This window comes from Salvelinus sp. IW2-2015, linkage group LG36, assembly GCF_002910315.2.
Source record: "Salvelinus sp. IW2-2015 linkage group LG36, ASM291031v2, whole genome shotgun sequence".
Lineage (NCBI taxonomy): Eukaryota > Metazoa > Chordata > Actinopteri > Salmoniformes > Salmonidae > Salvelinus > Salvelinus sp. IW2-2015.
The window spans coordinates 36492560-36564648 of record NC_036875.1 but is presented as its reverse complement, the minus strand read 5'-3'; the positions used below and the strand labels follow the sequence as shown (position 1 = coordinate 36564648).

General features: G+C 43.1%; 1 protein-coding gene across 3 annotated transcripts; it reads right to left on the bottom strand.

Annotated features, from left to right (window-relative positions):
• Nucleotides 1-11721: 11721 nt before the first annotated feature.
• LOC111959415 (R3H domain-containing protein 1) lies at nt 11722-70530 on the bottom strand. 3 transcript variants are annotated; one of them, XM_023980932.2, is made up of 26 exons: nt 70316-70529; nt 44358-44623; nt 41180-41383; nt 39565-39600; nt 38999-39091; nt 37677-37821; nt 37225-37303; nt 36916-36975; nt 36422-36562; nt 35905-36013; nt 35020-35115; nt 34837-34919; nt 34468-34685; nt 30279-30563; nt 27393-27559; nt 26166-26267; nt 24570-24785; nt 24093-24216; nt 19902-20101; nt 19552-19697; nt 18495-18604; nt 15939-16090; nt 15523-15667; nt 15163-15260; nt 14799-14892; nt 11722-13982 (listed from the first exon to the last, which is right to left on the bottom strand). In XM_023980932.2, exons 2-26 carry the CDS (start codon nt 44547-44549, stop codon nt 13951-13953), a joined length of 3327 nt encoding a protein of 1108 aa, XP_023836700.1. In that variant the 5' UTR covers nt 44550-44623; nt 70316-70529; the 3' UTR covers nt 11722-13950. The 3 variants fall into 3 exon arrangements, with proteins under 3 accessions (XP_023836700.1, XP_023836699.1, XP_023836701.1); XM_023980931.2 differs by having other exon boundaries at nt 11722-13978; nt 70316-70528; XM_023980933.2 differs by having other exon boundaries at nt 13887-13978; nt 14812-14892; nt 70316-70530.
• Between the last annotated feature and the right edge of the window lie 1559 nt (nt 70531-72089).

The window sequence follows — 72089 nt, the reverse complement described above, 5'->3', positions numbered from 1 at the left end:
TGAAAAAATGTAAAGTGGGATGCATGCCAGCAAAGCCACTACACAACACTAAACAATACATTAATTGCACTATAACGGTGACAAACGGTGCCCACAAACTGTTAGGGCCTACATAAAGCTGTCCCAACACCTTACCACTGCTACACCTGGCTATCAGCGGAGCCTTGTCTGGCAGCAAAACAGTTCATTCAGCCTTGTTTACTGCCTTTAAAAAAAACAAAGCTGATATGGCTGACTTGCTTAAACAAATGTGGTTTCTAATGAAAATTGAGATGTACAAAATATGGCATGGGATACGACAAGCGGATGAGAGGCAATCCGTAATTTCAATTAAGACAATGAGCGAGCTAGGATGGACATAGTCAATATAACTATTTGATTAGCACTTTGAAATGTACAGCGACAGAATTCAGAACATGGGCCGTTCTTAGTGTTCTCCCTGTACACCAAGTCAGAACCATAGGATAAATAAAAGGGGGCATATAGGCAGACAACAAAAGCTCTTACAATATTCAATGATTACATTTCTCTAAAACCGGTTATAGGCTACATGTGCACCACCAAGTCAGAACAGTAGGTGAAATTAAGAGGGGTAAATAGACCAAAATATTAGGTTGCTTTAGGTTAACTTACCCTAACGATGTAACTATAAAACGCTTATTGGATTTTCTCCGTCCGGGTACTACTACATTTGAAATAAAACTGCCCTTAAGGCCTGAAAATTCATTTTATTTTTTTCTTCCCATTATGAGAGGAGTTGCTGGATTTATTGAATAAACCTTTTTCCATAAAGTTAGAGTGAATTAAGATGGAATCTCGATGTAATTTATAACGGCGTACAAAGCCTAGGGTACCCATCAAACTAATTATCATTGTGTGACTCATGTGATGTAGTAAAGTAATTGAAATACGTTGCATGAGGAAACGATCTACTTTTATTAAGTAGTTTTCTTAACTTTACTTAAAAGTACTTTTACTACTTTTATTAAAAAGCACAGTCTTTGACTATTCTATTCATTTGGCGCATATGAGAATCTCACCAGAGAAACGCTTGGACCTTTAATTAGGGCTATTTTCTGGGAATTGTGTCATTATTATGTGCCTGATTTTACGACTACAGACAATTGTAAATTGGGTTATTTACAGGGTTTCTTCGTCATTTCAATAGCATTGGGTCTATGGTATTGACTAAAATCTGGGTTTCTGATTGTAATTCAACTATTGGTATGTTTTGCCTGGACAGATACGGCCGCCAGTGTTTGCTTCAGATATAAACTGAACGTTTTAACAGCTTGCTTAATTCAAATTGAAAAACTAATTTATTCAACATAAATAGCGAGGTTTTGGATTGAAGTTCACACCTTCAGTGATGTGTAGGAGTGTATGGAGTGATGTGTGAAGGAGTGTATTGTTGTGTTGTTTGTTCTGTTCCCAATGGGTTATAGGTTTAACTTCCTGATCCTGTGGCTCTGCAATGAAGTTGACAGTGTGATGGGAAGTATCAGCCAATTTGAAAGAATAGTTTCAATAGAATGTGTTGTTATTCTCTTTGATATATGTTTAGACATTTGTATTAGGAATAATTGGTAAAAGTAATACTTTATCATATAGTTAATGAACTGAACTAAAAACTGTTGTTCTGATCTGTCCTCTCGAGGTTATCATGAAAAGTGACATCAGACGGTATCTTAATGCATGGAAGAGATAATTGGACCGAACAGTGTGTGTACCTCAAACCCCCCTCTAACTGGCTGAAGAAGTGCGACAAAGGCGATCAATATGGCCCTGTCCGCACCACTTCTACCGAGAGAAATTAGTTCGAGCCAGCAACCGGTGTACAGCATCCGATCTAAGCTATCAACTGCTGTTCTCTCATGTCTTTTCTCAGGAGTGTGATAGGAGTCCATGTGGAGTGAGCATGGAGAGAAATCTGTTCTAAACTTCTCTTATGTTGCTGGTATACTGGTTGACGAATGGACAAGACATAACGGGTGGTAAAGGTGATCGCGGCTCAGGTGAGACATTGAAATTGGGACATTATCATGGGCCATCCACTTTGAACTGCAAAGCTATCTGAAGAAGACGATAGGGATGCTAGAATAATCAGTGCCTGTGTGGGGGGGGGGGGGGTGCTCAACTTTGCCCAAAATTGATTTAGACTTTTGGGGTATCAGGTTGATTGTAGGGGTCTACACACTACATAAAATTAAAGTTATTTAGATTAGGAATGCATTGAGATACTGATCTGTATTATAATCGTGATTTAAAAAAAGTTTATAGTAGAATTACGGGATAATTATACTGGATGTTAATATAAAATGTACGTTCTGCCAATGTTGATGTGTGTTAAATTGAGGGTTTTTTGACTGAGTAATAGGACCAATTTGAATCACTGAGCAATGTCACTCTAAATTTTGGTTGGATAATTAATTGGGGTTTTAATTATGATTTGGAAACTGAATGATTTTTAAAACTGAAGGATTGATTTGAGTTTAGTATGTTAATAACTATATGAGTGAAGCAATGAATGTATTAGGGATTGATTGTTTTGATTGTTATGAACTAAAGATGTTGACACTATTCTCAGCGTGCCCTAGTGAATGGAGGGGGTGAACTCTGATCTGGAGAGTGAAACTGATCCTAATCTATTTGATCTATTGGCATTGCCTTATAAATAGTGGAATCATGATGCTTATCTTGGGTCATGTTCATTAGGCACCAATGGAATACATTTTACTTTAACCAGGAGTCACTACCTCGATTTGTCCAACAAGATATGCTAATTTTAGTTTCTGGGATGGAAATAGATGTTTCCACCATGCTGATCCATTGGAGTGTGATAGATAACTAAAGCATATTTTATTAAACTCCATTGTTGCATGCACTGCATTATGCATTACATATGTGCTTTTCACTGTCTATGAAGATATAGCTTTGAATCTCATAAACTTTAGGCATCTTTTGTTTTTCTTCATGGGTTCGTGCAGGTGACTGTATCATAACCTCCCCAGACAAATTGCTAGAGTGCTTAGAATATGTGTTGGTGGTTGAAATGGGAGACAGTGCTGAGTTCCTTGTAAGGAGGCTGAGCCAGTGCTATAGCAGCCGGTCACGCACAGGAACCCATGCAATGAGTTGTTGCTTTTATGCTTCTTGGTTCATGTAGAATGTATGCATTTTCTACATGTGAATGAATGTTCTTAAATCTTGTAATTTTCTTTTAAGTTGAGAGGATTCTCAAAATGGGGGATTATAGTGGAAAATTGCATCAAATGGTTGTTTTATTCAACAGAATAGAGTATTCTTATAACTATTGTGTGTTCTGGGGATGGGCCTCTGGGAGATAACTGACAGGAGATTTACGATGTCTTTTGGGTGATAAAACCTAAAAGGAACGCATTCCAGAGCATGAGTTAATGTTTCTGTCTATATGGTACTAGGGACAGCTGACCCCAGGGCCAGACCCTGGTCTGTACACAAAGATGACTGTTGTTACAGCAGATACTGTCTGCTGTGAATTATAGGCATCTTTCATACAAATCTTAACCTTGTGACCCATTCTATATATCGGTTGTTCATCATGTAGGTTGAAAGGGGTCTATCTTGGCTATAAAAGACCTTTGTACTTTTGTCTCTGGGCTCTCAACGAATCATCTGAGGGCGATTCGTCGACCAGCCATCGCAAAGCTCTCACTAATAAAGATATAGTTTAAGTATAACTCTGACGTGTGTGATAACTTTGTCTCTCCTCATTTGATAGTAAAGAAATTAACCCCCACAACCTTTGCCCCAGTCTGAGGTCTTGTGCGCTCTGAAGCATTTTTTTTAATCAAGGATCTCTCTGTACTTTGCTCCGTTCATCTTTCCCTCGATCCTGACTAGTCGCCCAGTCTCTGCCGCTGAAAAACATCCGCACAGCATGATGCTGCCACAACCATGCTTCAACGTGGGAATGGTGTCAGGTTTCCTCAAGACGTGACGCTTGGCATTCAGGCCAAAGTGTTCAATCTTAGTTTCCTCAGACCAGAGAATCTTGTTTCTCATGGTCTGAGAGTCTTTAGGTGCCTTTTGGCAAACTCCAAGCGGGCTGTCATGTGCCTTTTACTGAGGAGTGGCTTCCGTCTGACCATTCCACCATTAAGGCCTGGTTGGTGGAGTGCTGCAGAGATATTTGTCCTTCTGGATGGTTCTCACATCTCCACAGAGGAAGTCTGGAGCTCTGTCAAAGTGACCATCGGGTTCTTTGTCACCTCCCTGACCAAGACCCTTCTCCCCTGATTGCTCAGTTTGTCCGGACGGCTAGATTTAGTAAGAGTCTTGGTGGTTCCAAACTTCTTCCATTTAAGAATAATGGAGGCCATTGTGTTCTTGGGGATCTTCAATGCTGCAGACATTTGTTAGTACCCTTCCCCAGATCTGTGCCGAGACACAATCCTGTCTCGGAGCTCTACAGACAATTCCTTCGACCTCATGGCTTGGTTTTTGCTCTGATATGCACTGTCAACTGTGGGACCTTATATAGACAAGTGTGTGCCTTTACAAATCATGTGGACTCCAAACAAATTGTAGAAACATCTTAAGAATGATCAATGGAAACAGGATGCACCTGAGCTCAATTTCGAGTCTCATAGCAAAGGGTCTGAATACTAATGTAAATAATCTGTTTTAAAAATTAAAAATGTTAAAACCTGTTTTCACTTTGTCTTTAGGGGGCACTGTGTGTAGATTAATGAGGGAAAAAATGTATTTCATACATTTTAGAATAAGGCTGTAAACTAACAAAATGTGGAAAAAGTCAAGGGATCTGAATACTCTCCAAATGCACTGTAAGTATTATACACATATACTGACTATACCAAACATTGGGAACAACTTCCTAATATTGAGTTGCACCCCCCTTTTTGTCCCCAGAACATTCTCAATTCGTCAAGGCATGGACTCCTCAATGTGTTGAAAGCGTTCCACAGGGATGCTTCTGCAGGTTGTGTCAAGTTGGCTGGATGTCCTTTGGGTGGTGGACCATTCTTGATACACACAGGAACATTTGGGGTGTGAAAACAGTGTTTGCAGTTCTTGGCACAAACCGGTGCGCATGCACCTACCATACCCCGTTCAAAGACATCTTTTGACTTGCCCATTCACCCTCTAAATGGCTCAGATACACAATCAATGTCTCAATTGTCTGAAGTCTTAAAAATTATTCTTTAACCTGTCTCCTCCCCTTCATCTACACTGATTGAAGTGGATTTAACAAGTGACATCAATAAGGGTTCATAGCTTTCACCTAGATTCAAGTGGTCAGTCTGTCATGGAAAGAGCTGGTGTTCTTAATGTTTTGTCCACTTAGTGTATAAGGTAGAAATGTCACATGACAACGGCCAATTCTTGTATATTTCAACATACAAAAGTATGTGGACACCTCTTCAAATGAATGGATTCGGCTATTTCAGCCACAACCATTGCTGACAGGTGTATAAAAATCGAGCAGACAGCCATGCAATCTCCAAAGACAAACATTGGCAGTAGAATGGCCTTACTGAAGAGCTCAGTGACTTAACGTGGCACCGTCATAGGATGGCACCTTTCCAACAAGTCAGTTCGTCAAATTTCTGCCCTGCTAGAGATGCTCCAGTCAAATATAAGTGGTATTATTGGGAAATGGAAACGTCTAGGAGCAACAACGGCTCAGCCACAAAGTGGTAGGCCACACAAGCTCACAGAACGGGACCGCCGAGTGCTGAAACGCGTAGTGATAAAAATTGTCTGTCCTCGGTTGCAACACCCACTACCGAGTTCCAAACTGCCTCTGGAAGCAACTGTTCGTTGGGAGCTTCACGAAATGGGTTTCCATGGCAGAGCAGCCACACAAAAGCCTCAGATCATCATGCGCAATGCCAAGTCTCGGTTGGAGTGGTGTAAAGCTTGCCGCCATTGGACTCGGGAAACGCGTTCTCTGGAGTGATGAATCACGCTTCACCATCTGGCAGGAGAACACTACCTGCCCGAATTCATACTGCCAACTGTAAAGTTTGGTGGAGGAGGAAAAATGGTCTGGGGCTGTTATAACAACAAAAGGGGGGACCAACTAGATATTAATGCCTATGATTTTGGAATGAGATGCTTGACAAGCAGGTGTCCACATACTTTCTGCCATGTAGTGTACATGTGTGGACGCAAAAGTATTCATCCCCCTTGGCGTTTTTCCTATTTTGTTACATTACAACCTGTAATTTAAATGGATTTTTATTTGGATTTCATGTAATGGACATACACAAAATAGTACAAATTGGTTTAGTGAAATGAAAAAAATTACTTGTTTAAAAAAAAAAAGAAAAAAAAAGTGGTGCATGCTTGTCTTCACCCCCTTTGCTATGAAGCCCCTAAATAAGATCTGGTGCAACCAATTAACTTCAGAAGTCACATAATTAGTTAAATAAAGTCCACCTGTGTGCAATATAAGTTTCACATGATCTCAGTATACATACACCTGTTCTGAAAGGCCCCAGAGTCTGCAACACCACCAAGCAAGCGGCAACATGAAGACCAAGGACCTCTCCAAACAGGTCAGGTACAAAGTTGTGGAGAAGTACAGATCAGGGTTGGCTTATAAAAAAAATATATCAGAAACTTTGAACATCCCATTGAGCACCATTTAAATCCATTATTAAAGAATGGAAAGAATATGGCACCACAACAAACTTGACAAGAGGGCCGCCCACCAAAACTCACAGACCAGGCAAGGAGTGCATTAATCAGAGGCAACAAAGAGACCAAAGATAACCCTGAAGGAGCTGCAAAGCTTCACAGTAGAGATTGGAGTATCTGTCCATAGGAGCATTTTAAGTCGTACACTCCACAGAGCTGGGCTTTACAGAAGAGTGGCCAGAAAATAAACCATTGCTTAAAGAAAAAAATAAGCAAACACGTTTGGTGTTCGGCAAAAGGCATGTGGGAGATTCCCCAAACATATGGAATAAGGTACTCTGGTCAGATGAGACTAAAATGTAGCTTTTTGGCCATCAAGGAAAACGCTATGTCTGGGGCATACCCAACACCTCACCCCGAGAACACCATCCCCACAGTGAAGAATGTCTTGCTACCAATGACCCTAAGCGTACTGCTAAAGCAACACTTGAGTGGTTTAAGGGGAAACATTTAAATGTCTTGGAATGGCCTAGTCACAGCCCAGACCTCAATCCAATTGAGAATCTGTGGTATGACTTAAATATTGCTGTACACCAGTGGAACCCATCCAACTTGAAGGAGCTGGAGCAGTTTTGCCTTGAAGAATGGGCAACAATACCAGTGGCTAGATGTGCTACGCTTATAGCGACATACCCCAAGAGACTGTAATTGCTGCAAAAGGTGCCTCTACAAAGAATTGATTTTGGGGGGGTGAATAGCTATGCACGCTCAACTTCTGTTTTTTTGGTCTTATTTCTTGTCTGTTTCACAATGAAAAATATTTTGCACCTTCAAAATGGTAGGCATGTTGTGTAAATCAAATGATACAAACCCCCCAACAATCTATTTTAATTCCAGGTTGTAAGGCAACAAAATTGGAAAAATGTCAAGGGGGTGAATTACTTTTGCAAGCCACCGTATACAGTGCCTTCAGAAAGTATTCACACCCATTTACTTTTTTCACATTGTGTCACAGCCAGAATTTAAAATAGATTCATTTGAGATTGTGTCACTGATTTACACCATAATGTCAAAGTGGAATTTTGTTTGTAGAGAAATTTAGAAATGAATAAAGAAATTAAAGCTGAAATGTCTTGAGTCAATGAACCCCTTTGTTATGGCAAGCCTAAAGTTAATGAGTAGAAATGTGCTTAAAAAAATATTTGCATAATAACTTGAATGGGCTCAATCCATGTTTAATAATAGCGGTTAACATGATTTTTGAATAACTACCTCATCTCTGTAATCCACACATACAATTATCTGTTAGGTCCCTCAATCCCGTAGTGAATTTTAAGCACAGATTCAAGCACAAAGACCAGGGAGGTTTTTCAATGCCTTGCAAAGGTGGCCACCAATTGGTAGAAAAATAAAGATGCAAAATATCCCTGAGCTTGGTGACGTTATTAATTAGGCTTTGGATGGCGTATCAATACACCCAATCACTACAAACATACAGGCTTCATTCCTAACTCAGTTGCTGGAGAGGAAGGAAACTGCTCAAGGATTTCACCATGAGGCCAATGGTGATTTTAAACCAGTTACAGAGTTTAATGGTTGTCATATAAGAAAATTGAGGAAGGATCAACAACTTTGTAGTTTCTCTACAATACTAACCTAAATGACAGAGTGAATAGAAGGAAGCCTGTACAGAATACAAATATTCCAAAACAGGCATCCTGTTTGCAACAAGGAACTAAAGTAATACTGCAAAAACAAATTGCAAAGAAATTCATATTTTTGTACTGAATAAAGTGTTATGTTTGGGGTAAATGCAACTCAACACGTCAGTACCACTCTTCATATTTTCAAGCATGTTATGGGTAAGCTTGTCAATGGCAAGGGAGTTTTTTAGGATAAACATTTACAGAATAGAGCTCAGCACAGGCAAAATCCTAAAGGAAAACCTGGTTCAGTCTTATTTCCAACAGACACTAGGAGATACATTTACCTTTCAGCAGGACAATAATTTAAAACAAGGCCAAATCTACACCGGAGTTGCTTACCAAGATGACATTGAATGTTCCTGAGTGGCCTAGTTACAGCTATGACTTAAATCGGCTTGAAAATCTATGGCAGGACTTGAAAATGGCTGTCTAACAATGATCAACAATCAACTTGACAGAGCTTGACACATTTTTTAATATTGTACAATCCAGGTGTGCAAAAACCTTAGACTTACCCAAAAAGACTCACAGTTGTAATCGCTGTCGAAGGTGATTCTAACATGTATTGACTCAGGGGTGTGAATACTTACAGTATCAGTCAAAAGTTTAGACACCTACTCAGGGGTTTTCTTTATTTTTACTATTTTATACAATGTAGAATAATAGACGACATCACAACTATGGAATCATATAGTAACCAACAAAAAAAAAGTGTTAAATGCAAATAGATTTTATATTTGAGATTCTTCAAAGTAGCCAATCTTTGCCTTGATGACAGCTTTGCATACTCTTGGCATTCCCTCAACCAGCTTCATCTGAAAGGCTTTTCCAACAGTCTTGAAGGAGTTCCCACATATACTGAGCACTTGTTGGCTGCTTTTCCTTCACTCTGCGGTCCAACTCATCCCAAACCATCTCAATTGGGTTGAGGTCGGGTGATTGTGGAGGCCAGGTTATCTAATGAAGCACATCACTCTCCTTCCTGGTCAAATAGCACTTACACAGCCTGGAGGTCTGTTGGGTCATTGTCCTGTTCAAAAACAAATGATAGTCCCACTAAGCGCAAACCAGATGGGATGGAGTATTGCTGCAGAATGCTGTGGTAGCGCCATGCTGGTTAAGTGTGCCTTGAGTTCTATATAAAATCACTAACAGAGTCACCAGCAAAGCACCCCCACACCTCCTCCTCCATGCTTCCATGGTGGGAACCACTCATGCGGAGATCATCCGTTCACCTAATCTGAGTCTCACAAAGACACAGCGATTGGAACGAAAAATCACACATTTGGACTCATCAGACCAAAGCACAGATTTTCACCGGTCTAATGTCAATCAATCAATCAAATGTATTAATAAAGCCCTTCTTACATCAGCTGATGTCACAAAGTGATGTACAGAAACCCAGCCTAAAACCACAAAAAGCAAGAAATGCAGGTGTAGAAGCACGGTGGCTAGGAAAAACTCCATAGAAAGGCCGGAACCTAGGAAGAAACCTAGAGAGGAACCAGGCTATGAGGGGTGGCCAGTCCTCTTCTGGCTGTGCCGGGTGGAGATTATAACAGAACATGGACAAGATGTTCAAATGTTCATAGATGACCAGCATGGTCAAATAATAATAATAACAGTGGTTGTAGAGGGCGCAACAGGTCAGCACCTCAGGAGTAAATGTCATTTGGCTTTTCAAAGCTGATCATTCAGAGTATCTCAACCGCTCCTGCTGTCTCTAAAGAGTTGAAAACAGCAGGTCTGGGACAGGTAGGACGTCTGGTGAACAGGTCAGAGTTCCATAGCCACACGCAGAAGTTGAAACTGGAGCAGCAGCACGACCAGGTGGACTGGGGACAGCAAGGAGTCATCAGGCCAAGTAGTCCTGAGGCATGGTCCTAGGGCTCAGGTCCTCAGAGAGAGAATTAGAGCGAGCATACTTACATTCACACAGGACACCGGATAAGCCAGGAGAAATACTCCAGATAAATACAGACTGACCCTAGCCCCCCGACACACAAACTACTGCAGCATAAATACTGGAGGCTGAGACAGGAGGGGGTCGGGAGACACAATGGCCCTGTCCGACGATACCCCCAGACAGGGCCAAACAGCCATTGCTTGTGTTCCTTGGCCCAAGCAAGTCTCTTATCGGTGTCCTTAGTAGTGGTTTCTTTGCAGCAATTTGACCATGAAGGCCTGATTCACAGTCTCCTCTGAACAGTAGATGTTGAGATGTGTCTGTTACTTGAACTCTGTGAAGCATTTATTTGTGCTGCAATTTCTGAGGCTGGTTAAGCTAATGAACTTATCCTCTGCAGCAAAGGTAACTCTGGGTCTTCCTTCCTGTGGCGGTCCTCATGAACGCCAGTTTCATCATAGCGCTTGGTCTTTGCGATTGCACTTGAAGAAACTTTCAAAATTCTTGAAATGTTCCGTATTGACTGACCATGTCTTAAAGTAATGGACGGTCCTTACTCTTTGCTTATTTGAGCCGTTCTTGACATTATATGGACTTGGTCTTTTACCAAATAGGGGTGGTATACAGAATATAGCCCTATCTTGTCACAACATAACGGCTTGGCTCAAACGCATTAAGGAAGAAAGAAATTCCACAAATTAACTTAAAGCACACCTGTTAATTGAAATGCATTCCAGGTGACTACCTCATGAAGCTGGTTGAGAGAATGCCAAGTGTGCAAAACTATCAAAGCAAAGGGTTGCTACTTTGAAGAATAGCAAATATATATTGATTTATTTAACACTTTTTTGGTTACTACATGTTTCCATTTGTGTTATTTCATAGTTCTGATGTCTTTACTATTAATCTACAATGTAGAAAATAGTACAAAATAAAGAAAACCCTTGAATGGCGCGGTGTCCGAACTTTTGACTGGTACTGTATGCAATGAGATATCTGTATTTCATTTTCAAGAAATTCACAAAAATGTCTAAAAACATATTTTAATTTGTCATTATGGATGGGGTATTGTGTGTAGACGGGTGAGAGAAAAAAACCATTTAATCAATTTTGAATTCAGGCTGCAATACAAAATGGGGGTATGAAAACATTTAAGGCACATTGCCATAACTAACTTTTCTGTATGGGTCTCCCTTGTGTGGCAACTTTCGTTCAATGATTTATGCACGTCTAGGACTATACTGGGGGTGATACTGAGTACAACTTTGTTTTTTTCAATTGGTTTAGTACTTACCATCAATCCTCCATGGTCTTCGGTGTCTATAAATTATAGAGCAAGATGAATGAAAAATATTACATTTGCTGCTTTAAACCTGACAATGCATAAATATGCCGAATACCACCCCCTTGTGCTAGACAGGAATCATTGGGGGGGGGTATACAAGAGGGGACAAACAGTGTAAATGATAATCATAACAAAACAACCCAAGGGTCATTTATTGCTGAGAGAATTTCCTCAATTACAAAAGCGCCATTTCACCAACCTTGGCTGCAACACAGAGCTAAGTACTCTAGATGTTGGTTCAATTATCCGTTAATAAATCTCAGAATCAGAATGGAGAACCTTAATGCCACGACAAAACAGACTTCACATGAAGGATAAGACAGAGCGATGAATGGTGTGTTCAAGACAACTGGAAAGTTCGAGCTCCAGAAAGTTGGTTGACCGTTCATTATTTTTCTTCTTCCCTCAGTCCAAATGTTTCTTATTTCCCAGTTGTCTTGAACACAGCAGAAGCCATCCATTCTAAACTGTTTCTGGCAACTATGACGGTGGAAGAGGGAACTGTGAGGCATTGGAAGAGATGAGGTTGGTGGGAGGTTAATGTAGCAGACAAATGACCCTATAAAATTTGGATTGAGATGAACAGCACCAACCAAAGACCAAATTAGATAAGACCAAGTATAAAACCCACATGCCCATCCATAGCAAAACAAACCACTCTCTATGCTTACACTGACATCTGAAGTAGGACTATACCTAGTGTTGATAAAAAAAAATACATTTTAATCGTCAGTTTAAACATCATGAAAGAGGACATCCAAAGCCATATGGAGATTCTGGACAGATAGAAAGCAAGAGTACCCATCCATTTCAAAGGACTTCCTGTGATCTGAAAAAACCCCCACATATTTTGGTGTAAACATTTATTGGTTTCAAAATGAAATAAAAATGACTTGCACCAGCATTGAACAGCCTTTCAGAATCCACACATTTGTTTTATTTTTGAGAGAAATTAAAGGAAAAATAGATCATTTTTATATATTCAGTTGTATAAATGTGCAAACTGTTTTTTCTTCCAGTGACCCAGTAAGTATATCATTTAAAAAGACCTAATGAAAGATTTGACACTGTAGGCCTTGTAGAAGAGGAGAGGGAGGACAGTGTGGTGGAGAGAGAGGAGGCCATCCAAGCAGATGATTGCTAAAATATGCCGTTGCGGTGGAGGAGTGTCATTTTAAATGAAGTTAAAAACCAGGGGTTTCAAACAAGCCTTTTTCCCCCGCTGCTCTCATCTGTGCCTGCCTGTGAACAACACACATACAGAACGTTCACTGTGAAAAAGAGAACTGATTGAATTATTTAGCTACTATATAAATTATTTACAAGGTGCAGGTCTTTTCATTTAACAATAGACTCTGACTGGGGTGTCTTCATTTTGAGTTTCTTGGAGAATAAAGCAGTAGACTTGAGAGAAAGGCACAACTAGAGACCATTGTGTAGCCGAGGGCAACTTCATCATGTACCGGCCACAATATGGGGCAAGTGGGTGGTGGCAGGCTGGCCGATAGTAAGCTACCCTGGGGTTTGGTTGAGTTAAACTGAACCAGGCCAGACACTGCAACTGGGCTGGGTGAGTAATAATGGAGAGCTGAGCTTTGGGTCTGACTCAAGATTTCAACAACTATAAAACAAATGAACAAATAAAATAAAAACACAGGCTTTTGATATGTTCCGGCCTGTTCTCAAAACAGAGAGCAGACAGGTTATTAATATTTGGAACTTCAATAATTGTGGTTTTTGGATGTTCAGTTACATTTTGTTCTTTTTCGTCAAACCGCTAGTAAGAACATAACAAAGTACAACACATTCCCCCCAAACAAGTCTCTACAAATCAAGTGGAAAAACAACCCTTTACATCAAGCCAACTTAGTGAGTGAAGAGGGAGGGGGAAAGGAGGGGCTGGGGGGAGTGATGGCAACAGGAAGTGACTGGCGGTGCTGGTGAGGGGTCAGGGTTTAAAAGGCGAGCCAGGGGTCCTTAACGCCCTCTACTGTGAGCTGGCCCTCTCGGGGAGTGTCTGTGGCCGTAACCTCGGGCCGTGGCACCTGTTCGTGGTAAGTCTGATGGAGGCTCGTGGGCCATTGTGGCAGAGGAGGGCATCTGCACAGCGTATCTGAAGGGGAACGTGGCCAGGATGGTTTAGGTGGAGGCTGGGTTGACAGGGGTTTGACCGTGGGGGTGGGTGGGGGGGTTTGGCATGGTGGTGGTGGTCACCGTTAGCCATTGACTGCCAGACCCCGCGGCTGTGATGGTAGTGGTGCTCTCGGAGCCATCAGACCACGGCCCTGGCTCTGGAGAGCTCACCTAGCAGAGAGTCCGCCTCGGTCCGGCTGATCCCCTCCGGCAGCTCAGTCACCTCCAGGACCCGCCCACTCACTGCCTCCGAGAGAGGAGAGAGAGAACTGTCAGACCCAACTTGAAGACAGCCTTTAGCCTATGACCTCATTAGTTAAAGCAGTACAGACTAACCCTATGCTTCCTTTGTCATAATCCTACTAAATACCTACCCGGACTATCTACTGTCTAGTATCCATCCTGTTGTGTAGTCACTTTACCCCTACCTACAGTATAGTGCTGCTACTGTCTAGTATCCTATCCTGGTTGTGCAGTCACTTTACCCTACCTACAGATATAGTGCTAGTACTCTCAGTATCTATCCTGTGGCAGTCACTTTACCCCTACCCTCAGTATACTGCTGCTACTGTCTAGTATCTATCCTGTTGTGCAGTCACTTTACCCTACCTACAGTTATACTGCTGCTACTGTTCATTATCTATCCTGTTGTCTAGTCACTTTACCCTACCTACAGTATAAGTGCTGCTACTGTCTAGTATCTATCCGGTTGTGCAGGCACTTGTACGCCTAAGCTATATGTTAGGCATATCCATCTCAATTACCTCATACCCATGCACAGACTTTGTAGCCAGTCCCATGGCCAATTATCGTAGTCATTGTGGATATTATTCATCGTGTTATACTGTTTCTAAATTTTTATTTCTAAATTATTAGGAAGGGTCCATAAGTAGCATTTCACTGTTGTTTACGAAGCATGTGAAAATAAGATATTGATCTAAAAACAACAAATATATCATGGTATAATGTTGTAATTAAGATATATCTAAGACAGTAAGATATTTATTTTATTAGAGGTCCACATCTCTGTCTACTAACAGACGGAGGTGTTCTCTACCATTACCTGGTTGACCTACACTGAGATCTGTAGACAGAGCTTTCCTCGGCTGCTTCCTCCCTCTGCCTACTCCACCGCTGTGCCGTATCCCCATAGGTACCTGGGAGCAGAAAGGAGGACGAGAGAACATTCCGTTTACCAGCTCGTAGTCTGCTGTTGCACTTTGTGGACTCCAGCTCAAGGTATCTCAATGCTTGATATGGATTACATTGGAAGAGAAATGAGGAACAGAAGAAGAAGCGGGGACCATTGTTTGACTTGATCTTTTGTTTTATTTGCACAGTACTAAAGAGAAGATGTCGCTAAGCATTTCTAAATGGTACATAGATATCCACACAGATATTTCCTCCTCTGTCTTGTGTAGACTCACCTGATGGTTGGGGGCCATGGGGGGAAAGTGGAGGAGAGGAGGACGGCTCTGGGGGTTGTACTGGAGGGATTGCCCTAGCAACGGGTACCGAGCATCTCCTGGGAAACACAAATGATGAGACACTAAATTGGGCTACATTTCTTTAGGGTTACCATTTGCCATAAAGATGGAGCAGCTGAGTAGCCTCAGGGACCCTCAGCATTCCACATATTTCTTTGAATTTAGTATTAGCACACCTAATTCAACTAATCAGCAAGCTATTGGAATATCATATATATAATTGGAATAGATTAAGTATGTGAAATGGCTGGTTGAAGTTCCCCCAGGACTGGGTAAAGGAACACTGGGTGTCTCCCTCACCTTGCCCTGGCACGAAGGGTCTGGAGAACTGTGGCATCATGGGTACGGGGGTGAGGCCAGGACGGTTGCTCTTCACATTGGTCAGGTGGGAGGGGGTTGGCGACTGGGCGGGGGAGGTGGAGGGACTGCCCAGCTGGGGACTGCTCTGTATGGACAGATAGAGGACAGGGTTAGATGGAGGACAGGGGAGGGTTAGTGGGTGAACACACCCGACACCAGGAAAACCACTGGTTCAAAAAAAATAAAAAAAGTATATTCTCAAGGCTACTCTCTTACAACATTACAGACCACAACACCAAACCCCAATACTATATTTACACCAAGTGTGATACTTTAGAAATACTTGCAAAACATTTTTTCTTCAAATCTGTATGTTCTCTTTAGGCTGTATGGGGAGCGGAGCAAGGGACTCTCACCTGTGAGGTGTCTATAACTGAGAGCTCTGTGGACTTCTGTCCTCTGGTGTGATCCAGACTGTAGTACTTGCTGTGTTTCCACTGCGAGGGCGTGTGAGGCCTCGGCTGCTGGCCAGGGGACAACATCAGCTGCATCATCACCATTCCACCACCTGGAGGAGGGGCACAGAGGCAACAAGGACAGACATTACAATATTACATCAAATTCAATGAGAGTTTATATGCATCTCTTCAGGGGCAATGAAAGATGTGTAAAGATTTAGTCTTACAATTCAGATGCTAGAACCTGTTCCAATTAAGAATCACAGTATGTTTATTGTGTGTGTGTGTGTGTGTGTGAGACATTTGCCTTTTAAAAATATATGAATCACGTTTAATAGGATAAGTATGTCAGTTTGACTGTTTCGCATTTCATTAGTGTATTATGTAGGAAAACTAAATCATGTTCACTGACTTGCCGTTAAAATCCTTTGCCATCTAATTACATGTGATGTTAACCTCCACTTATTTGATATGTAATATGTTATTAGTAATTTAAAGTTCATTTTATTCTAGTCTAGTTGGGACCTTCTTCCAAGACAGCTCAGATCATTAATACTTTTAATTGTATCATCTCAAATGTTTTGTCGTCAAACATCCAATTAAATGTGTTTGCCCAACAAAGGGTTCGAGAACTTTCTGGGCCTGAACTTGACCTTATTAAAAGAAGACTTCTGACTGCCCTTAGCCTGTCTGTAATTATTTCTGCTGGGGGAGACTTCTGACTGCCCTTAGCCTGTCTGTAATTATTTCTGCTGAGGAAGACTTCTGACTGCCCTTAGCCTGTCTGTAATTATTTCTGCTGGGGGAGACTTCTGACTGCCCTTAGCCTGTCTGTAATTATTTATTCTGGGGATAAAAGTAACGAGCATCTATAACGCTCTTATCCTGACAGCCACATAATTCCCACCCTATCTCAAGGATGAAAACCTCCATTTATATTTTGTTTTCCATCTATTTTATTGTGACAATAAAAGGGAGGTCTACAAACAAAAGATAACCTGGACTCTATAGTACTACCAACCTTGGATTAAATCCATCACTAGCCTTGTCTTGGTGTAATACGCAGCAGTCTATTTGTATTTCATTGTGAATTAAAAAAGGTCACACAGAAAGGAAGTTGACCAAAGAACAGCATAATAACCAAAACACATTTCCCCCCCCMAAAAAAATATTTACATTTGTTTTCATTTGCTACAAAAGAGGTTTAAATGAAGGGAATGTATTTTTTTACGTGGTAATCCTTGCATGAAATGAAAACATTTCAACCACCTCAGTTCTGAAGAGAGAGAGAGAAATCTAATTTCAGGATTTGAAATAAGATTACCTTTTCCTCTAATTAGTTATTTAAAGAGAAAATAAAAGATGACAGAGCGAGCGCGACAGAGAGACAAAGAACTTCTGTGAGTGTAATGTTTACTGAAAATGTTTCACTTTTGCTTATTATCTACTTCACTTGTTAACATATGATTCCCATGCCAATACAGCCCTTAAATTGAAATGTAATTGTAAATTGAGAGACCGACCGAGATACGGGGAGACCGACGGCGGCTATACTGATCAAAGGAGCTTCACCACAGAGGAAAATCACATTAACTAAAGCCACCTAAAACGTTTCAAATTAGAATTAGATTGCCCATAAAGGCACTTTTTTAATAAGATGACCATAACCGGGAACAAAGCAGCAGAGGAATTACTTCTTAATTACCAGTCCATATCTGTTCAATAATGACATCGTTAAGACTTGGAGTGCAATTTCAATTAGCACCTTAAAGCCTCAAAGCTAACTGAATAGAGGAGGAGATGGGGGGTGTCAGGAGAAAGACGTTAAGGCGTCTACATCACATTTATTTTGTTGTTGCCACGTTGTATTATTATAGCTTTGGACCTGGGAGATCGGGAGATGAGAATGCTGCCTGTCTGCGCCCCCTCCCCAAGAAGACCCTTTAGAATCGATTCAATCCATTTTGATTTGCCGGAGAATYCGGTTGGAAGTCATTTTTCCTGATGACGCCTTTGTTTAGTTGGGCTCTAATTAAAATGTTCTTACGGCTCTTCCACTCCAGTGTTCAGAACAGAGGGGATTGGGCTGTCTACATTGTGACGGTTGGATTAGAGAGCGTGTTAAAGAACTAAAAAAGGTAGAGGTAGGAGAAAAAAGAAGAGAAAAAAGGTGGTACAGCGAAGCTCACATCTGTGGGTTTTGTTCCAGAGACAACCCATACAGCAGCTCATTTGAAGAACTAACTCATTAGCAGCAACATTTTATATTTCACACTTACAGTTGAAAAGAGAAAATGTGCTCTTGCTCTTTCAGCGATCCAACAGAAAGTGATAAAGCAGTCTTGTAGCCAGCTACTGATGACCAGCTGGTTGCCAGACTACTTTATTTATAAATAGTGATTTATACTTTCTAGTTGAGACCTGGTTATAATGCATACTGTGGCTCAGACTGGCTCTCTGCTGTATACCTGAGCACTGCAGTGTGTCGGACTGTGTGTGTGTTTCTGTGTGTACCTGAGCACTGATGTGTCTGATGGAGGGGCTGCTGGGAGCTGCAGGGGGAGGACGGTCGAGGGAACAACATCTGCTCTGATCCGGAGGGAGGCAGGAACTCTACAGAGGAGCTGCAGTGAGAGAAACACAACACACACTAAAGCCGAGTAGCAGAGAGGCCAAGCTCTGGCACAGATTCATTCATGTAATCAGAATTCGGCACATCGGTTTTAAAAATGGGCTAAATTACTGAAGTGGAACACTGTGTACACAGGAGATCAATAACCCTGTATTGCATTAGAACTACCATAAATATCCTCAATCTGAAACTGGTGACGGCTGGGAGTAGGCTAGAAATCTCTACAGGCTCATTTTCTACCAAATCAAACCAAATCAAGGGAAAACAGCATAAATCACTGCGTCTCCGTTACTGAATTGCGGTTGCGGAGTGCCGCTGGGGTTTCTTCTTTCCAGGCTCCTCTTTCACTCGCCTGCATTTTGATTTTATAACAATATAAGCAAAAAGAAGACAGGCAGGGTTACGCGTCAGCCCAAAGCAGAGGCAGGCAGCTGCTGCAGCAGACATTCGGCTCTCTGCGCCACTCGCCACCCTGAAGAATAATGTGCGTCTGCACAGTGGACCAGAGGGCTGGCATGAAGGATGGTGTAGAGAGCAGCTCGCCACACCGGACCAGCGCTGTTATATTAAGACTCAGTAGATATCCGGCCTTATAAATCATCTTGAACATGGCCTATTAAAGAAGAGGACCCAGGAGGAGGGGTTTCCACAGCTCAGTGTGAAGCATCAGAGAAGGGCTAGTTATATGTTCAACCTAAAAACTGCTTACTGTAAAACTGGGAATAATACAGTATTACTGTTCTGTAGTAATGTTATTGGTCTATAATCGGAGTATGTCCACATTAAAACTGTGCGATGTCCTACCACATGCTGTTCAACTGGGAATGCATTTATATGTACTCAACAATTTATTGGTATTATAATGGGTCTACACTAAGTGGAATGGGTCCACACTAAGTATAGGTATTTTTATGTTAAAACTGTGTGGTGATGTCCTACCTCTGTTGATTGGGTGTGATAACACTGTAGTAAACCTGGACACCAGAGCCAGCCATGTGCCCCTGGTTGGACTGGTTGTGGATGACGATAGGCTGCTGATACGTTTGCTGTGGTACAACCTGGGAGCCTTGGGGCTGCATGGATACCTGCCATGGATGACATGGGATGCCAAAAAATATTCACGGTTACATAAGACTTTATGGAAAAAGAGAACGGTTCTGAATGACTTAGCTAAACAAAGGTTTAAATAAATATGCTTTACATTTCTTAATGTTCATCATTGTTAATTGTGTGTTTTTACATTATAAAGTGACATTGAGTTATTAGATATTGAAATGCTGAGTACCCACCTGATAAGATGACATAGAGGGATACTGGACCATCATGCCTTGCATCTGATGTCCCATATTGCTATGCTGGCCACTGACCGTGTTCTGCTGGCCACTGACCGGGTTCTGCTGGCCACTGACCGGGTTTTGACTCTGTGGCTGTTGCACTACTATCATACTCTGATAGCTCTGTGGATGATTGAGCATCACAGTTTGGTAACCTGGAGAAATAGAGAGGGAGGGAGGGGGAGCGAGTAAGAAATGAGTGAGGGGGGAGCGAGAGAGAAACAGACAGAGCAAGATAAAGAGATGGGAGCGAGAGATGAAGTTGATTTAATCAAAAAGTGGATACAAATATCTTGATTCTTAGAATTCAGCACTTGTATGGAAATTAAAACTTTCAGAATTCCCTGATAAATTGGTCCACAGGGARRGCTAAAGGCATAGAAACCGTAAATTACATTTATTTATGACATTTATTTATTAATAAATGTATTTCCATGACAGAATTCAAAAGCAATTTTGGACTGACCAATGTAGACTACCCTGAATTTCTTCAAATATATGCAACTTAAAAATTTCATATCAAGAAATTTCCATTTTTAATTATTTTGGACATCAGAGTAATCTTGAGGTAATCCTAGTTGAGTCAGAAAAGGATGTTCATATGATGGGTAAGATATACAAAACCTGGCAGAGAGCCTATCCAACGGGCAATCTATCCAACGGGCAATCTATCCAACGGGCAATCTATCCAACGGGCAATCTATCCAACGGGCAATCTATCCAACGGGCAATCTATCCAACGGGCAATCTATCCAACGGGCAATCTATCCAACGGGCAATCTATCCAACGGGCAATCTATCCAACGGGCAATCTATCCAACGGGCAATCTATCCAACGGGCAATCTATCCAACGGGCAATCTATCCAACGGGCAATCTCAGTTGGATAGATTAACTAGTGGAACTAAGACGTAAATATAACTGATATTGGCACAAGATGAAGGGAATGTTGGAACATAACTAATGCAATTAGTTAGTGAAAATGTACACTTAATCCAGCATAAACGAAAGTATAGAATTTATTACACAAGAGACAAAATTCACAAATTCAACAGCAGTCAAGTCTTAAGTGTAAAATGAACAATGACTCAATAATCAATGCCTTCTGAGAAGGCTATAAAGTCCAAAAGTTATGAGCAGAGCTAGAAAGTTGGCAGAAGTATTACAAAGTAAATTTACTATTAATCCATCTGTCTGCATATTTCAAGACATGACATATGGAGGGTGCAGTGAGATACCCGATGGATTGGACGATCCTTTCTCGTCAAATCATCTTGTCAAAAACGTATACTTAACTGGAAATCAACCAATCCTCCATCGTTAACACAATGGAAAGGTCAAATGCTTTATTATCTAAATGTTGAAAGTGCATGGGCGATGAAGAGAAACAAAATGGTGCAGTTTGAGGCCATGTGGCAGAGACTAATACATCACCCCTAGAGATGGGGGTGTGAACAGGTGGTTCTGGGCAGGGGGGGTGTGAACAGGTGGTTCTGGGCAGGGGGTGTGTGAACAGGTGGGTCTGGGCAGGGGTGGTGTGAACAGGTGGGTCTGCATGTTGTTTGTATGCTTTGTAAGAATATTATAATATATATATTTTTACAACAAAAACTAAACACTTTGCCACAGAACAGGCTGTGTGCTTATTTCACTGGAAGCGATCAATGATTCAGGGTAGTCAACATTAAAATGGCTCAGTAAATAAACAACCTTTCAACGCCAAAGTCGTTTCAATAGGATTTCTCCTCCACTGGTAAGATTATGGGAGACGAGATAAAAAAAAAAAAAAAGGAAAATTTATTTTAAAAAGCTTTTTCTTTTGCTGGGTAAAATACACAAGCATCAAGGTTACCAGAGAGTGCTTATAGTGGAGAATGTTATTGAAAGCCCCTCTTAAGCAGGCGCCCTGAGTAGAAGGATCGAGGGGGGGGGGGGGGGGGGGAGTTAAGAGAAAACAGCAGGAGGTAAAACGAGAAGGGTGGGAGTTAAGGGAGGAGGGCTGCCTGGGCAATTTTCAATTTCTCCTGGCTTTTGGCCAGAGCGACAGCAATCAATTTAGCCCAGATGAGAAGAGAAGTGGGACAAAAGGAATGGATGCTCCCGGTGAGAGGAGAGTCAGGCAACAAGAGAGGCTGGTTGCTATTTTTAGTACCATTCTCTCACCTCCACTTACAAACCGAGCATGAAGCGAATATAATATTAAACACTCTGTGCTTCAGAGGAAGAGAGAAAAGAGAGGAAGGAGAATACAAGGGAGATGCTTTGCTTCATCATACCACCCAGACCCTGGACCTCAGGACTCAAAAGGCTTGAATTGCTTGCCTTGCTGCTGGCAGACTGTCTTGCATGCCTGGTTAAAAGGAGCCACTGACTGTCAGGCAGCTTTAGGAGATAAGATGAAAAAGGCACGCCACCCTTCTCCTTATTACACCAGATATACTGGGGCTTCTGCTGCCTTTCTCACATTCAAAAGCTTCGTCTATTTTTACAAGAATAAGGGAATAGGACTAGGCTTTCTCAGCCGCCTGGGGAAAGGAGGAGTTCAGTTTGTAATGGTGTCCTTCAATTCAGATCTACCACATTTCTCATCCTCCTTTTCATAAAAAAACAGTGTTTCCTTAGGCTTTATTTGAGCATATCTGGAGAAGTACAGAACATTTATACAGAAAACGTATAAAAGTTTGACATTTGACAGCAGAGAATTCTGCTGATATTTTATGATTACGATAATTACACACATTATGAATCTATAATTAAATCTATCTTCAGACTGATATGAACTGCAGTTGAGACTTTTGCACGACATTTATAGCTAACAATAATCAGTATAATATCTCATTCAAAATGTCGGCAGAATGTGAATGTTTTGTATAATTGTGCAAGAGGAGCCCTAAAAAGTTCACGTCCGATGTTGAAGTAAAAACCAAAATGAAGACTCTTCTGGCAGGAACAGCAGGTATAAAAACTAAAAATACCAGGCCTTCACAAATATTCATGGAGAGAAAAATGAAATGTCTCAGTCAAGTCAGATAGAAGGCTGATAGTTGGTTGGTTGATGGATGGTTGATGGTTAATCCTCAAGTACGCCCAGTAGACAGAAGGCTTTAAAATGGCTGACTTTTACAGCAGTTTGATTGAGTGCTTAGCTGTGGAGGGTTGTTGGCTAACAGTTCTGTCTGAAGAGGTGAAAGTGAGGGGCTGGAAAAGAGACCGGTTCACTGTGAGAATTATAGGCCTCTCAGACAGCGCCCCGGCCCCGTATCCAGGACCTTTGCTTCTTCTGTGGACGGTCAACTTCCACCCGTATCCAGAATAGGCACTTTGGTTGTTACCCCCACCTGGAGGGCTGATATCCAGGTAAGAAACCCCTCTAAACACCTGACTTAAAACGTAACAATATTTATACGCCTGTGGGTCCTGACATTTTCAACTCCAGATAATTTCCCCATCCTGTTCTCCACTGCCAATCTGCATGACCGATGCATGTACAAAGGCTGCCAGGTAATTAAAACAAAATTCCCCATTCCCATTAAGAGATCCGATTGACTTTGTATTTCAATGGTGCAGCGGAGCATCCGTTTCTCTAGACAGGCCAATGAATGATGCTTCAGCGATACGCAGTGGAGACGAAGGAGACAATGCTAACGGTGTTTTTGATTGGAATTTGTTATTGTGTGGGCTTAAAGGCCAAGGCAACACAACGGCCAAACCTGCAGAGAAAAGCGTTCTAACACAGTAGTCAGCTTTTCGCACTGCTCCTCTGCCCCAGGGGCACCGTCTACTTTCCCTGCCACAGTTTATTGAGATGAGCCTATTGTGTACCTGCCATAAGTGCAGATAACCAGAGACAACAAAGTGCTTAGAGCAATAGAAAATAAAGAGTGTGAATAGAGCGGTAACAACCATGCTCACACTGCAGTAAGATAGAACATGTAAAAAACATACCACACAGGGAGAAAGACATGGATTTAACCACCCATGTAAATAAATGTCATGCACACCACTCCACTGATGGTATTCCAGATATTACGCCAGAAAACCCCCCCCCCCCAAAAAAACACCTGATGTGACACCTGTTTTTAATAGAGGAACTAGGCAGCTGAGATGAATGGTTGAGTTACTGGTTCAGCCTGTGTTAGATATTTACCTGTCTGTTGTGTGGGCGGGGGCATTGGCTGGCTCTGCAGGGCACTATACTGCACTGTGCCCACAGGCCTGTACCCCTGGTTGGACAGGGGGTACTGGCCTGGCCCACAGTAACACGCTGGCATCTGTAGGCAGAGATGAAGCAGTCCAAAATGAGATACCACTACTGCTATGCAGCTCTCGGAGGTCTCTAAACCTAGAGTACAGTCCCTCAGCTGCAGTGGCATAGTTAACAAGTCCAATTTAAATGCTATTTTAAGTTGAGAGAAAGTATCTATGAACAAATTTACTGTATATGTATCTCTCAGATACTAATGATGAAACATTACAACCATGTAGACGAAGGAATAAAGAGACCGGCCAAGCATTGATCAAGATAGTCAGATGGAAATAACGTATAATAGTACTAATAAAACGGAGTACATTGTATAACCTAATAGGAATAAACCAGGTAAGGGTCGGATGTACAGTAACATACCTGCTGCATGTAACCTTGTTGCTGCATGAGTGGCTGGTTGACAGGCGGAGGGGCGGGGGTGTTGTAGGCCTGGGGGGCAGGGACAGGCTGGCCTTGGGGGGGCACCATGAAGCCCTGCTGCTGCTGCGGGGGGGCCTGGAGCACCACGGAGGGGCCCTCCCCAGAGGCCTGCCGGGACAGACTCATGTGGCTGAACTGGGCTCCCAGGTTCTCTTGCTGTGGGATGGAACACACAGAAACATGTTATATGCATAGATTATATATTTATTATTAACAGTTCTGTCGTGGCTCTAGTTGAACTACTACAGGACCTTGTATGTAATAAATAATACATAGTACTTTTATATGGCACTTTTTTGAAACCCCAAAGACTTTTATACTGCTGGCTCCTAGTGTAGTCACTGAACTTTGAACTACTGTACTAGCCTACAGCAATATAACTGGATACAGCCACCCATGCAAAGAACAAACCTGAAGGCCCTAAAACATTAAACTGAAGTCATCCTGACTTGCTTAAGTGTGGTGTGGTTTACTTTACTAGGCGGCAGGTGGTTGAGTGGTTAGGAACTTTAAGCATTGCTATTTATAGAATATCATATTCAGTTAGACGGTAAAATTGATGTAATTAGTCATTAAGGGATGTTGATTCGTAGAGGGATGTCAGGAAAGAGGCCAGTAGAACACATGATTTGCGTCAATGGAGGGAGTGGGGTAGCAAAACTGATTCAATTTATCATTAATTGGCATTTATTGAAGTCTAATTAACATGCTGACCAAAAAGCCTCYGTACGTCAGTCCACGTGAGATTTTGTCCATCACCACCAGATGCGAAAATTATCAAAACCAACTAACTATATTAATTTATGGACAGGTCGAAACACACATGAAACATTCATGGACATTTAACTAGCTTGCAGTTGCTAGCTAATTTGTCCTGGAAAATAAACATTGGATTATTATTTTACCTGAAATGCATATGATCCTTTTTTGTTGCTGGAACTTTGACCCCTTTTGATTCACAAAAAATTGTGTGTTCTCTACTCCGACAATTAATCCACAGATAAGAGGAAACGTAGCTGTTTTTTTTTGTTTTCTTTGGTTAATCTCTCATCGTTTTCTGTGGACTTTACATGGCAGTTGGCAACCAACTGAGGTGCATTACCGCTTCCAACTGGACTGGAGTGTGGACCTCTTTCATATTTCAATAACCCATGTGGATTAGTATGCTCCTAGCCTGGCTAGACTGACGCCCGTCGACGCGCACCCGAAGATTAGATAAAATTATTGAATAACGTGAACATTTATTTTGCAACGCTCGCAACACAGGCGGTTTGGTCAGCAATTACAAGGGGGACATTGACATTGACTAGCCTTGAGAAGTAATGCCTGAGACTAGTGAATATAACTTCAGGAACTTTTGCTAAATTCCATCCTTGTGTGTATTCTTTCAGTAGCATAAGTTCACTACTCATTTACAAAAGTTTAATCCACAGCTTTTTTTAAACCTAGCCCGAAGATGGCATAGAATGACAAAAAGACTGGGGGGGAAGGAGGGAAGAGGAGAAAAGAAGAGTGAAGAGAAGAAGAGTAAAGTACCACAGTGTATAGTTGGTCAGGGGAGACGGAGAGGAGCTGAGATGGGTAAGAGACAGACGAGTACTGGACAGGCTGAGCAGAGGGCTGGAGGGGCCGGACCGGCTGAGGAAGGGACAGAACAGACAGAGGTGAGGAAAAACAGTAGAGGAGAAGAGGTAGATGAGAGAAGTAGAGGTAGAGAAGAAGTAGAGGGCATCGGGTTTAGTCAGACATTAGGCAGAGATTGCAAACGTCACAAGCGGAGAAAGTATCATCATCTCAAACAATAGAGGAACAGTATATTAGTTAACGGAGTGAATCAGCGCTAGCTCAGGGGGGAATCCAACTACACATGGGGGAATCCAACTACACATGGGGGAATCCAACAGTAATGAAGTTAATTAACCTCAGTCAATAGATGGCCATGGATATCCTCCATTCTCTACCAAGGCCGACTGGTGAAAATCTATTGATATGAAAGCAATGGGACAGCTCTTTGTTCAAAAATAAATATCCTCTCATCAGGCCCCGCCCCCCCCCGGTTTGGAATGATGTCTTTATTAGGAAGGGGCGTTGCTTCTTCACTATGGGGAGGGAGGGGAGGCATCCTTGCCCGACCCCTGGGTAGTGCACCCACACTATCAGAGGTCAAGTCAATTTCCTGCCCTTCCATTTTCACTAATGAATGTCAAGCCTTCCGGCTGTTTAAAAAAAAAGATTTTTTAAAATAATGTTTTTTAAAGGGGCTCTCCATGACAGGTTGTGTTGAGGATCTTGCCATTAGAGATCGCTATTCCTACCACTCAGGGCCTGTATAAACGCTAATGATTACCATTTGGGCTGTGTGCTGCACCAGTGGTCACAGGGTTTAGCTGACACTCTGAACTCAATTCATTTCCCCTGACAGGGGTGGCGACTAAGGAGAAAGGTTGCAAAGTTTCCTCAATGAATAACACCGTAGGCATGACAACCACCCCCATGAGCTGTCATGGTAATGTTTTGAAAAATGAGGGCCATGTCAATCTTCAGGATGGTTTAGGATGTCTGTGTAAGAACTGAGCATGTGCATCAGTTCACTTCCTACTTTCCCCTGCCCTCTCAGACTGTACAAGCACTGTGTTTGTAATGTGAATGTGGGTGTATAGTAGATGTTATGAGTAAGCCTGTGACATATACATTTACTCCTAGGGGTTCTATTTCATTTAATTCAAATTCAATTCTGTGGCCTGCTGAAGGGTGTTAGCGGACCTGTGCGAGGACGTGGTTGTGATTGGTGGGCTGGTGCTGGCCAGGCAAGTGCGGAGGAGTGGGAATGGGCTGCTGGGTCCTGCCCTGCTGATTATGATGCTGAGGAGCCATGCCGTGGTTGGGGTTGTACACCACAGCACTTCCATCCGGGTTCACAAACGGCTGTCCTGCAGCGAGAGAGAAGGGCAGGGCTGAAAACACACTGGAAAAAACACCAAAACTAGCATCTCTATAAACACAATCATTTTTTTCAGCATTATCGTCAACACTATCAAGCAACACTTTCCATCTCTATAAATCACATCAATAATAATGAATATTTTCAACATTATCATCATCACTATCGACACTGGCCCCATTATCAACATTAAATAGATAACTTCAACGCTTTGATACAGTTTGCCAAATTGCTAGGTATCCAGAAATGTAATGGCTATCATTATCCTTACAGCAGCTGAAGACAGAGTATCCAGGGGGCTTCATTTACATAGCCTATTTATGAATTCACACAGCAAAGTGAGTAAATATTTATAATAAATGTTCCCCTTTGCATGAGCAGGAAAAATACWAAAAATGTTGTGGAGGAGGCACTTTACGTGGAGAATATGACACATCATTTTATCCAAGGGCTTATTTCAAAATCTCTGGTGAAAAATGCCTTGTGCTCCAGTGAATTTCCCTGAGCTGCTACTTGATGAAAGAATCAATGCATTTCTCTGTGGTTCACTGAAATAGGCTGGCTCTGAAAGCTGAATATCGGTTTAAGAAGGTATTTTTGGTGCAGAAAAGAGGTTAGTGCCACGGAACAATCCTGAGACACCCAGTTCCAGTGTATGACTTCATCACAACAGGCTGGTTTTTCCTTTACATTTGTATTCTATACACGTCTACTGAAGCACCGGTTGGTTATAGACATTATCATAGGGACAAGGGTTCACACAGACAAACACGTTACACATACAGAGCCGTGGAAATGTATTTGCCCCCTTAGTTTTTTTTAATTTTTTTTTTATATTGAATGTTATCAGCTCTTCAACAAAAACCTATTATTAGATAAAGGGAACATGAATTTACAAATATTTATTTATTTAACAAAGTTATGCATCACCCAATTYCCCTGTGTGAAAAAGTAATTGCCCCCTTACACTCAATAACTGGTTGTGCCACTTTTAGCTACACTGACTGCAACCAAGTGCTTCCTGTAGTTGTTGATCAATCTYTCACRTTGCTGTGGAGAAATTTCGGCCCACTCTTCCATGCAGAACTGGTTTAACTCAGCGACATTTGTTGGTTTTCAAGCCTGAACTACTTGTTTTAAGTCCTGCCTCAACATCTCAAATTGGGATTAGGTCTGGACTTTGACAAGGCCATTTCAAAACTTCAAATTTGTTGACCATTTTCAAGTTGACTTGTTTGTGTGTTTTGGATCGTCTTGCTGCATGACTCAGCTGAGCTTCAGCTCACAGACAGATAGCCTGACATCCTGTATCCTGTAGAATTCTCTGATACAGAGCAGAATTCATGGTTCCTTCTATTAAGGCAAGTTGTCCAGGTCCTGAGGCAGCAAAGCATCCCCAAACCATCACACTACCACCACCATGATTCAGAGTTGGTATGAGGTTCTTCATGTGGAATACGGTGTTTTGTTTTCGCCAGACATAAAATGGAATCCATCTCGTTCCGGATGCACCTGGATGATCATCAAGACTCTTGGAAGAACGTTCTATAGACAGATGAGTCAAAAGTACACCTTTTTGGATGACATGGGTCACCTGGCAAAAACAAACAGTGCATTCCACAGTAAGAACCTCATACCAACGGTCAAGCATAGTGGTGGTAGTGTGATGGTTTGGGGATGCTTCGCTGCCTCAGGACGTTGGACGACTTGTGGAGAGAGGGTGGGTTTCCTACATTTTTCCCCCCACGTTCAATGCCCAAATGACCGTTTGATGACCCTGAAAATAACTCAGAGTTAACTATCAGGTGGCAAAATTAATTCTCTGGGTTCTACACAAGAATTTCCCATTTTCCAACTCCTTAGGAAAGGTCAATAAGCAATTGCACAGCCCTGGCTGGCTCTCGAAAATSATATTAGTGCCAGCGCCATATACCCGGGCTTATCAGACAGTCCCATGCATATTTAAGAAGCAACATTCTCTAGGATGTCCATTGAACCAGCAGAGTGAAGAGGAATACATTATACATCAAAGCTTCGACTCGCCCACTATCCATTTTCTCTATATCCAATAACACTGTACAGTGTGGCTTCATTATCCCGTGTCTCAGCAACACTTTGGGGAATTTGTTTTGACCAAAGTCAGGGTATATTGATCTTACGAGACAGCCATCGTTTTTCAAAGTGCTTCCGTTCCCTCCTCATTTGTGGAAGGCAGAGACACAGATTCTCATTTGCATGCAAGCCGCGTCATTAGACAGTGACTCCTGTGTCAATTCGGAATAATTTGAGGAAAAGAGATACGCAATCTGTCGGTTGGGTTTACTTTTTAAAGGGCAGTTAAAGCAACTTGTAATTATCACCTCCTCCAAAAGACTCAGCAGCATCACAACTCAAATACATCAGAAATAATGAATGAAGGACGCCTGGTGTTCTGTGTTCTACTGTGGTGTTCCAACACTTTGCTGCTTGCAAGAAGACAACACACGCTACCATCAGAAGCTATAGTTCCCTCTCTCCCTCAACACCACAAGAAGAAAGCATTGGGGGAATAAGCAGCAAGTTATGCGAGTCGTGTTAGTTTGAAAGAGAAGTTATCAGTTTGTGAAAGAAACCCAATGACAGGATACAAACACAAGACACATTTTGCATACCCCATGGCATGCCCCTGTACTTCAACTAAACCTGGTAGGTAGGGTTAGGTTACCAACCTGTGTGTGGGTTGACCAGGACACTCCCTGGCGGTATCCCTGTGGCTTCCAGAGGAAGCAAATAGTAGCTAGTGTTAGCTGTGTTCACTGGCGGTGCCACGCTCCTGCCTCCCGCCTCATAGACCACAGTACTACTAGCGCAGACAGCTGGGTAGGCCGCTGGGCAGGGAAGCGCAGAGTGGTTGTGGGGGTAGCCAGCCTTGGTTAGAGCCGGGACAGGGTGGGTTGGCTGGGAGCGAGAGAGTGAACCCGTGGAGGACCCTACACTACCCGAAGACTCAGAACCTAGGGAAGGAAGGAGTGAGAAGGAAAGCCTTAACCTACAGACACCATGCTCAGAGTGGTTATGTGGGGATGAATGGGGAGAGTCATAAGATGCTCTCCAAGGGTCACAGGAGCAAGGCAGTAAGGCCATATTACTGATGGTATCTACTGGAGACGACGCGGTTTGAATTCATTGGGTATTTATTGTAGTCTGGCCCACACAATCACATATTACTGTATCATACATAATTTGTTGAGGCCATAAATACCTTTATATTTCTACTTAGGTCAACAAATTATTTTTATTAAAAAAAGGTGTGCACTACTTCGAAAGGTCGGGTTTGAATCTCCAAACCTACATAGCCAATTATCTATTCTAATTACCTGTGGGAGTGATGCTGTCATAAAATAGAAAGAGGATAATGATATCAACAGCTCTAACTGGCCAGTTAATTAATTCCTTGATTAATGTCTTCATTTAGCTATTCACATTGTTTTGCTATTCACTTGACTGTCCGAGCACCACCACCATGTCCATGGTGTGCAGAAAACTAAGAAATGAATAGATTCTAGAACAGATAGATTATTAGTTCATTAAGACATTAAATAGAATAAAACAATTGACTAAGACGTTCTACTACAATTCTAAAAACAACACCAACCCACTGATAGAATATTACCATAACACGTGTGGTTTAAAGGAATGACAGGAAAATGTAGCACTATGGTTAAAAGGAATGACAGGAAAATGTAGAACTGCTTAAGTCCTGCTTTGTTGAAACAGTTAGCTACATCACCTATCAAACTGAAGATGTTTGAGATGGGGCTCTGAATGTAATAACCAATGAATTCACACTCGCGATACCAAATGATTTCTAATACAATGAGAGACGAGGAGTGGCCGATATAATTGGAGGGGAAAGCATGCTGAAAAGGCAAGCATTAGAAAGCACACTATGTAAAAAATAGACACCGTCTTGGGAACATGTGTGAGTGGTATGTTAAGTGCGAGCAAGGCGTGACAATGCACTAAGAAAAACCTGCATGAATCTCAGGTTGCTAAATAGCAAAGAAAAGTGCTCCGTCAATGTCTGATCTAATAAAATGAAACTAATAAATAAACATCCCGTTAATGCAGGCAGACGGGAGGAGATTAAGAATGGATGGCTTGGTTCTCCTCGTCTGTCGGCATCTGTTTGAGAATACAACCACAGTGAGACACCCATTTCACCTGGCAGAGTAGCCATAGGGACTGGGTCTGTTCAAAGCCTTTGTCAAACGGCTCCTGATTGGACACTCCTCTAAATGGACAGGGCTTTGTGACCATAGAATTAGATCACTAGAATAGACAAGAATCTTCTTATTATGAGACAAAGGTCAGCCATTTGTCAATCATGGTTTGCCAGTGCTGTGATCATTGTCTCATGTCAGATATCAGTGCAGACGGGCATCACGCTAACTAGCAAACACGCATCGGATGGTTAAAAGGAAGTTTGGTTACAATATGCTGTACTAACATTCAAAAATGTTACTACGGTGGTTGTATTACCAAGGTGACATTGTTCACTGAACCCCCTTTCATCCTCAAAAGAGAGGTAATCTTACCAACAAACCTGTAATATACTTCCCCCCCCCGAGGAAGTCTGCACTACCTAATTCTACATCTAGCTAAGGTGTTTTGTGGTGGTAGGATCAGTATTTATGAAATTCGAAAATGTGCACGAAAATTTGCTAGCTAATATTTGCTTGCTGGCAGAACTAGTCTCAAATCAATCCATATGAAATGAAAGGCAAGGATGCTAACAACGCCAGTTCACACACTCCATGCTGAATACTCCCTCTAACTAGCTAGCGCAGTGAAGTTCTAGCTAATGCACAAATGAGTTGTCATGACATCTGTTCTGCTGTGATTAGTGCGCCAAGTTGTACAGCACAACTGACTGCTCTCTGCAATGTCATCACGTTGGCCAAATGTTACAAACTAGCGAAGCACAGTGCCAGCTGTCAGTGTCAGATACATGCCGATTTCTGAGAACAGTCCCATAATTTTAGTGCCGTATAACTTTATCAGCAAGCTGGCAAACTAGCTACGGTATGGCGATCCAAACAAGCTTGCACGAGGCTGCTAGCTGCAGCAAGTTTGCTCAACCGATTGAGCATGGTTTGCCGTAGTAGCCAGTGCTTCATTGCTACCGAGAGCCAAGTGATTTTCTGAATTAGGAACTAGCGTTAGGCGGATGAGTAAAATCAAAACATGTTGAGATGAGTTCCACGCCCTACAAGACAGATCGGCTGAGGGACAAGCGTGACGTTAGGAGTGACCATCTGACGTGAGACAATGGTGCTGTGATAAGATAATGTAAAATAATGACTTAAGAATTTTTCTACACTGTATGGTTTTGCTAGCTAGACTGACAGTTTTAGTGCAATGATTGCACGAATTGTTCAAATTAACTGCAAATATGCCAACATTCCAATCCACTGCCATACACTGGCTGAGATCAGTTGATAGGGCTTAGAGAAGTTGCAAATTCAACAAGTACAGATATTGTATCATAAAATAGCACTCTGTGGAACTCCGCTTCCCAAGAAAATCAACATTGACATTTATGGTCCGTTGACATATTTTAGAGGATATTTATACAGAACATTTTAAAACCTTCATAAACTATTTATAATGACAATATTTTTTGTTGACAATACTACACAATTTCTAATATATCACATCTTACTTTTAATTCCCTGCATAAGTAAAATTTGCATTATGCCTCTACTACCATTCATTCCAATTAGAATTGTTTGTAATTCTCCCTGATCATTATGGCTGCCATTTTTACCTCATTCTGGAACTTTGTGGGTTTATGACATAGACCCTCCAGTAATTTAATAGGATGTCCATGGTTGTACCATAGATATCCTATTAAGGGTACRCTCGTAAATTGCCTCGACTGTGTCAGAGTGCTCACTGGGCCGTTCGTAAATTTGGAGCGTTACGCTCTCGGAGTGTTCACAGTGCAACACTGGATGCTCTGGCTGAGAAGTAGGGTTGATCCGAGCGTTCTGACCTCACAACGGCAGCCCAAGCTAGCTGGCTAAAGTTGGCTAGCTTGCTACCTACTTCCAGACACAAACGAGAGAACACGTCACTGAGACCATTTTACTTGCCCTAGCAGTGCTGGTTACTGTTGTCATGTTATCTATCGTGTTAGTGACTGTGCTGCTAGCAACAATTTAATTCCGTTTTTGCCTAACTTTACTGACACCTGTCCCATTCAGCGAGTTTTTCTGCGCTCTGGCATACTCAAACGAGTGTGCTCTGAAATAGGAGTAGATAGCTAAAATTAAATTTAGGAACGCACTCTAACTAAATTGCTAATTCTATGGTTGTGACCATATAAATAGACTGAATAGAACAGGCTTGGAAGCTCTGACCCTGGCAATTTGACTGGTTAACTCATTGATACACTCGCAATGTCTGCCTGGTATTGTGATGCAATAATTGCCATGGTATTTTGGAATGTTCTATCAACTGATGCTGGATTGCCATGGTAATGTAGAATGTTCATTCAAATGATGCTAACTGATGGGTTAGGGTTGTATTTTTTGTAGTGTCAGTTAAGTTGACTAAACAAATCAGATTTAAGCGTACACTTTCTGATTTTACTTCCTGGCATGGGTACACTTAAAATGGCTGCCAGTCCACCCATTATGACACCCTTTCTATTCAATCTATTTTTATGACTGACAGGTGCTGCACTGCTGATTGTCAGAGTCCGAATATATGGGTGGAGACTTGAACTGTGGTGAAGTGAACTGTAGTTGGTGGTTGATGGTTAGCTTAGTTAAACCAGACTGAACACCATGGAATGTGGCATTCAGTCTGGTTTAACCAGGCTAGTTGATGGTGGAAGTGGAGGTTATTTACCAGTCTTAGAGAGGCGACCCATGCTCTTGCTGCTGCCTGAGCTGTCTCCCCTGATGAGGACAGAGATGCCGCTGAAGCTGCTTGCTTTGGTCATGGCTGGCCTCAGGTTACGGTTTGAGCTGTCAGAGTCAGTGCTGCTCCACGGCCGGGGTTCAGCGTTCTTGGGCTCGTTCTCAGAGCTGCTCTGGCAACTGTTGGCCGAGCGGCCATCTTTTAACCTGAGGAAGGATCCATTTTAAACCATGATGGGATTATACATGTATTAGCTATTATAAGAAACAGGAACATTCTATGCTATTAAGGACCTTCATAGCAGAGAGTACGAGATGGGGAAAGTGTCATGGCTATGTTATGTTGAGAGATAATGACCTAAAGATTTGCCGTCTTTGCTGTGTGCTGTTACAGGCATCATCCTCCTGTATTCTTTTTTCAAGAGGAAAGCCATCTGGATCCTGTAATAAAATAATTTATGTTATCTACTTGTTTATATTGAATCAAACTCTCAATCTGCATTTAAAAGCTATTCAATTAATATTAAAGGAGGGTTCTTACATCTTGAGCGAATATCCTGTCTCTGGCCCTCTGGTAATCCTCCTCTCGTTCCTCTATAGACTTACTCCTCCTGTCTTCCTTCAGTCTCATCCGCATCTAGACACATCAGCACCCAGCTTAACATCTAGACCCATCAGCACCCAGCTTAGCGTCTAGACCCATCAGCACCCAGCTTAGCGTTCAGACCCATCAGCACCCAGCTTAGCGTCTAGACCCATCAGCACCCAGCTTAGCGTCTAGAACCCATCAGCACCCAGCTTAGCGTCTAGACCCATCAGCACCCAGCTTAGCGTCTAGACCCATCACACCCAGCTTAGCGTCTAGACCCATCAGCACCCATCTTAGCGTTCTAGACCCATTCAGCGCACCCAGCTTAGCGTCTAGACCCATCAGCACCCAGCTTAGCGTCTAGACCCATCAGCACCCAGCTTAGCGTCTAGACCCATCAGCACCCAGCTTAGCACTAGATTCATCAGCACCCAGCTTAGCACTAGATCCATCAGCACCCAGCTTAGCACTAGACCCATCAGCACCTTGCTTAGCACTAACATCTAGACATGTCAACACTATGATTTTGGACCAAAATCTAGACACATCAACACTCATTTAGCACTATGGTTTGTTAACACCAACAGGAGGCTTAGGGAATTTACTCTAGGAAACACTGAACTAAACACCAATACCATTTGCCATTGACTACTGCTTTTGTGCAGAGGAAAATACATTTTTCAGTGGGTTTATGTATTTTCAGAACTTTACTGGCTTTGGCTTTCATGGTGAAGATCTAATGATTATTTTTCAAATTCTAACTTTTTTCTTGGAAGTTAATTGATCATAATGCGGTCCAGTATAGATCTGGAGCGGCTCACATTAAACAACTCTTACCATATTGTCATCTTTGTCTGAGCCGGAGTTGTCCCTTTTGAGAATGTACCGCTTTTGGAAGTCGTCAGTTTTGTCATCTTTGATGTGTTCTGAAAACTTCTGATCAGGTCTACACAAAAAAAAAAAAAAATATATTATATATAATATATATATATATATTATATAGAGCAGAGAGAGAGTAGCAGCAGAAAGAGAGAGATGGAGAAAAGGGGAGGGAGAGCAGAGAAAATAACAATGAAAACGGGAGTTGTGGTAGGGCTTCTTTCTAAGAAACCTGACATGTTTACACCATCTCCCTTCCGCCTCTAACTCTCCTCCTCCCTACCTTCCTCATTGCAATATTGAAAAAGCAGATAATGAAGTTTCCCCAAAAACTAATTTCAGGGGTCGCAAAGAAAAATCTGTTTACCCTCGGCAGAAGATACGGAGCCAGTCATTTCTGCAGCCTAAGCAGTTTGAATTAGAGTAAGGCTGAGAAATTGAATTATTGGTTGTGGCAGAAAGGGAGATTACTCACATTCTCGTATTGCTAGTTTTGTTGATGATTACAGATTTCCCGGTTTGGTCGACGTTGTGGTCGAGGCCGAAGTAGGCTGCAACGCGGTGCAGCAGCATTCTGTGGTAGGAGGTCATCGGAGGGAACTTTCTCTTCTGGCTTCTGGGGTAGGAGAGGTTGTTGGAAGGGGAGGGAGAGAGGACCGAGGAGGTTTTAGGAGGGAGAGGAGAAAGAATGGGAGGAGAGGACAGTGGATCAAATCAATAATTCAAAGAGAGATTACAGAACAATTAGGAAGAGTCGTTCTGGGCAAAACGGTCCAACATAGCCCAGAGTGAAATCTCATTAGCAGAAAGTGACATCACACGAAATTATGCATGGGCTTAATAAATGACCAGAAACAGATTATTCTGTTGAAATTAAACCCCCCAAGAAATCAAGACATGAGACTCAACTCACTCAAATTCAGTTGAAATGCACCAACAACAAAAAAATTACTCAGCTGAACTACTCACTCGTTATTACTGATAAAGTCAAGAATGTCCTGTTCCAACTTCAGAAGCATCATTCTGTCCCTGTGAATATAATGGATTGAACATGGAGAGAATTAGTTTGGTGTCCGTTCAGTAATTTTAGCACTCATCTCATTACCTCAGGGTATGACAGAAACTGCAATTAGTAATCGACTAATGAAGAAGCCAAATGTTCTAAATGTAACCTTTAAGAGAAAGAGTGTTTGCTTAATCACCAGTGAAAGAACAACAGCTCAGCTTGGCTTGTGGATGCAGACAAAAGGTTTCTAAATGGCTGGCATGTCTACACACCTGGGGTTGTTTTTCAGCGTGTTTACTAAGAACTCATGGACATCGATCCCAGTAGAGTCTGTGTATTCCTGACTGGAATCTGGAGGGAGGAGAAAAAGGCATTGATTACTAACTATTCTATTGTGTCTCCTCATTTCACAGAAACTTTGCAAAAATGTATCGAGTACTTAATGAGAAACAAACMCTTTGGGGGGAAAGAATGTATGCTAAGCTTGCAGGACATAGACCATCAATTGCGTTTTCACTTTTACAGAAGCATTGAAGGCTTATTGGGTCCTTGAGACCTCTTATTTTCTTAAATTTGAAGAAACTTCACAACCTCTGAGAAACCTCTGGTTACTGACCATAGTAGGTGCCTAGTGCCTACCCACACACGATGGATGTGTCCCAAATGGAAACCTATTCGGTATATAGTGCACTTGTTTTGACCAGGGGAGGCAGACGATGTCTACCTCTGGACAGCATCTTCCTGGGCATCCYTTCAGTCTTCTCCAGCAGCTTCTCCACTCCTTTATCTTGGTCCACTTCATTCTTGATGGGCGATGACGACGACTCCTCTTTGTCAAACGACTGGGTGAACTGGATCTCAATGTTCTCCTGTAAAATAAAGACACGACTGTTGTAGTCACCTTTTATGAAGCAGAAAACGGGATCAGGTGTTCCCTTTTCTCAGTAGCTTGCTATCCATCAGGACAATGAGAACCCCCACCGTCCCAAGTTTACAGATTCTGTAGCTGGTTGGAAAACCCATGGGTATTAGGGGTTGTCAGTTCAATGCTATGGTCTTGAGCATTCACACCCTACAGAGCATCTAGAAACCGAGCAGGTGTTTCCCCCCTCATTCACACCCTACAGAATATCTAGAAAGTGAGCAGGTGTTTCCCCCCTCCTCATTCACACCCTATAGAGTATCTAGAAACCGAGCAGGTGTTTCCCCCCTCCTCATTCACACCCTATAGAGTATCTAGAAACCGAGCAGGTGTTTCCCTCCTCCTCATTCACACCCTATAGAGTATCTAGAAACCGAGCAGGNTGTTTCCCTCCTCCTCATTCACACCCTATAGAGTATCTAGAAACCGAGCAGGTGTTTCCCTCCTCCTTATTCACACCCTACAGAGCATCTAGAAAGCGAGCAGGTGTTTCCCTCCATCTCATTGATTAAGAATCTGAAGGAGAAAGAATGACTTCCCTTTCGTCTTTCAAAGTCAATACTAAAGTAGAACAAGTGTACAACATGACGCCCAGGGAAAGGAGAGGTATTTTTCTAAAATGGGGGAGGAAAGGAAAGCTGCAATGTTTAAAATGGAAGAATGGTGAATGTTTTGCTCCACCCCTGTGAAAAGTACTAGCCTGGAAGAGATGAAGTTTGCTAACAGGGCTTTGGTGCAGCACAGACTGAGTGAAAGCGAGGGATTGTGAATAGCGTGATAAAAGAAATCCCAGGAAAGGAAATCTCTATCGCTCAACAGTTCAAGAGTATGAATCTAGGTAGGTACTTCAATAGTACACTTTTATTTTGCTTGACAGAATTTATGTTATTAAAATAAATTATTCAGAAGTTTGTTGGAACACTACTGTTCTGGAGGCTGAAGATGAAGAAGAGTGGAGAGTGGCAACAAACCAGAGGAATTTCTTATGAACCTCTTGATATTTCTCTATTAGAAGAGATGCATTTGAAGGGTATACATATGCAATGAAATGATGGTTAAACACCAGATGAGGGTTCAGGGGGAGGAGGAGGGCTTGAGAATTGTCATGGGAGGGTGGTGGTTACCTGATGTTCTCGAGGCAGATCAGTAGCAATAGGAGGAGGAGAGGACTCTTCGCAAACAGCCAGGCTTCGAACTAACTTTAACTTTGAGTTAGACTGGGGATTGGAGAGTGGTGAGGGTTAAGAACAGAGTCAGGATGGGACAAAGAGATTGTGCAGGTAGTTTAAAAACAAACCACACGCGTCGAGGGAGGAAAAGGAACSCAGAACTCCCGTGCAAGCACAGCACACACTGGCATAGCAACCCACTTACGAGTAGAGTTTTCCAAGCTCGAGAAGAAACCATGCACACTGTCACCTACGTTAACCATAAACTGGTCAGATCACTCGTCCTGTTTCTGATGCATTCAAATTTAAAATTTGCACTTGAATAACTGAAAACTACACACACAAAAACAAGCAACAAAAATATAATTCACACAAAAAATGCGTTCCCTTCAAAATAACAAAACTTTTTTTTTTTTTAAACGGACATTTACAAAAATGCAGGCAGTGTGTAAATGAAAGGGAAACAATTCATTGTCAACTACTGGATGATGGGGTTCATCAAGCAAACATGCCTCCTGTACCTTGAGCCTTTTTCCTGTCTGTTCCGATGTCTGCTGCTGCACAGTAGGCAATGAGACAAAATAGACCATAAGACAGGGGTCTCATTGTCTGTAAGTCCTGGGATGATTCCCCTTAACAACAAACTGACTGAGGAGGACTAAGTGAAATGACAGACTAAAGAATACGGGAATCTGMTACTAAAACCATCCCTACACAAAGGGTTATAATTATTTTATTTTTTATAATCTTTTCTTTTGTCTAAATGTCCAACAGATTCTACCGTGTTTATTAATGGTTAATGCACAATAACATTTATATTTGTTAGCCCTAATGCATCAGGCTACATTACACCCAAGGCTAAATAAGTGACTGCAGTAGAGGATTTGGAAAGAGAGCGAGCCTTGGCCTCCATTCTACTGTGAATCCTAGATTCGGAGGGATGGCCACAGGGAACGGCAACATAACCGCTCTCTCCTGCAAACATCTAAAACAGCACCATGTGTTCAGTGAGGCGTCTAGATCTGCAAAGTGGAGGAGACAGATGGCGACAAAGACATTCGTTCCACCTCCCCTCCCCATCCTCCTAGGGGTGACACAGGAGACATTAGTGGATAAGCTGGGATTTGAGCTAAGAGATGATCAGCTTTTCCCATCTTGCCTAGCTCTCCTCAGCAGACTTCTGGGCTTTCCATTTCCTTACAGCTCTTCTCTCTCTGACTGCCTTTAGACCTGGACTCTCTGACTGCCTTTAGTAATGTTCAAGGGGGGCTAGCCAGGCTAAGAGACGACTGAAATGGCACCACATTCCCTATAAAGTGCACTACTTTTGACCAGAGTTCTATGTGGTGCCATTTCAGATGCAGCTCTCCTGACTGCTGCACCGTGACACCGCTCTCCTCTGACTGCTGCACCGTGACACCGCTCTCCTCTGACTGCTGCACCGTGACACCGCTCTCCTCTGACTGCTGCTAATACTGTATAAACCACCTTTACAATGCAGCCAGGTGACAGTAAACTAGCGCTGCCGACTGATAAGAAAAAGAAAACGAGCCGACATAAGCAGGGTCAAGGCTCTTCAGAAAGGGAGAAAGCATGAGGGAAATGTCACAGCATCAAGGGAGACTAGCCTAGCTGTTCACAAGCTACATAAGAGGGAGGGGGGGGGGGGGGGGGGGGTAATAACCTGCCCGCCATACAGAAACCGCCACAAACCTTAACCTTGAAGCGTATAATAACTGAGTAGTGATTTTGAGGTATACCGCTTCTGCAGATTCTCATAACTCAATTATCTGACAATTGATGGTTGTGCTTTGCCAGAGACTCCCCTGGCCCTGAGCCTGTGCTGTATCGGAAAGCAATTATTTCTCCCTGCTCTGCCACCCAATACACCAAACCCCGCCTGTCTCAGTAGCCCCCCTGTTTCTAGCTGAATATACCTTCAGTGGTGTGTAGTCCCCTGGTACATAACACAACCCCTTCAACTGACATGCCATACTTTCATACAGAAATTTGTGTGGGTAGAAGTTGATTGGGGGGGGGGGGGGTTGAAAGCAGTGGGAAAAGGCTGACTGGTGGGGATGGTGTGGGACGCAGGGAAGAGATACAAACAACCCTGCTCTGTAATGAGAGGTTTACCTGAGTTTCCTTCTCTTGACAGCAGCTCTCATCTGACCTCTGTGGTTGGAGCTGGGTCTGAGGTTGGGCCTGTGGCTGGGTCTCTGCCGGCTCCCTGCAATCTGTCTTGGTCAGGCTTGGCTCTTCTCCCCCTGCTGGTGTCGGTGTGGCACTGGCATTGTGGCTCTCCTCAGTCTCCAGACCTCTCATAGTGGCACTAGTCTCCTTTACAGTGACAGTATCAGACGACATTCTCATTAGAGAAAGCTACTTGGAGCTTCGTCTACAAGAGCTCGAGACCTAGAGAGCAGAGGGATGGACAACACACGACACGGTTCCTTTGGTCAGCCTCAGCCACTGCCTGCCCTCCCCGAGGCTACCGTTTCAGCAGCAGCTATTTGTACCAAACAGATCAATGACGTTTCCTCAATGACAAAAATCTCCCAATTTTGTAATAAAGCATCACTGTAAACCCTTAACCTCTCCCCCTCCCTACATCCCACCCTTGTTCTAAACTGATGAAAACTGTGTCCCTGAGTGTGAGCAGCAACTGGCCCTTCAACCAAGCTCTGCCATGAACACACCAGTGGCCTCTAAAGCWCTGCCATTATCACGTCAGTGGGTGAGATATGCTCTACTCCTGTGTGTGTGTGTGAGACAGTCTTTCCTTACACCCAGGGACTGCCTGACGGTGTGTGTGTGTGTGTCTGGTTCTAAGGCAGACGTCAGCATGGCCAGATGGTGCAGCAAGCTGTAAGTGTTCTGTCTGCCAGGTTGCTTGCCTCAGAGAGGAGAGACGGTGGTGACACTCCCATACGTGACGCTGCAGCTAGCAGCACCTAGGCCTCCAGGGACTCATCTCCTCCTTATCGTGAAAACGGGAGAAGCAATCTCCCAGTGTTATCGCAAATCTGGTAATCTGTCAACACACTGCCATCCTATTCTCTATTCTTTCTGACTGGTCAGCACTTCCTCTGCAGTCTGCCAACTCTAGTCTGGACAGAGACATTAGCTGTGACAATCTATGACAGCATAAGCTGTAATGTCGTGACGTGAGCGATGTCGTTTGTTTGTGTGTATGTAATATATATATCATTATACTACAGTTAAGCCTGTCTCTACTCCCGTTATACGCGGCGGAGTTACGTCCTCCGAAAATGACCCGCGATAAGTGAATCATCGCGAAATAGAAAATCTTTTTTTTTTTTTACCATTAGCAACTATTAGCATGTATACATAAAGTGACTCACGTGTGGCCGTTTCACTGCTCTCAGACTGGGCCGCCTGCATCTGCTAGACTGCTCCTGCAGTGGGTTTATATGTTAGGAGATGTTCGAAATTACAGATAATTTGGCCAACTTAATGTAAATTTGCCAAGCTGTTTTACTGTACGTACACATAACTGCACGAGACGACAAAAATGATAGCACAATTCGTAGCATGTTTGATACAAGAAGCGGGAGTGTAGTTTTTTTAGCGAATCGAATGCAGAGCACAATGCACCAAAAAAAAAAAAAATGTCATTATGAAAATCCTGACGAAGATAGCGAATCGCGATAAGTTGAACCGCTCGAGTGGCGAGGGATCATGTACAACACACACAGCTAAAAAAATAAAGGGAACACTTAAACAACACAATTTAACTCAAGTCAATCATACTTCTGTGAAATCAAACTGCCACTTAGGAAGCAACACTGATTGACAATCAATTTCACATGCTGTTGTGCAAATGGAATAACAGAAACAGGTGGAAATTATAGGCAATTAGCAAGACACCCCCAATAAGGAGTGGTTCTGCAGGTGGTGACCACAGCCCACTTCTCAGTTCCTATGCTTCCTGCTCTGAGTTTTTGGTCACTTTTGAATGCTGGCGGTGCTTTCACTCTAGTGGTAGCATGAGACGGAGTCTACAACCCACACAAGTGGCTCAGGTAGTGCAGTTCATCCAGGATGGACATCAATTGCGAGCTGGGCAAGAATTGCTGGTCTGTCTAGCGTAGTGTCAGAGCATGGAGGCGCTACCAGGAGACAGGCCAGTACATCAGGAGACGTGGAGGAGGCCGTAGGAGGGCAACAACCACGCAGCAGGACCCCTACCTCCGCCTTTGTGCAAGGAGGAGCACTGCCAGAGCCCTGCAAAATGACCTCCAGCAGGCCACAAATGTGCATGTGTCTGCTCAAACGGTCAGAAACAGACTCCATGAGGGTGGTATGAGGGCCCGACGTCCACAGGTGGGGGTTGTGCTTACAGCCAACACCGTGCAGGACGTATGGCATTTGCCAAGAACACCAAGATTGGCAAATTCGCCACTGCGCCCTGTGCTCTTCACAGATGAAAGCAGTTCACACTGAGCACGTGACAGACGTGACAGAGTCTGGAGATGCCTGTGGAACGTTCTGCTGCCTGCAACATCCCAGCATGACCGAGGTTTGGCAGTGAGTCAGTCATGGTGTGGGGTGGCATTTCTTTGGGGGGGCCGCACAGCCCTCCATGTGCCGCCAGAGGTAGCCTGACTGCCATTAGGTACGCCGAGATGAGATCCTCAGACCCTTTGTGAGACATATGCTGGTGCGGTCTGGCCCTGGGTTCTCCTAATGACAAGACAATGCTAGACATCATGTGGCTGGAGTGTGTCTAGCAGTTTCTGCAAGAGGAAGGCATTGATGCTATGGCTGGCCCGCCCGTTCCCCAGACACTGAATCCAATTGAGCACATCATGTCTCGCTCCATCCACCAACGCCACGTTGCACCACAGACGTTCCAGGAGTTGGCGGATGCTTAGTGTCCAGGTCTGGGAGGAGATCCTCAGAGCAGTCTCCGCCACCTCATCAGGAGCATGCCCAGCGCGTGCGTTGTAGGAGGTCATACAGGCACGTGGAGGCCACACACACTACTCGAGCCACCTCATTTTGACTTGTTTTAAGGACATTACATCAAAGTTGGATACGCCTGTAGTGGTTGTTTTCCACTTTAATTGGAGTGTGACTCCAAATCCAGACCTCCATGGGTTGATACATTTGATTTCATTGATCATTTGTGTGATTTGTTTGTCAGCCAATTCAACTATGTAAAAGAAAAAGTATTTAATAAGAATATTTCATCATTCGACATCTAGGATGTGTTATTTTAGCGTTCCTTTAACTTCTTTGAGCGTAGTGTGTGTGCTGTGTCGTGTGGTGTGTGTGTGTGTGTGTGTACCGGCTGCGGTGCTGGGTGCTGGGCCTGCCGTGGGGTGGTGTCGCCGGAGAGAAGGGTGAAGCCCTCTGAGGCAGGGTCACTCGAGGTGCTGCTGCTGCCGTGGGTGTCTGGATGGTGCTGGACCAGCTGGTGGCTGAGGCTCTGGCTTGTGTTGAGCTGGGTCGTGCTGGAAGCCCTAAGGAAGAGGCCCATGTCCCCGTCACCAGCACTGGGTCCGGCAAGCAACGGCACTGGCCTCGGACAAGGCTCTCATGCCCCTCCGTGACCTGGAGAGAGGGGGAGAGAGAGAATGGTTTGTTAGTATATGTGTTCACTTAAATCCATAATGACCAATGTAAACTACTCAACAACACTTTTGTAGAACAGAGTCAGATGTCAGCTAGGTCAAGTGGATTTCCAGCTCGCTCCACCTCACCTCTCGGCCCTACGGAGCCCTGGGTAAACGGGCGCTGTGCCACCTCAGACATTGCCATGAGTACCAAGAAGCATGGTAGCTAGTTCAGAACAGTTGTCTGATCAGTTCTACACTGGCCAGGATAACTCACAGGCAAGTTGCCTATGCCAAATTCCTATTATCGAAACCAATTTGTTAGCGCTTCCAGAATTGAGTGGTGTAAACACACATTCACACCAGTCCAGACAGTCGCTAAAACAAGCCATGCCTTTGCTGGAGGCCTGAGATCGCCGGGACGTGTTGAGAATGGCAGGGCACAGCTAAGCAAACACTTGCCGGGTTCCTGACTCTGACAATGTAGCTCGTTTATCAGGCTAATGGAGGTGGCGCGGGGCTGAAGCAGGGACTGCTTGCATTATTTATGGTTCCGATGACCTCGCCTGATTGGGATTCATGAGATCTGGAGCCCGGGGCTGGTGGGGGCCATCAGTGGAGAGCACAGGTGTGTGTGTGGGTGGCTCCTGTCCTTGCGCTTAAACACACAAAGAGACGTCTGTCGGTTTGCTGCAACCACCTGTCCGTCAACAGGACGTGTGGTATCTGTTAGAGTCCCTCTGCTTGGACTCTTTCCCAAGGCCTCCGGCCATCTGGTCTGCCTGCCTTGTGCTGTGTGGGAGTGAGCCTGCCAAAAGCCCTCCACATCCCTCACACTATGTGGATCACAGAGACCAGCCGTCGGCAAGGGGCTGAACAAGACGCTAAAGCATATTTTTCCGCCTCTTCTCTAAATGCACCCACTTCAAGGACAATGATGCTTTTAATGCGACCGGAGAAGAGCCATTTCTTTCTCCCCTCGCTTTCTGCGGCACAGCCGGCGCCAGGCGAGCTAGGACGCCCACGCATGGCCGGCCACAGATGGAGGCTCTCCAGGGGGGAGAGAAGGAGAGCAGGGCTGGGTGGTGGCGTTGGTAGAGGAGAGGGGGAGCAGGGCTGGGTGGTGGCGTTGGTAGAGGAGAGGGGAGCAGGGCTGGGTGGTGGTGGTAGTGGGAGGACCAGTGCTGCCTGACTCAGTCCCCATGAGGATCAACCTCCACAGGGTTGTGGTGCGATGAGCATCTTACAGCAGCAGGAGGCCACCCCGGACACATGACTCTTCAGGGGCTACTCGTTTCAGCTAGAGCACCGATTGGACGTTCAGTCTAATATTCCATGCCTGTACATATGCTCCTTTGTGTTTTCTGATGACATCATGAGTGCATAATTTCTACGACAGATGCTCGTTCTCTTCACAAAGTCACTTGGTTCACACAAATGCATTTGTGGAGGACAGAGGGAAGATTTTACAGAGGCAAAGAAAATGTCATTTTTATTTTCCTTTGAGAAAGAAGAAGCCTCTCCCTTCTTCCTCCTCCTCTTCCTCCTTCACACTTATTCAATTAAAAAAGGGCAGAGCTGCTGTTTCTTTTTGGCTGGAGCCTGATCAGCTGCAGGCAGCACTGAACAGAACAGGCGAGGAGGATCCCGAGTCCAAATTTACCACTAATTGGCCAGTGTGTTTTAGCTGAGCGGCTAGCCAGATAAGAGACGGCAGTCTCCTCACAGTTGACTTGGGAAATTGTTGAGGTATTTACAACTGTGGCCGACCGAAACAGAGTAAAAACACGGGTGGATGTGCCAAGTTTGTGAGTGACCCTGGTGGATGTAACGGACTGTGTGTGTGCGCGTCTCTCGCGCTCATCTAAATATCGGCAAATGGATCTAGGGAGATACACATGAAATATCTGTGTTGGTGTCAACGAGTGACAGCTTAGCTTGAAGGTACTAATTTTGTCAGGCTGGATAAATAAACTGTTGGCTGCTTTCTCTTCCTGCCGTGTTGTGTGCAAAACGAGAGGCAGGGTTGCTTCCCAAATGGTACCCTATGGACTCTGGTCAAAAGTAGTGCACTATATATGGAATAGGGTGCCATTTGGGACACAGACAGGGAGGTGTCTCATATACAAAAATAGTGAGGGAGCATGGCACTAACCTGCTGAAGAGAGGAGAGCGGGGAAAGCCAGCTACTGTGTCTGCAACTTGACATCGTAATAAACCACAGAGTCAAATAGACTGATCTGTCCGTGACAGTTCAATCATGTGTTAACTAACCATGAACATATAATATGACATTTTCCTGAAAATAAACTGGGTAAACAGTATTTCCTGCAAATGCAATTACAGTATGTGATTCACAAAAAAACAAATTTATTTTTACCCGTGGGGAAAGCATTTATTCTGGAGGACGACTTACAATTGTAAAAAAACAAAAAGTGACTTATTACATTGTCCAGAATAACGAAAAAGTGCATTTCATTCCACAAGATTAGAATCCTTTGAACTGAGGGAGAGGACTACTAATTAAATGCCTTTCTATTTGTTACCACACAAACACATGTCATTTAGCAGACACTTTTATCCAAAGCGACTTACAGTATTGAGTGCATAAATGTTGAGTGTTTATTCACTGGTCCCCCGTGGGAATTGAACTCACAACCCTGGCGTTGCAAGCGCCATGCTCTCCCAACTGAGCCACACGGGACCAAACACACAAAAATAAATGAAAAGACCAGCAACAAAAAAAACACAAAAACACCCCCGAAGGGATACTCCGTAAGTGCCCATTTCTGCACCCACCATGGCCCCTTCCATCACCATCTGAAATATTCTCTGGCTTCAGTTTGGAAGTACGCCAAGACCACTCGCGGTTCCATTCAAACACTAAGTTTCTGCTGCATTCAACACGCTGAAATCCACCTCCAGCCCCCAGGGTGCTTTCTTTAATGACGATCTGAATTAGGGGTGGGAGGTTTAACTCCCAGACCCCGCTGCCGCTGTCCATTTCCATCTGCTTAAACACAAAGCCGTGAACATAAGTAAAAAATAAAAAAGTGCCGGCCGCAGCCAAGTGGTTATATTAAATGCAGGAATATATTAGTCTGTCAGTAGATCGAGCTACACTAATGACTTCAATAGCAATCATCATATCCACATAACCTATCATCCCATTCAGCGGAAAGACTCGCACAGCAGAGTGAGACATTCAGTAACGGAGAAGGGCCAGCTGACCTCAGGGCTGCTGCCAGAGACGAGGCTACGGCTGCTGCCAGAGACGAGGCTACGGCTGCTGCCAGAGACGAGGCTACGGCTGCTGCCAGAGACGAGGCTACGGCTGCTGCCAGAGACGAGGCTACGGCTGCTGCCAGAGACGAGGCTACGGCTGCTGCCAGAGACGAGGCTACCTCTAGCTTCCTTTCAATTACCAACGGTGGAGAAAAGGGAGAACGAATGAATGAAACCTATAAAGGGGGGATGAGAATCAAGGGCATGGTGCAGTTTCTTTCCTTTGCTGGACGGCAGCAGCCGCCAGTCAGCACACAAAGGAGCACTAGGTTCTGCTAATGAGGACTTCCTGAGGTTAGAGAACAGCGCGCCAGGCTCCACTCCCATCACGGCTAAATCCATATAGCAATTACACCACTTAATTGCCTTTTTGAGACATACATTCCCTTTCCGCTTAATGTTAATGCAATTACGCTGGGGTTCCTGGGTAATGTTAAATGCTATCTCTGGAGTGCATCTCTAGAGCATTGTGGCATGCAGTAGCACTGGGTCCCTTTATGTCATTCATTTTAAACCCCTCTTAAGAGCGAGGCTGGAGGAGACTGAGCTGAATCATTAACCAGACTCTGCGAAAATGTCCCTTGTCGTCGCCCCCCCCCCACCACCACCACCCATCCCTCTCCATTCCAACCATCTGGGATTGTGATGGGAGCCAACGCTCACCGACGACAAGAGACATTTCAGATAGGCATCAAATTAGAATGATTAATTTGGCCCCCTTCATTAGGTGTACAATTAATAAATAGACATCAAAGAATATGAGACCAGGATTGTGGGGGATTTGATGAGGACGGCTGATGGCCAACAGATGCAAAGTAGCCGTTAGGTCTGTGGTGCCAGCAGCAGTCCGACAGACTTCATTCCCATCGTAACCTTGTACCACTTTACCAGGACTTTGTTTGCCCCATTTAACAGAAATGAGATGCACAGTATTAAGGGCAACTAAATATAAGCAGCCCGCTCTACCAATTACAATACGCTTCACGAGGACGTAGCATTTTTTTGTGTGTTTTATTTTGGCTAATGGTCCCACAAGGTACGATCATACGGGGAAATGGACCAGTGAAGTATTAGCAAATAACGCCAAGCTAGTAATGCTACAGTACGATCAGGGATAATAAAGCAATTCATCAGCCAGAGGAGGGCTGAGCAAAAACAAAAACGTACCTGGAAACAGAAACGAGCGTGAAAACGCTGACAGAGGCACCAGAGGATAAACAGCAAATTACAACATTTCTGAAAAGCTTTTGAGCAGATTGGGCACTTACTAGGTAAATTGGAACAATTACGGTTGAATAAGAAGAAGCTTACTCCTACCAGACAGTGTAATAATATTCAGAGTTGAAAAGATCTGCAAAATCCGCGCCCCATTAGACACAACAACCTTTCCAGTGCAAAAAAAAAAAAGGCTACCGTGTCACAAATTGACAATGCAAGTGAACGATGGTGCACAATTTGAATAGACATTGAAGGAGAGAGATGGAACCTGTCTTACTGTTGTATGCATTTCACTCCTGGTCCAAGCATGGCACAGCAAGTAAGGATTCAGCGCCAGGGACTGAGCAGCTTGGGTCGAGCACCGTGGTGCTATTCAGGACACATCAAAAGATTGAGTAGGGGGCCAAGCGCACCACTTTCTTCCCCTGCCTCTCTCCCACTCTCCCTCTCACCTAGGGAAATAAGCCCTTTGGCGGCAAAGAAACATCGCAGCAGCACAAATAAAATGTTAAACTGAAAAGTTAAAATGTTACTACGGCTAAAGACAACCTCGGGGCCGAAAATAACAAAGATCCAGACTGCCAATCGTATCCCTCCTTTGTAAACACTAAGCTTGTGAACTTCTAGAAAAGCTGCAGCATATCTCCGGGAAACTTTGCTCTCATTACGCGAATCGCTGAACACTACAGCAACGTTCACCAACAGTCTCACATTCATTTCTCCATGTATAAGACAAGAGAAACAGAGGCAAAACCCACTTACACAGAGAGTGCTCATTCATTGGACATTGTTCTGGTAGGTACTTACATCCCTTGAGCGGAGTGTGGAGACAACATAACACTCACCTGCCACATTGTAGCCTCCATTATTTCCATTGGTCAGGGGTTTAGTTTCCATAGTACCAGAGGCTGCATTGGCTGTGAATGTTGCCGGTCGGAGAAAGGTCCCCGAGACAGCCCCCTCTCTTTCTTCCCTGCTCTCACACACACACACACTCGCTCTGTCTCTCTCTGCAGAGCTAGCTCACTATGTCTGCCTGTGTCTGCCTTGCTCTCTGCTCTGCAGCGCTCTCTGTCTGCGCCAGGCTGTCTAAGTGCCAGAACCCATGGTTGGATTGTGGCTCTCGCTCCGAGGCCTCGGAGACAGCGCCAAATCAACGGCTGGGCTGTGTGACGTCAGAGCCGGGCTCAGCCACTCGGGTGCCTTGGCTGTGCTCGCGGCACGTCACTGGCTATATTGCACTCTTCATTAGCTATACAGCCGGATGCCGCAACGTCAAGTGGAGCCGTGGGAGGTTTACATACCTCACCCATCCCTCCCATCAATAACCAACACTCTCCCCCCAAAATCACACCCCACCCCGAGTGTGTGTGGGAGTTTGTGTAAGGGTGAGTGTGGGAAAGGTGGGGATATGTTGGGCCACAGCAGCCGAATACTGTGGAGATAGAGGTAAAGAAAGCTGAGATAATTCTGCCTTATAGGTGTATTTGAATGATTGACTGTAGTAATCAATCAACCAAGAGCAACTGAACATCTCATCTGAAAGGTTTTGTGCCGTCTCTTCCTTTCTCCAAGTCTCTTAGCGAACAAAAACATTTATAATTCCACAGAGATTGTTACTGCAAGACAAACACAAAAAGAGTTGATTATTCATCAAGGACTGCTTGGCCTAATCAACTCTATAGGACAAGATACAGATGCTCAGTGATCTGAATATGTAAACAAGAAAAGGACTGAGCACTGCTTATGCACACCATTCCTCATATATTTCATGGTATGAAAACCAACAATGTCATAATYTTACTACTGTTCTCCACAAACAGGCTTCTTAAGAGTGAGAAAAACACAACCCAACAATAGCTTCTCCTTCCTAAACAGCTCATTAAAATCTGGGTGGTATTAAAATAAACAGCATTTCTCTCAGGGATCGGGAACATGAAACAGAAAGCTAAATCCTTTCTCCCTCTGCCATTGATCTTTGTGGGGTCCTCACAAGCCCCTCGAGCAAACGAACAGACAAAAAAAAATAATAATAATAACATCCGACAATTACAGCAGACGTGTGCGGCACCCTGCCTCTGCTGTAAACAAATGTGATTCTCACACCTTGATAATTCTACAGTTTTAAACATGGAATTAATGAGTCCTTCCTCCATCCTCCCTCAATCTATAAACAGATCCCTGACAAGAAACCATCAGGAGTCAGTGTGTTCATTACATTTGTTTACATTATTTTGCAACGACATGGGGAGTTGAGCACAAAGAGATGGTGTTTGGCAATAACACGGGCTTTGAATGCCTCAGTAATAACCAGATGATTGGAGGGAGAGGGAAGAGACCAAAATAAAATATATAACCAGGCGTTTGTTTTTGCAAGCCTTTCCCCTGAAACCGTATTGTTGAATTAGCCCTGGCATGCTCGAGTCTTAGATTAAAACCTATCCCTGGGCTTCCCTGGTGATATTAATAGTTGACGATAGCTCCTTAAACGACTTCAATTTCAAGATCACAAACCTTCCCTATGCTGCAGGGGGAAAAAGTATTTGGCTATGGCTTAAAACGATCATCCTGAAAGTTAAGAGGCAGCTCTTACTGTATATCATTAGACTTTACTCTATAATGCCTGAAACTTGTATGGACAAACCTAAATTCTTTGAGAGAAATAATGACATAAGTTCCGACTCCGATTGAATTGGTCGTAGAGCATCACACCATTGAGGTGCAAAGTCTCACTGTCACCTCTGCGTGTGCATGTGGAGGTGTGACAGAGGTGATGGGAGGTGGGGCTGAGTGATAGGTCTGGTGGGGAGACCGACAACACACACACACACACCATGTTGTGTTGGTGAAGCAAACAACTAGGCAGAAAGGTGCTGGTGCCCTCTTTCTCAGCATTCCACACCTGACTAGATCTGTCATCAAAATACCTCTGGAAGATTAAACCCACCCGGTGCACTACACACCCCTGGCGAATAAGGCTTTTGGTGTTGCCGTCGTAACTGGGGAATATTCACTCATACTAATTAATTTTATGCATTGCAAAGCAAGCTGGGGAGGAAATGGATTCAGATTAGCACTGATTTAGTTCAAACTCCCAAGCGTGGTAGTGGAGACGCGGCATTTACAAGGAGCACCCAAACCACGCGTCACTAACGCTAGTAGTGCAACACATCCTGCTTTCAATTTAACAGGAGGAACATACGTGTATATGAGCCAAATACGGCCTTCACTTGGGTTGTGTCTGACAACGTTACTAGAAGTCAAATCTTTGCTCTCAACGTTCTTGTTTCCTCAATTCCTCTCAAACCTCCTTGTGAGAGGGAAAACAGGATTGAGAAAGCAAGGATTTGATACCGGGCGGCAAATAACCGTTTGACAGCCCTGGAGAGAGAAATCAACAATGCATCATGCTGATGGTGACAGTAAGTGGAGGAGAAGACAAATGCCATAATCCCAACCCGCCATCTAATTGCTCTGGACTGCGTCAGTCCCCAAAGAAAATGATCCACCTCTCGGTTATTAAATTAGAACTAACATATGTCACGGCAACTCTGTGTTGGAAAATTATAACCCTATAAACCGACCATTAATCATAAGTCACTGCACTGCTAATTCCAGACATTCCTGAGGCTCGGAGAGTCGATCGCAACATTCCAAGATACCCCCTCAAACAGTGGTTCATCAACATTCTAGAATCACAAGGAACTAACTGGCTGGAAAAATGTGAGTCTTTTTTGACACTGGGTCACTGATAATGGCCAATCACGACGCTTCCTGCAACCGACCTGTCAACTCTATTCCCCAAGATCAGCTCTATTCCCCAATAATATTATCAGATGTCAGGCACAATTCAATGATTGGACCTTGAACAACAACTTGAAGCATCAAACACTTCAAAGGGTTATCGAGTCACGTTCTTTCTTAGACGGCCGTTCCAAGGCAAAATAGCTTGCATTGCTCTGCAATGATTTACAATGCTAAAAGGAGCATGCCTTTCCTCAGTCAGACAAGAGTCAGATGCCAACGGCACGGCTTTAAACAACTCGTGGGTCCAATCCTGAATGCTGATTGGTTAAAACTCCATTAAATATATTAGATCTGCTATATTACATTGTGCCCCACAGAGATGCTGGCCATTATTCTGTATACCATAACAGTGAAAATTCCAATCAGAAACAGCGGAAGGATCCCATTGCAGAGCCTGGATCAAAATCACACAGAGGGGGGGGGGGGGGGTCTTCAACATCAAGCCATATTAAAAAGTATGAGTTCTGGAAATGGGTAGGTTCTTCTAAGCAATAACTACACTAAGTGCCTTGGCAGGGCCAAATGCGCTGGCTCAGCTTGGGAAAGAGAGAAATGGAGARGCAGATCTAACCATGTTGTCACACCCACTATTCCCTCGGTCTCCTTTCAGAGATTGAGCCATTAACAGATGGTATAATTCTCGATACAAAGCTGTGAAATCAAAACAGTTTATCATTCGACTCCATCCAAAAACATTTAAAATGAGGACTGAGACTACCAGCAAACTATATTCCTGCGTGCCTTCTGTAATTTTATAGGCAGTTTTCAGGTTTATTCTGCCCACGCAATCAAATTAAATTATATTTGTCATATGCTTCGTAAACAGGTGTAGACTAAGAGTGAAATGCTTACAGGCCCTTCCCAACAACACAGAGGGAAAGAATTAGAAAATAATATGGAATAAATACACAAATCAGTAATGATAACTTGGCTATATTCACGGGGTACGAGTACCGAGTTGATGTGCAAGGGTACGAGGTAATTGAGGTAGACATGTACATATAGGTAGGGATAAAGTGACTAGGCCACAGGGTAGATAATAAATAGTAGCAGCAGCATATGTGAGGAGTCAAGAGTTAGTGCAAAAGGGATCAATGAAGATGGTTAACTATTGAACTAACAGCTACCCGGACTAACTATTTAGCATTCTTACAGCTTGGGGGTAGAAGCTGTTCAGGGTCCTGTTTGTTACAGACTTGGTGCATCGGTACCGCTTGCAGTGTAGTAACAGAGAGAACAGTCTACAACTTATGGTCTTCCTCCGACACTGCCTGGTATAGAGGTCCTGGATGGCAGGGAGCTTGCTCCGCCCCCGCGCCCTACCCTCTGTAAGCAGTTGCCATACCAAGCGGTGATGCAGCCAGTCAAGATGATCTCAATGGTGCAGGTGTAGAACTTTGAGGATTTGAGTGCCCATGCTGAATCATTTCAGCATCCTGACTGGAAAGAAGCGATGTCGTGCTTTCTTCACGACTGTGTTGGGGTGTATGGACCATTGTCGGGGGGGTTCCAAATTTTCATATAGTCATACCGTTCTTCTCTCGTTCCAGGATTTATGGTATTACCGGCTTAGTACACCAGGGGGCGCAAAAAAAAACTAAAAGGACTATTGTGCATCTGTTACCAGAATGCTAACAAAATCTGCACATGTAATAGCAAATTTCCATGGAGGCTGCTATCTAAATATGCTAACGAGCTCAAACGAAAATAAATAAATGAACAAAGTTGACGCATACTTGTCTGCTCTGATGCAGCAAGTGTACACGGTCTGTCTGGAGTCACTAAGGCAACGGGCCTGCCTGCTCTGCTCAGAATGAAAAAGGAGAGGAGAAAGAAAAAAAAGGCAAGGAAATCAAAAGATCGTGGCAGCTGCACAAATAACTCATCCAAAGGGCTTTGACTTCTCAAGCACGGCAGAAAGTTTACACAATATGATGCCCTGTCACCTTAATCATTCTGTAACTTACTTAGATAACTAGCAAGTTAAACTTAGGGGCTGCGTTAATGCAGAATTCTTCATTTTCACACAGGAAAAACATATATATATATATATATATATATATCTTGCTGCGTTTTCTAAACGCAGAGATAAAAAGCTTCTTATTGTAATTTCTGCATCAGACTAATTTTGTGCTTCAGATGCACTTCTCCACTTGGATGACAATTCACAAATTGGTATTTATCCGCAGACAGAGCTCTGACTGGTGTAGCTTTTTCTCCTGTTCTTTTTTCTTGGTGTGGTAAGCCTATTTTCTCCGGTAAAATTCAAGATGAACTTTAAGCAAAACATAAAGACATGTAGCCAGCTACATTCTTTCTATAATAAACATAACTATGGCCATGCATCGTTTTTTCGAGAAAGCTCGTTTACTTGTGTGGCTAACAGCCAAATAGTGTTGCAATTTTCTGTGAAGGAAAACCATAGTTGCATTCCTTGATCACTCTATTGAGAAGAGAAAAAAATAAATTAAATAAATAAATAAATACAAATCGCTTGGACTTTCAATATAAAACACGACCGCTGTCAATACACAGCTGGATTCACCTGCTCACGCTTTCACCCGTTGTGCCATTTACAAACAAACACTTGACTGGCTCAACTGTTCTGGGGAACTACGGTAAGCTTCATCATGCAAAATAATGTGACAGGTTAAATGAAGAACGTGATTCATTTTACCTCCTAACCTACTGCACAAGTTAACTGCAGGCATTTACTTAGAAAGTAGCTACAAATTGAAAAAAGACCATCCAGTTGCCATTTCCAAACACCCCAGTGTACGGTATACCAACCAAACCTAGTGTGGACCATTCTAATTCCTTAGTGATGTGGACACCGAGGAACTTGATGCTCTCAACCCGCTCCACTACACTCCGTCGATGTGGATTGGGGCCCTCCGTTTCCTGTGGTCCACGATCAGCTCCTTTGTCTTGCGGACGTTGAGGAAAAGGTTGTTGTCCTGGCACCACACTGCCAGGTCACTGACCTCCTGCCTATAGGCTGTCTCATCGTCGTCAGTGATAAGGCCAACCGCTGTCGTATCGTCAGTGAACTTAGTGTTGGAGTTGTGGCAGCCATGCAGTCGTGGGTGAACAGGGAGTACAAGAGGGGACTAAGCACGCACCCCTGAGGGGCACTCAAGTTGAGGGTCAGCTTGGCGGATGTGTTGTTGCTTACCCTCACCACCAGGGGACAGTCCGTTAGGGAGTCCAGCATCCATTTGTAGGGGGAGGTGTTTAGTCCCAGGGTCCTTAGCTTAGTGATGAGCTTGCAGGACACTATGGTGTTGAACGCTGAGCTATAATAAATGAACAGCATTCTCACATAGGTGCTTCTCTTGTCCAGGTGGGAAAGGGCAGAGTGGAGTGCAATAGAGATTGCGTCATCTGTGGATCTGCTGGGGGGTTATGCAAATTGGAGGGGGTCCACGGTGTTTGGGATGGGATGATGTTGATGTGAGCCATGACCAGCCTTTCAACAACAAAAAAATCTAAGCATTAAATGGCTACAGATGTGAGTGCTATGGGGCAATAGTCATTTATACAGGTTACCTTGGTGTTCTTGGGCACAGGGTCTATGGTGGTATGCTTGAAACATGAAGGTATTACAAACTGGGTAAGGGAGAGGTTGAAAATATCAGTGTAGACACTTGCGATGGTCAGCGCTAGTGATGACAAATTTTCTTAATGTTTAAACTGCCGTTTTTTAAAATAAATGTTCTGTTAAAACGATAACAAAATGTTATAAAATTCCACATCAAATCGTTTTGCATGCTATGGCCGCTAGGGGGCAATGAAGTTCTACCTCAGTCATACAGCAGGCGGCACCTGAAATCCGCTTGAGGCAGGTGACATTATGTCCAGAAGACTACTGCTAATTCACGTTGACTTATGTTTCTTTCATTTGTTATGTGCATTAGCGACTCACAATAAAAATGTACCTAGCCAAGTGATAGCAGTTCTCCCTATATTCTCTTTTCCCTTTGTTGTGGCTCACTCAATTTCGATGCGACCACTCCCCACACACACGCTGCGCACCCAAGCTCACCCCAAGCTCACCGCTCCCTACACACACACAAAGCTCCCATTAGGCCTCAAGACATGATTGCCTATAAAACATAACAAAATCAAAAACTTTAATCAACCAGTCCATTTTGAATTTGTTATAAAGTAGGGAAATATGTTCCTACTACAAGCTGCAGTTTTGGAATAAAGGAGTCGTCTTTTTTAGTATTTTTTTCTAACTGCTACAGTGTAACATTTAAAATGAGGTTACAACCCCCCCCAAACCTAGGCAAGTTCCAGAATGAAATACACACCAAAAAATGTATTAAGCCAAATTGCGTATTCATTAGTCTCTGGGCCTACTTTGTTTCATGTATAACAAAAGCCTGCCCACCAAGTTTAAGCTCACAAATCAAAACACAGGGCAAAAGAAAGCACATGAGGGTATCTACTGGTTAAAAAGGGAAGATTTTTGCTTTCTAATGCCGTTTACTGTAGGTCTCACCTCCAGTTGTAAAGGGAATAACATCCTGTTGAAATGGGAGTAAACAGTGATATTGACGAGAAAGACGCATCTGTTTCAGTAGTGCGAGTCATGACTCAAAATGGAGCTTGCGAAACTTCATTTAGCAAATTACCTTAACTCAAGTAGGCCATTGACAATGGCTGCATATCAACTGCAATAATTTCTGTAATCAACGTTTTTCCCCAACTTAACGACAATGACTTGGAGCGCTTTATATCCGTGGATTTAAAAATWAAAAATAAATGATATCCCCTCTTCCTAACATTACAGCATTGTCGCATTGGGTAGGCCTATTTGTAAAAAATAATAATAATTAAAAAAATATATAAAAATGTCATCCCTTTATGATGGATGATGATCGGGACCTGTTAGTGGTAGTTTTGTGATAATTGCACAGATTTTATTTTGTGGAGACAAATATATCAGGTTAGGGATTTTTTCTTAATGTTAAGGATTACATTTATTTGAAATGTTAACATTCACACCCCTAGTCAGCGCATGGTCTGAGTACAAGTCCTGGTTATCCATCTGACCATGTGAATGTTAACCTATTTAAAAAGGTCTCGCTCTCCATAGCCGACGTGTGTGAGATCAGTCATCCAGAGAGCTGGTGCTCTCATGCATGGTTCAGTTTTGTTTGCCTCAAACCTCCCTCAGATGTGGAGGTTTAGGAGTTCATGAAAAGGAAGCCAGGAACTGCAGAAGGGGACAGACAGGGTGCCCTAATCTTCCTATAAAAAGAAGCCTTGAACACAGAATCTGAAGGGACAACTTATCGACTAATAACACAGGCAGGCTTTTCAGCGCCACGGTTGTCAGGCACACACTCTGGATTTCTGAGTATCAATTTCCACATTTGGCAAATACGGTTTCCCAGGAAAAAAAAGAGTGAGATCCTGAATAAGTGGCAGTGAGTCCCAATTCACACTCAGACACCACATTCTGCAAACCCCCACATTCTGTAACCCCCCCCCCCCCCTCCTACCCCCCCCCCCCCCACATTCTGTAACCCCCCCCCCACACACAAAGCTGTAACAAAGGATATCAAAGTGGCACCGTCACTCATGTCATTCCAACACTATAGCTGGGAAAAGAGAAAAATCTGTCAAATAATTATAGCTTGTCCTACGATTTCACTCTGCTGTTGTCTTTTTTGTTCTTTCACATGCAAAAACAAAGTCCCCGGCATTCAGCTTGGAAACACCTGGCACAGGGCTTGTGAGACAACACTTCCAAAGCGCTCGACCAATTCATTAGCATAATAAAAAAAGCGTAATGGCAGCGATTACTAATTAAGACTCGAATTGCAATTTGCTCTCAGGAAAGAGGGAGGAAAAAAAGAGAGAAAGAGAGGTGACAATTGCATTTATTTACATTTTCCCCCAAGGACATACTGATTCATGCACATTCTAGGAAGGCAAAAAAAAAGTCCTAATGAGGTCCCTTGGGGTGTAGGGAGAGCCTTCTCTCTTTCTCTCCCCCTCGTTCTCTCTTTTCCCTCTGTGTTGGGGAACGTGTTCCATCCTCATTAGAGCAGAGGCAGGAAACAGGGCTGCACAGACTCTGGGTTCGGCATGTGTCACTGAGATGGGAGGACAAGTGGGTGGGGGTTTAACGTTAGCTAGCGCTAGTCAGCTGTACCTGCGCCAGAACTCAGATATTTATCCTCCTATAGCTAGTTCTCAATCTTTTTTTAAAATGCTTTAAAATGGTGAGCCAACATGTTTTACCTCAAACTCATTTTCTCATGGCTTTATCATGTCCCTCTGCAGCAGACATACGGTGAGCAATATATTTGTTACATCAAAACGCAATATCGAATCACAATACATACACTGAACAATATAAAACGCAATATGCAACAATTTCAAAGATTTTACTGAGTTACAGTTCCTTATAAGGAAATCGATCAATTGAATTAAATGTATTAGGCCCTAATCTATGGATTTCACAGCTGGGAAACTGTTGGTCACAGATACTACCACCCCTCCCAAAAGGATCAGAAACAAGTCAGTATCTAGTGTGACCACCATTTGCATCTCGACACATCTCCTTCGCATAGAGTTGGTCAGGCTGTTGATTGTGGCCCCAATCCATGGCGGGAACTGGAACCCGTAGTCTTACACTTGATGCAGATCAACCCAAACATGCTCTATGGGTGACATGGCTGATGAATATGCAAGCCATGTAAGAACTGGGACATTTTCAGCTTCCAGGAATTGTGTACAGATAATTGAGACATGGGGCCATTCATAATGCTGAAACACGAGGTGGTGGCAGCGGATGAATGGCACAACAATGGGCCTCAGGATCTCACCACAGTATCTCTGTGCATTCAAATTGCCATCAATAACACCTGACAGGTGTGATTAATCAAGAAGCCGATTAAACAGCATGATCATTACACAGGTGCACCTTGTGCGGGGGACAATGAAAGGCCACTCTAAAATGTGCCGTTTTGTCACACAACACCATGCCACAGATGTCTCAAGCTTTGAGGGAGATTGCAATTGACATGCTGACTGCAGGAATGTCCACCAGAGCTGTTGCCAGAATTTAATGTTAATTTCTCTATCATAAGCTGCCTCCAGTGTCGTTTTTAAAGAATTTGGCAGTACTTCCAACCGGCTTCACAACTGCTGACCACGTGTAACCAAGCCAGCCCAGGACCTCCACATCTGGCTTCTTCACCTGTGGGATCGTCTGAGACCAGCCACCCGGACAGCTGATAAAACTGTGGGTTTGCACAACAACAAAAAAGTCTGCTGTCAGAAACCGTCTCAGGGAAGCTCATCTGCGTGCTCGTCATCCTCACCAGGGTCTTGACCTGATGGCAGTTCGGCGTCGTAACCGACATCAGTGGGCAAATGCTCACCTTCGATGGCCACTGACACGCTGGAGAAGTGTGCTCTTCACTGTTTCAACTGTACCGTGCAGATGGCAAATGGTGTGAATGGCATCGTATCGGCAAGCGGTTTGCTGATGTCATTGTTGGGAACCAAGTGCTCCATGGTGGCAGTGAGGTTATAGCATAAGCTACGGACAACGAACACAATTGCACGGAAGGATTATCTTGGCAGAGAAACGCTCCCTAACAGGGATATCAACAAATGTATGCACAAAATGAGAGAAATAAGCTTTTTGTGCATATAGAACATTTCTGGGATCTTATATTTCAGCTCGTGAAACATGGGACTTACAATTTATATGTTAAGTTCATATTTTGTTCAGTATAGAGTCGCAACACAATATCGTATTGGCACCTAAGTATCGTGACAATGTCGTATTATGAGGTCCATGGCAATTTTCAGCCCTATCAACAACGGCAACTGCAAAGTTGTAGATTGCATTAAAACAATGAAAATTATGTGTTTGCAGAACATAGATCTGTGGTGGCTTCCGATRGCAAACAACCGTGAACCTCAAATGACCCCCGGTTAACTATATCTATTGATCTGAAGATCACCGTTTCCCCCGGGCTTTTTATAAGACACCGTGTTTCTTAGCAACCGATAACATTACATTGTTGGTGTTTTTTCTTCCCCCAAGCCGGAGTAACAAAATGAATATGCGACTCCAGACAGTTTCCCCAGCCCAGACTTCATAAACAAACACGGCATAGTAATGCTGGAAGTGACAGGTCACTGCTCACATTTATTGATTCCCAGAGCGGCAGGCAGGCGTACGATGCAGCACACACCCAGACTGGCATCTTCCCACACACGCCCCACCATGGCGCAGAGTATCGTCAGCCTCCTCTTCAGTTGTTTAAGGTGATAGTCTCCGTGCAACCCCCCCCCCAAGTGATTGACCTTTTCTATTGCACAGGTATATGCAGAGCAGCTTAGTATCCACTACAGGGAAAGGGCAACAGTGTTTGTAGAGCGATATTAAACCCCTATAGGGACCAGAGACAGCGTTTCCCTCGCTCTCCCTCGATCGGCAATCTCCAAATCTCTACGAGAAAAATTGCTAGGGGAGAAGAAACTAATTAGAAGCACATGGGAGAGATCGGTAGCAATTAGAGGAGAGCTCGTCAGCTGTGAACCCCTACCTGCAACAGTGGCTCTGCGCTGCACAGGAGCACAGATGACAGGGTGAGCGTTCTGCACAATTGCCGCTCTGTCTGCCCCCCCACCCCGCTCTCCCTCTTGGTGTGAAAAATATGCAGGAGTAGGGGCTGCCGCAGAAAATATCTGTGGGGGGTCTGGGAGAGACAGAGAGCAGGGTTTCGCCAGGCATATATTCTAATTAGGTCAATCCTCATCCTAATGGTCGACCTCTACCTTGATTTGACAGAGCCTGGTGCTGGTGGACCCCCCACCTGGATGGCAGACTGCAGGGAGGGAGGGAAGGAACATTGGAGGGAAAGGTATCATTGAAGCCCAGGCGAAGGACAGACCAGACGGCAACCCTGAACACTCAGTTCTCTTATGTTATCGGTTGTACTCGCTTTCAGGGAACTGAATGTAATAGAAATAACTAACACAGATGCCCTCATGCTGTGGAGAATGATTTAAACCCCCAGCCAGCCATCCTAGGTTATTCCTTAATATTGTGGAAATTTAATTGGCTCTGTGACCCTTTTCTGATGACGGATGACTCAGGATTCAGAGCGCATTCATACGACGTAAAAGACTGATGGGGKTGAGGGTGTAATGGTTTTAAAGCCAGCACTTGGGTCACTGTATAGGCGAATAGATAAAACTGCTGTCTGCCTGCCTCAAAAGGAAAAACTCCCAACAAATCTTGTGTCAGGTATTTCACATTGGGACAACAAAGTTCTGATGGAAGCCACATGAAAAGGGCGAAGGTAAAACAGGGATATGTTGCTTTAACTTTTACACAAGATGTTGAGGATTCAGGATTCTGCCGTTCACAATTCCACAGCAAAAATAGAGGAAGAGAGAGGAGCAAGCGAGAGTGATAGAGTAGAGATCAACAACAAAACATTGTCAGCAATGGGCCTCCCGAGTGGCGCAGTGGTCTAAGGCTCTGTCACTAGAGATCCTGGTTCGAGTCCAGGCTCTGTTGGAGCCGGCCGTGACCGGGAGACCCATGTGGCAGCGCAGTTGATGAAACCAATGTTGCATTCTCAAGCATTGGCTAGGATTTTTATCTATACAAAATTGGCCATGTAATACTGACAAAGTAAAAAAAAAAATCTAATATATTATTAGAATAGCCTAATTTACAAGTAACTCCTATGCTGTCAAGATCTCCTCTGAACACTTCCGATTTTTACCTTAGACAAACATCAGTTATCTACCTCGCCCACCTTAGCCAATTGATCCCTGGTTCATTGAAGGGGGGAATTATTTTATAAAGACATCAAAAGTATTTAGTTGTAATTGTAATGTTGCAGGGTGGCCAACCATCCTCCAGGAGAGATACTGGGTCTGCAGTTCTTACTTGAGCTTTCGGAAAAGTAAAAAAAKTATATAAAAACAGTCCTACTTGTGACTAAAAAAGTTACTGTCAAGCCCTGCCTGTGGAGGGGAGATAGCATGGAGCCTGAAAGATTCATGTTTCAGACAATTCTCAGAGCACATTTCTTTTACAGATTTTATTTGCCACATTCATATTTCTTATGGCATTAATACATTTTTGTTCTCTTTTCTTGATACACACGTCATTCATTGCATGTTTTCTGGCAATCAGATGTTCCAAAACTGACTTAAAATTTGAATGTTGAAAGGAGATTTATCGAAAAGAAATCCCTCAGCTCTCTGCAATGCACCAGTTCCCCTAGGATCGAACAACTAGGAAGAGAAGCAATGCCAAGCAAATTTATTTATATTTGAGTCATTTAGCAGACGCTCTTATCCAGAGCAACTTACAATTAGCGGATTCATCTTAAGATAGCTAGGTGGGACAACCACATATCACAGGCATAGAAAGTAATAATGTAGCCATCAGTAGTCAGAGCTAGAAGAGGGGATTGGGTTGGGGTCAAGTGCCAGTGCTGGTTAAGGGGGGGGGGGGGGGGGGGTTCAGATGTTTTTGGAAGATGGGCAGGGACTCTGCTGTCCTAGTTTTAAGGGGGAAGTTGGTTCCACCATTTATCTGTCCTGGCACACCAGAGCTTGGACTGGGCTAAGCAGGAGCATGCCAACATTTTAGAGCCGTACCATTTCCATAAACCATATCAATAACGTGAAGGGACACAAATTAATAAACTATTCCCTTTGGATGATTAATGAATGACCAAAAATGAATCAATTAGCCAGTCAGTCATACAATGATGATAGGCTACACTAGACCTCAAAGGTTAGAAAGACCCCTATTCATTAGTCCCGCCCTGTCCTACAATCTTCACAAAGGAGTGTTGTCATCCTTCTAGAASCTGGACCYCTGTCACCTGTGCTCCATTCTCATCACGATGAATTCTAATTGACCAGCAGCACCTTTGTGACTAACAGACAGCATCAAATGAACCCAAAGGGCAGCCACCAAGCACATAACTATTGACTAGCAGCATACCGCATGTGTCGCAGAAAGAAAAAAAAAATCCATTCATCACCACAAAACCTGTTTGCCTCGCTGTTCCAGTAATACCACTWATTTACGCATTTCAAAACAGGTTTAGGGTGTTTCACATATAGCCCTCTTTAAAAGAACCAATCTCAATACTCTTTAAAGTGAACTCTGGGGTAAAAACAAAGCAAAATAACGCTGTTATCTTTGTATTCACACTGCCCTTGCATTTGAATAAGGACTCAACTGTTTTGCCAGTTCACTTCACCTATTTTGTGGTCCGAGTCCTCTTTGCATTCACATTGCTATGTTTAGAAAGGAACCTAAATATTTTTCTAACATTCAATCAAAGTACTCTGGGTTTTTACAAAGTGCAGGACAAGCCATTCCATCAGAATTTGTTGTAAGACAGCTAGATATAGCTACTTTCATTTTGGAAGCTAATAGATGACAAATTCATATTTTAAATAAATGCAATCAGAAGATACCAATAATATCTACAYGTTAGTAGTAACAAAAAAAAGAGAGAATAACTGCAGATTAAATAATGCTGTAATCGAAAGTTGTACAACCAATGCAGGCTACTGCCCCTTTAAGAGCGAGAATTGATTTTATACTCTGTTGTGGCATCTTCTCACACTATTCAAATCCTAGGGCTGGGCGGTATACCGTAATTTACTATACCAGTATTGATGCACACACCAGTTTGGGTTTTTACTTTACCTTCTATAACAGTACTTCAATGTTCGATTTGTTAAATGTGAAAAGCAACTCCGGCGCGTATAATGTCTTTATATTTATTTCATGTTTTTATAGTTTACTCATTTGCGTCGAGTCATCTCTCTCCCTCTCCTGCATGCCGCTAACCACACCAAGCTCTGCCCCTCACTCAAGGACAGAGCAGTTGCTCGACCATGGAGTCAAGAGCACTTTCTTGCCGTCCACTCCACATAGTCAGATGGGTGCAACAATGTTGGCGGCATGCTGCTTTCCACAAGCATTCTCTAATTACACAAAGTATCTTACTGTCTGCAAATGACTGTTTGCTAGTTTGTCTTTTCTTAGCAAGGTGTTGCTAAAATAATTTGTGTTAGCCACTAATGCTAAATCGCTAGTTAGCTAGCTAGCTTGCTAAATGTACTAAGAGTCAGAGCAAAATGTAGCAAGTTAGCTAATACTGCCTGGTACCGGTGCCGGTATAGGCCTTGATAAGCATGTTTGTCCAACGGTATCTTATCAGAGAGGAATAAGTGAAGCATGAATATGTTAGCTAGCTAGATGAAATATGAAAACATGTAATTAGATTACGGTCAATAAAAATGCAGGCTGTATTAAAAAAAAAAAATCAACCAAAAACAAATCAGGATACAGTATGGTAAACATTAGGGCCGGGACGATAACAGTGTCGCAATACTCGCTAGTACCATGGCAAGGAAACAAAACGGATTTAACTTCTATAGGAAAACAGCTCTAATTGAATTCTATAGGAAAACAGCTCTAATGAATTCTATAGGAAAACAGCTCTAATGAATTCTATAAGGGGAAAACAGCTCTAATGAATTCTATAGGAAAACAGCTCTAATGAATTCTATAGGAAAACAGCTCTAATGAATTCTATAGGAAAACAGCTCTAATGAATTCTATAGGAAAACAGCTCTAATGAATTCTATAGGAAAACAGCTCTAATGAATTCTATAGGAAAACAGCTCTAATGAATTCTATAGGAAAACAGCTCTAATGAATTCTATAGGAAAACAGCTCTAATGAATTCTATAGGAAAACAGCTCTAATGTTAGAAAAAAACATGTTGTCATCCAGTCACATGTATTTATTTTCCAAGCTATAAAAGTATTTTATATACAGCAGGTTTTTAAAAGGACCTAAGAGTTGTCTGCTTCGTGTTTCCATTTTTGCCATGGAAAAAAATATGGTATATACACTGGTATCGTTACAGCCCTACTAAACATAGTGTGTGTGTGTGTGTGTGTATTTTAAGTGGGGCAACGATACATTATTGCTGTGTTTGCAAACGCGAGCCGTGCAAAGCCCAGCAGTTACTCAGGTGAAAGCTTCCTGGGCCTAATGAAGACTGACGTTTGTTTCTGTTTCTCCTTCCCCGGGAGCCCATATATAGGGCACTATTCCCTATGGCACTCTATTCCCTATGTAGTGCACTACTTTTGACCAGGCACCATAGGGGTCTGGTCAAATCTAATCCACTTAATAGTGAGCCATTTGGGAAGCGASCAACCCATGCATCACATCAGCTCCATTAATATCTCCCAGACAGATACAGACCAGAGAAGAAAAAAAGAGACCATTGCCAAACAATACTGAGGCTGAGATTAGCTGTAATGCGATTAGACAGTCTGACAAACCTGGACTTGAGAACATTACAATCGGGGACGTAGCCTATCTGGAGAGAGAAACGAAAGATGAGACCGAGGCATGATACTAGACTCCATTCCGCGTTTATTTATTTTTTTATCCTGACGGATAATCGTGTTTCTCTAGGAGCTATAAGGCAAGGCCAAGTCTGGACCTCATGGCACAYAGCAGTGGCTGCTCAGTGCTGCTAAGTCACTTCAGTTGCAACCAGAGGACTGACCGACGATCGCACTTGTTTGAACGCCTTGTCTCAGCGGAGTACCTTGCAAATTGGCTTAATGTCCTTGAGTAAATGGGTGTCCTGATGCATTAGTGTATGTCCTAACCCTCAGACACAGGCAGAAACAGTTCAGGGCAATTCAACAGTATAACAGTGACAGTCAGATTTTTCACTTTCAAATGTATGTAAAACAAAAACCAATGATTGCAAAGTTAAACAAGCCATATAACTATTCACAAGGACTACTTTTAACAATTTCCACAGACATTTTTACAAAACACATTTACTTCAAGAACATTGCAGATTAGGGTGTGAACATTTAAACATAGGGATTCATTTCTAAACATTAACGATCCCAAACCAAATAGTTTTTCTTCACAGTGCAGTTATCTATCACAAATCTACCACTAACAGACCAATGACTATTACCAAAAATGGTGTTATGGACAATATCACATYACCCAGCCCTATCAAACTTTGCAATCAAATAAACAGCTGATGAATCTATTAGCCTATAGAGCACATATTGCAAACAATTAACTTGAACTAAAAACTCAACACGTTTGGGAATTTCTGTGTATCCTTGACAATCGTTAATCAATAGCCCTAACCAAAAACAGCCCACGTTTTTTTCTGCAAACCTGCACATCATCATCTCTCTATTATGACACACAAAGTGAGAGGGTTTATGGTAGGGGAAACAGTGTTGAAGTAGTCTGTGACAAGCGAACCTGGGAGCTTTGTGTTCACATTGCCCTAAAAAGGCAACCGGACCGTGGAATTCAAGCGAAACAAACTCAGACCCTGTCGTTTGGTTCGTGGGCTCTTTTGAGGGGTCTGTAATCCTTTGGTGTTCACAAGCCACAAAACATTTTGCCAACCACATTGAGTCCACATATACCTAATGCAACAATGCTGTAACATTACAAGGAGATATGCATTTTTCTAATTATCTACCACAGATATAAAGCACTCCGCACATCATCGTCATTAACAGTTTGAAAAATGGCCAGAGTAAGAGCAGCAAAGTCCTGCATGACAATACTTTAATGAGGCAAATGAGAAGGTGATTAAATGCTAACTTTGCGAGGTGGAATAGAGCTAGTGGCAACAGTGCAATAAGGGACAGAGTGAGTCACAGCGCTGATTACAAAAATGATTGCAGTTGATATACTGCAATTGTCAATGGTAGAGGATGTCGGCGTCAATAGCATATCTAAAACCAGAAGACTACAAGATGCCATGTCCAAAAAAAACATCACGACCCTGATGAAGCAATTGTACAATGATTGCTTGGCAAGTGCAAAGCCCGAGCTCTCAAACACCATACGTAGCTTGAACAGATTGTTGGACGTCTATGAACACATTGTCACAAATCACTGCAATGAGCCATCACATTGATGAGAAGTGGGACATGAAGTACGTACTGAGAACATGGAGGCACACAAGAGAACATAAAACGGCACTAATACCATCGTTGCTGAGTGGGGGATAGCATTAAGGTAAGCGCGGTTACCACAGTCAAAGTCAAAATTGKCTGTGTATTCATTAATTTAAGGTTAGACATAAGGTTAGCATTGTGGTTAAGGTTAGGATTAAGAACAAGGTTTGGTTTAAATCACATAAGAGAAATAGGCAGGGTTTATGACAATGTTGCTGTGGTACCTAGTGACAACCAGTATGTAGGTAGCCAGGACTGGGGCAGATTGAACTGCATTGCCCCCTAGCGGTCATATGCAGAATCACATTGAATTCATGTCTTCTTTTTTTTTTTAAAGTTTAAACGATAAAAGGCTGTTTAAATGTTGACAAATGTAAATTTGTCACATCCCTAGGGCAGATGGAAAGTTTGGTAAAATAATTATCTTTTGTGCCGTAACTCGGTTACCAAACTTTGCATCGGCACAGTTCAAGTAAATGTGTTTTTGTCATTCACTCTGTTACAGTGGAATTGCCCTTCAGCAGTTTGACAGTCAGTGTAGCTACCATGACAAACCCCGCATGTAGCTATTATGAACCACTCAAAGGCAGACAGGTGTCTTAACATTGAGGTGCCGCTGGGCAACCCTAAAGAAAACTAGCCAATAATGTGGTTTTGAAATGTGCAGTAGTTGCAGGGCTGGGAGAAGAGGAAGATCTTCCCCCAGGTGATGAACTATTTATTGCTTTGGAGGATGTGCTGTTATCCATCTTGTGGGATATCAGTCAGTGAGGCACAATAGAGAAACCATTTTCTTCGCCATTACACCYCACCTCTTCCTTCACCATGTGAATTTCCACCACAATCTTTTAATAAAAGATGAAAACTGGGTAGAAGGTAGACCACATACAATATTGTGTGTAGACCTGTGACACAGGAAATAACCTGTCTTGCTGTCAATCTATGAGCAACTTCTGTTCATGGTAGCCTTATAAAGCATCCAAAATAAATTTTAAAAGACAAATACCATGGGTTTGGCCTAAATATAGAACATGACGTGCAAACCATTGAGCAGATAGTCCAACTAATGTTCATTGGAAATGTAGTGTATCCTGTTCCAAGAGGGGAAATCTAACAATTGTAAAAGTACTTAAATTACTCAGCGGCGCATCATAAATTTGGTAAACAATCCTATAAAATCACAAGTTTGCAGGCATATATCCAGGCAAATATCATAAACTAGGAAGAGGCCAATGATTATCGATGCCTGTGATTATGAACTCCTTTCCTGCCAAGGTATGATGAGGTCATATTTGTTTTCCCATTGTAGAATTACCAGGTACCCTACATTGGTCAATCACCTACAATGAMATATTGATACAAAAAAATACTATGCTTGATTGTTTTGAAACGGGTGTTTAGTGCTAGGCTGGTACAAAATTCTGAATACCCACCAGTARCTATTTAGGGGGTACGTTTCAGGATGCGAGTCAGCCAGAAGTAGGCCTAAATATCTTCATTCTATTTCCAAAGTTGGAGGAACACCACAGAAGTTAAACGTCATTGTCACTTTGCTGTAGTGACAAAGATGTAACTAACTACTGCACATGGATATTGTAGCCAGATAGGTTAACTAGTTAATGTTACTGGGTTAACTAGTTAATGATACACGAGCCTTAGTTCGGCTAGCACTGCAAGCTCTCCAAACATGAAAGTTGACTTTCATCGCATTACAAAATCGAACATCACCGGTAACTTACGTAGTTAAGGTTACTTTCAAACAGCAATAACTTGTTCCATATGAACTAATGTCAGTTACCGGTTAGCAACTCGACAAGGTCACATAACTACCTCGACTGTCTTACTAATAGAGCGTAACGTTATATTATTACACGTAACTAGCTAGTTAACTTGTAGTTCGGACTTTGTGCATTGACACTAGCTACGAACGAAGCAAATTGGTGGCTAGCAAGTAATGGCAGGCCTCACATGGTACGTTAGCATATACTCGCTAACAAGACACTTCTGTAAAAAGACCTAACCAGCCGACTCAGTTACAAATGTTAGTTACCAGTTTACGGTTGATTTAAAAAAGAACGACTAGCTAGTTTGCTAGTTCTGTCAGCACGACACGTGATTACAAAAAGATTGTCAGAAAGAATCCCTTGTTTTTATGCGACTGGTTAGCTAGCTAGCTACTTTCAGTTAGGCCAAAGCTTCGTCAACACATTGCCTTCCTCGCCATTGGACGCCGTTTAGTTAGCTGCTAGTAAGCTAACTTAGCTGCGCAAATTATRTTCATAACAAAATAACATGTTACATTTATAAACCATTAAATTGTCCTTACCGGCTGCGATAACTTTTGAGTTATTGTTCAGCGGTGTGTATATTTTTCTATTTCCAGTCAGAATCGGCAACATGAGAGCTTGGCGAGGGGGAGGCAGCGCGTCTGCAACTGTCTGACAGATAGGTGGAAGGCAGAGTGGAGCCAATGAGTGACATCGACGGGTGCGTCCGTACATTCACTGTGGCTATCTACTTCTATTTCAGAGCACTCTCGTGTCTGCCAAAGCATAGGCTAACTGATGAATTTACGACGCGCAACACCCGTTGAATATGATATGACCGGTGTCAGTAAACGTTGGCAAAAAAACGTAATTAAATTKCTACCAGCAGCTTAGTTAATCACTAACGCTCAAGAAAACAGTCTAACTAGCTTTGCTAGGGCGAGTAMAATGGTCAGAGTGAAGTTCTCTCATTAATGTCTGGAAGTAGCTAGCCAACTTTAACCAGTTATCTTGACTGCTGATGTGAGGTCCGAACGCTCATATCAACCCAACGCCTCGGCCAGAGCTTCCAGCGTGCGCTCTGAACGCTTTGATAGCAAAACTCTCTGAATTTAGGAACATCATCTGACATAGCTTTGACTTTACTAACGACCGAGAACACAATCTGACATACTTGAGGCAAGTCACAAACGCACCCCGAGTCTTGTCCAATCACTTACCTACTAGCTGTGAGAAGTCAATTATTGTACACTTTTTTTGTTGTTGAAAAAGTTGCTCTCTGACTGAGACGGGGGCATTCCTGCATATGCAGGAACCCCTCTTTAAACTTMTACAGAGTACCACAGTATGAGTCGTAATACCCATAAACCGAGGGGTCAAACAGGGAAATGGTTCCTATCTATCGTTTTTACACCATTCATTTTTCCCCATAAGGTATTTTAGAAGCAAGTAAAATAAGGGCAAGGTTTCGTGTAGGCGTACCCTGGCGTGACGTTTTGATAATCGTGTAAATCTCTCTAGGACAAGGTGACTATGAATATATTCGCCTGTATTTACCGCCCAAAAAATGTAATGCTAATGTAGCTATCATAAAGAACTACAAATGCCATGTTGATCTGGATGCGACTGCCGAATCGAGGCACAAGTAAGAATACATTTTTTATTTATTTAACCTTTATTTAACTAAACAAGTCAGTTAAGAACAAATTCGTATTTACAATGACGGACTACCAAAAGGCCTACTGCGGGGACGGGCCTGGGATTTAAAAAAAACAATATAAATATAGACAAAACACACATCACAACAAGAGAAACAACACACCACTTTATAAAGAGAGRCCTAAGACAACAACATAGCAAGGCAGCAACACATGACAACACAGCATGGTAGCAACACAACATAACAACAACATGGTAGCAACACAAAACATGGTACAAACATTATTGGGCACAAACAACAGCACATAGGGCAAGAAGGTAGAGACAACAATACATCACACAAAGCAGCAACAACTGTCAGTAAGAGTGTCCATGATTGAGTCTTTGAATGAAGAGATTGAGATAAAACTGTCCAGTTTGAGTGTTTGTTGCAGCTTGTTCCAGTCGCTAGCTGCAGCGAACTGAAAAGAGGAGCGACCCAGGGATGTGTGTGCTTTGGGGAACTTTAACAGAATATGACTGGCAGAATGGGTGTTGTATGTGGAGGATGAGGGCTGCAGTAGATATCTCAGATAGAGGGGAGTGAGGCCTAAGAGGGTTGTATAAATAAGCATCAACCAGTGGGTTKTTAGACGGGTATACTGAGATTAACAGTTTACAGAGGATTATAGAGTG